This window comes from Eutrema salsugineum, unplaced genomic scaffold (assembly GCF_000478725.1).
Source record: "Eutrema salsugineum unplaced genomic scaffold, Eutsalg1_0 scaffold_15, whole genome shotgun sequence".
NCBI classification, from domain to species: Eukaryota; Viridiplantae; Streptophyta; class Magnoliopsida; order Brassicales; family Brassicaceae; genus Eutrema; species Eutrema salsugineum.
The window spans coordinates 1771075-1842669 of record NW_006256867.1 but is presented as its reverse complement, the minus strand read 5'-3'; the positions used below and the strand labels follow the sequence as shown (position 1 = coordinate 1842669).

The window sequence follows — 71595 nt, the reverse complement described above, 5'->3', positions numbered from 1 at the left end:
TTTTACGTTTTTGACGGAAAGCGAGATTTTACGTTTTTAACGTTAAAACGAGATTTTACGTTTTTAACGGACGAGATTTTATGTTTTTAACGAAAAAACAAAATTTTACGTTTTTTACGGGGAAACGAGATTTTACGTTTTTTGACGGGAAAACAAAATTTTAGGTTTTTGACAAAAAAACAAGATTTTATGTTTTTTTACAGTAAAACAAGATTTTACGTTTTTGATGGAAAAACGAGATTTTATGTTTTTTGACGGGAAAACGAAATTTTATGTTTTTGACGGGAATACGAAATTTTACGTTTTTTACGGTAAAACGAGATTGTATATTTTTTACGGGAAAACAAGATTTTACGTTTTTGATGAAAATACGAGATTTTACATCTTTTATCGAGATTATGCGATTTTTTTTTACTGAGTTATGTTCATCCAAATGCTTCAAACTGAATCAGTTGGATGAGTTTCAAATTTTTTCATAAATTTATAAGTCATCCAAATGATCCATCTAGCTGTATCATCTAGATGTAGATGTGTCAATTTATGTAATTAAACAAACATCATTTGACTGATTCATCTGGATGATCCATCCAAATAAGCAAACAAACAGCCCCAACACGAATAAGTAAAAAGTTCACCGGAAGTTTAATAATGAGGCATCAGAACCTAATTTAGTGCAGCTATCTACGCACATTCCACAAATAATCTAAGTTATGTTACTAACTGAGTATGATTATACGGGGAACAAAGCAAAAACGGAAAAGCAAAACTCAAGCGAACGAACATAAACACGACGACAGTGATATTTCTATTGTTATCTTTACATATTTGTGAAAACTGTGTAAATTATGAATATATACCAGGAATATTTGTGAAAACTATGTAAATCATGTAAATCAGAAACGAAAGCAGCGCCCAAAAAATTGTAAACATAAATACTCTGTTTAGAAATTAAGATTTTCATCACCTTCGTTGAAGAGATCAAAATGATAAATCAAAGAATGGGCTCTACGAAAATTCTCTTCTTCATCGTAATGATTCCGGTGTTTTGATTCTTCATGTGACCCAGACATATTTACTCCTTTTTTGTCATATCGAAGTCTGAGAAGGTCGATTCAAGACGGTGGAGACACCGATTAGATTACGATGGGCCTGTTCGTTAACGAAACCTGCGGTATCGAAATCTGAGAAGGGCAATCCAAGACGGTAGACCAGACGATATGCTAGTCTCTTGCTTTTTCTCATCGTAGACCGTTAGGAGTTTGGATTAGACCTGAAATCATAGCATATAACTATTAATATCGATGAGCAAGTCTGATGATGGAACTGGAAACCATATTTAGAACTGAAGTGAAGATAATGAAACTGAGTCAAGTCTACAATTAAGTTACTGGGTGTTAAAATCAGACATCGGGAAGGTATTGGAGATTAAAAGAGATTGAAACCGAAGAGGTTATGGCTGGGAGAAGATGCTTTGAAGCAGGACGTTTCGTATGCGCAGGAGGAGATGAAGCGAAAATTGGGAATTCTATTGATGCTGACATGGCATAATTTTAGAGTAATTTTTAGAAGCTGATATGGACAGGAGCTTAACCTCACATACTCCTCTCCCTTATAAGAAATTCTCATATACTTTTTCTATCTCTATAATTTGTTTTTGATTTTCTTTTTAATACAAAAGGTATAAAAAAACCAAAAAACCATTAATAAATAATCAAATTACATATCTAATTCAGAATACCCGGACTCAAACCAGATCCAATTTAAATAATCAAGTTAACCGAAATGATTAAACTAAACCAATTTAATTATTTTAAACCAGCCTTTAAACCAACCAATTTAATTAAACCAGAAAACAAACCTAAACCTAAACCCCACCCCCTAAAAATCAGATCTATTCCCGCTTCCTTCGTCTCCTCTCTTCGATTCCATTATCTCCATACTCCATCATTTTCGGACTCTTTGATTCCATCATCTTCTTCCATCATTTTCGTCTTCTTCCATCATCTTCTTCCTCTTCGATTAAATCCCCACATTCTTCGCTCACCGCCACTCACTCGCACTCACTCTCCACTCTTCACCCTTCAGATTTAGGGTCGTCGCCGTCGCCGTTTTAGGCTTGCCACCACCGCCGTTTCACACTTCCGTCATCGCCGAACAGGTATCTTCTAGGCCTAAGAGTAATTAAAACCTGAATTTATGATTTTCTTCCCTCAACCCTAAACCCCAACTGATTTCTGATTTTTTGTTTCAGAATTTTTGGAGGATGTCGACTAGGGGTTCACCTTCTCAACCAGAGAGATCTGAGGCTGAGTATGCTACTGCATCAGAAGAAGGATTGGGTTCAAACTCAAATGTTGATCCATTACTACCGGTATGTAGTTTAGTACAACTAGAATTATCGTGTACAATTGAGTTTTGCTTGTGGTCTACCGGTATGTAGTTTAGTACAACTGGAATTATCGCGTACAACTGATTTTTGCTTGTGGTTGAACGAAATGTAGTTTAGTACAACTGGAATTATCGCGTACAACTGATTTTTGCTTGTGGTTGAACGAAATGTAGTTTAGTACAACTGGAATTATCGCGTACAACTGATTTTTGCTTGTGGTTGAACGAAATGTAGTTTAGTACAACTGGAATTATCGCGTACAACTGATTTTTGCTTGTGGTTGAACGAAATGTAGTTTAGTACAACTGGAATTATCGCGTACAACTGATTTTTGCTTGTGGTTGAACAAAATGTAGTTTAGTACAACTGGAATTATCGCGTACAACTGATTTTTGCTTGTGGTTGAACGAAATGTAGTTTAGTACAACTGGAATTATCGCGTACAACTGATTTTTGCTTGTGGTTGAACGAAATGTAGTTTAGTACAACTGGAATTATCGCGTACAACTTATTTTTTGGTTTTGGTTGTACCAAGAATACTAGTTGTACCAATACACTTATATTCACTTATCCTATGCGTTTTGATTGTAGCAAGAGGACGTCTCAATACCGATGGAACCTCGAGGTTTATTCTTCAAGCAAAGCGAGTATCGGTTATACCCGAAGCTTCAATCAAGGTGTGAAACCTTTAATTTCATGGAAGTCTTCAAGAGGCTTGATATCTCAGAGAGAAACTGGTTTGAGAACCACCCACAATTCAAGCATATTGTCCACATGTTTATCCAGAAGAATAGAATGTTAATGGGAATGTGGATGTTGCTTCTCCGAACAGCAGTGACAGACAAGCAGCGGCAGTGTTGGTTTGTTGTGAATGGTGTGCCTGTTCGGTATTCAATCAGAGAACACGGCCTTCTTTCAGGATTATTCTGCCACCATTATCCAGCCGACTATGAGCAGTTAGGGAGTATGTATTTTGTGGAGGAGCAGTTTGGAAAGACTAATATTGAGGTCAAAGAGGTGCGTGAGAAGCTGGAATCAATGGATTTCATTGAAGGTTGTACTGATCGGTTGAAGATGGTTGTACTTTTCTTCTTAGCAACTGTCATCAAAGGAAAGTCCAAGAAATATGGTGGATCCATAGACCCATTCATTCTCCGAGTGGTGGATGATCTGGATCTGTGTGAAACGTTTCCCTGGGGTCGTTTCACTTTTGATGACGTCTTAGCTGAGGTTGCACATCTGGTGGATCATTTTGGAGGATCTGTTCGAGGGAATTGGACTTTTCCGGGGTTCATATTGCTTTTAGAGGTAATGTTATATGTTTTAAATTCAGTATAACTTGTACAACTAAAAATCGTAGTATTAGTACAACTAGTATTCTTGGTTCAACTTGATATAGTGTATAGGTAGTAGTATTGGTACAACTCGTGTTTCGGGTACAACTAGTTGAACTGGTATTATTGGTAGAACTGGCATAACTAGTACGATTATATGTGCAGATTTTGGCGTTTGAATCTATCCCGGTTCTAAAAGCAGCATTTCAAGAAAAAGTTGGGAATGCAGATGGTGATTGTCCAAAAATGTGCAAGTGGAAGTTTAAGAGAACAGGCAAAACAGGATTTTTTTTAGCTGATATTTATGAAGTGCTTGGAGATACAAAGGTTTAGGAGTCTCCTTTAATTTTATATTTATACATTATTAGAGATTTAGTTTAATTTAATTTTTGTTTTTCGTTAAACAAGATATTATCAGTATCTTGGTACCTGAAGATGGAGAAGCCAAACTCTTGCTTGACATCCTAGACGAGCATGTATGGGATGACTTCGAAGTAGGATAGGATGATGCTGTTTCTGACCCTGTTGTTGATAGTTGGCACACGATTTTAGTCCAACAAAAGAAGAAGATACACTTGAAGGATCTGTACCTATTAGATGTTAAATCCCGAGAAGACCAGCCATTGCCCAAACCGACAGATACTGAAGCGGTAGGAAGTGAGGATGTGTTGAAGAAGATGGAAGAAGGGTTTATAAAGATTAACGAGAAAATGGAAGAAGAGTTTAGGAAGATTAATGAGAAGGTTCATGAGATGGACACAAGACTGAAGTCTGTAGAAATGAAAATAGCTGATCAAAGGAGAGATTCAGATTTTATGGATTTTCAGTATGAAGATGTGGGGAGAGTGTATGAAACAGGTGGAGGATCAAATGCAAGAGGTAAAAAAAGATATTTATTTCTTTCCTCGCTCATAAGTGTATGTTCAAAAAAAAAATTTATTTTGCAATGTAGGTGATAAGGGTATGGAGAAGACACCTGCAGAGGAGACTAGGGACGCACCTGCACCTGTACCTGCGGAGGAGACCAGGGACGCACCTGCACCTGTACCTGCGGAGGAGACCACAGACGTACCTGCACCTGCAGTGGAGACCACAAACGCACCTACACCTGTACCTGCGGAGACTCCTGAACCACCAGCAAAGAAACCACGCTACAAAATATGTATGCGGAAGAGTGCTGAGGCTAAAAGGACGGCTGAGCTCATTAGGAATAGGAGAAATGGTAAACCATCGAGGCATATATCCACTCCTTACAAAAATGATGCACCAGGAGAAAGGAAGAAACGAGAGGCTGAAAAAAAGAAGTAGAAAGAAACAAGTTTTTTTTTGTTTTTGTTGAAACTAGTTATTGGTTTTTGGTGAAACTAGTAGATGGTTTAAGTTGAAACTAGTAGGAGGTTTTTTATGTTTGGTGAAACAGGTTTTAGTTAAAACTACTAGGAGGTTTACTGTTTTAATTAAATTATGTTTTCAGATTTTTTAGTACAACTGGTATTATTGCGTACAACTAGTGTTGTTGAAACTAGAACAAAAGGAATTTTTCAGGCCCAAAAACCACATGTGCGCCGTCAAATTACACGAGCGCCATCAAATTACACGAGCGCCTTCAAACTACACGAGCGCCGGCAAAATAATTATAAAAATAATTAATTACTTTTTTCGCACCGTCAAATAATATACAAAGTTGTACTCAAGTAGGTAAGTTGTACTCTATTTTTTTTTATTACACAGAATTGTACTTTCATAGATAAAACAATTTTATTAGTTATATCGTACTAGAAATTACATTTTTATAGTTTACTTTTGATAATAGTTAATAATAAGACATTTAAGACACATATAGATAATTAAATGTATAAAATTATGTTTTTTTGTTAATTTCTTATAACTATATAGCATTAGTTGTAATAGTTGTCATAGAAGTATAAGGTATATGTTATGAAAATATGATTTTTGTGTTCTCAATATTCAAAAATGCATCAAGTTGGATTTACATCATCAAAATAGATATGAAACTAAATCCTTAAACACATACTGCTTTCCGAAATGCGGTATTTTAAATAAAACAAAAAAAAAAGAAAAAAAAAGAAGATCCAGTACCTGATAGTTGTACTAGTTGTACCCGGTAGTTGTACTAGTTGTACCCGATAGTTGTACTAGTTGTACCCGATAGTTATACTAGTTGTACCTGCATAGTTATACTAGTTATAACCGATAGTTGTACTAGTTGTACAGCGATTACTATTCTCCTTCCTCTTGCTCTGGTATATTAGGATCATTAAACAACCATGCTCCTAGTCCTCTTCCTCTTCCTCCTCCTCTTCCTCCTCTTCTTCCTCTTCCTCTCCCTCGATGTTCTCCAACTGATGGATGCCTAATTGTGTTGATGCGTCCTTTTTTCTTAATTATTTCTGGAGGAAATATACATTTTGCTCGGATATGGTCAGGAACAACCCAGTCATCTTTATGGGGGACTGGATAGATTGTCCTGCAGTAAGCCAACGACCAATGTTCCATCCAATAATAGTGGGAGCAAAATTCACGTAAATGGAGCTCTCTATCCCCGCTCATAAAGATAGCAGCTGCTATTGCATGCACACACGGATACTTATCGATATCAAACCTCTTGCAACTGCAACTTTTATTTCTCATATCAACCAGATAAACCTTGCCATCACGCCCAATCACATTGTACTCAAGGTGGTAGCTGTTTAACTCATGCACCGTCAAGGTATTTGCTTCCACACATCTCACATGCATTTCGTTCTCCACATATGGCACAAGCTTATGTGCCGTAGAAACTTCATTAGACGCCTTCCTATACTTGTTAAACCATTCAGCTAATTTTGCAATAATCACATCAATCATAGGTAACAGCGAGTATTTCCTTGCTTCTACAAAAACGCCATTGATAGATTCTGCACAATTGGTGGTGTCTATGTTATACCTGTCTCCGGGAAAATAGCATCTTGCCCATTTCTCCTCACCAACAGTTCTGTCCAGATAGTCGGCTGCATCTGGATACATTTTCCTAAAAGCACTATATAGTGTCAAGAATTCATTCTCTGTATAAGCATGAGCACAAGCTCGGAACTTCTTCGCACAAGTTGCTATATTGCTTCCACTGACATTCCCTTTCACGTTTTGAGACAAATGATATATACAAACACCATTCTGAGACAATGGAAAGACCTCCCGTATTGACTTGAGGAGACTTACGTTTCTATCAGAAAGAAAAACCAGTTCAGGAACATCTGGTACAACTGATCTCAACTTGCTCATAAACCACATCCAACTTGCCTCTTTCTCACCATCAACTACACCAAAAGCAATTGGATAATGGTGATGGTCAGGATCCTGAGCTGTAGCAACAATTAAAACACCACCATATGCATTTTTAAGGTGGGTAGCATCCACAACAATCACTTTTCTCATGACTTGAAAACCCTCAAGGCAAGCTCCCAAGGCAAAGAAAAGATACTTAAACCTGTTTCCCTCATCCAATTCCACATAAGTGCGTGTACCAGGGTTCATGTACTCTAGCATATACAAATAAGAGTGCAACAACTGATAACTCTCCTCTGGACTTCCGCGCACATCATTAGCAGCTGCTCTTTTACCTCTCCATGCAGTAGAGTATGATACTTTAACACCAAATGCGTTTTGAACCAAACCAATCAGTTCTTGTGGTGCTGGAGTTTTAAGTTTGCCTGGATAATCAGAATGGCAAATAGACCTGACCAACTGTGGTGTGCCTTTCCTTCGATTTTTGCTTGTAACTGTAGTAGCTCGAGAACATGTATGAATCTTGATGTACGTTCTAACTGAGAAAAGATCTGAATTCTTCGTCTTTGCAGCTCGTAAATACCACTTACACCCATCTTTTGCTCCACGACATTTTAACACATATCGACGTGTATCTGACTGGATGATATCAACTCAAAACCATTTTTACGGGAGGCTACAAACACTAATTCTTGTAATGACTCCTTTTTGCCAAATTCTTGTCCTACAACTAAATCAATACCATCTTCCCATGTATGATTCACGTACACATCTCCTTCTACAGCAGGTGCCACCTCAATATCATCATACATACCAAAGTCTTCATGCACATTATTTCCAACATCTTCACCATCTTCACCATCTTCAGCATCTTCACTAACAACATCTTCTTTCTGCGGTTCTGATGGTTCACCTTTGTAAAAAGTATCCATACCATCATTAACATCATCACCATGTTGTGGCTCTGACGGTTGCACAAATCCCTCATTTTGCTCAACATCTGTGATGAGCTCCACATGCAAAACCCTTCTACACTGATTATTATTCACTTGCATTAGATAACCAAATACATCTTCATCATTCCGAACATATGATGGCTTCTTGGGATCCAATATCAGTGGAAAGTAGCTAAGTCTAAGCTGCGTCATAGCTCCATCTACCATAAGCTTTTTGCAAATTTTATCAACCAGCCCATTGTAAGTGATCTCTTCCATAGATGTCTTAATCACTAAAGTATGAATTTCAACCTCTTCTGAGTTCCACCTCATGTATTCACCGTCCTTTGAATAACATCCCCCCGAATCAAAAATATGATTGTGCATCGAGTGTTACTCATCGTTCTGTTAAAAGAAAAAATAAAAACTGTTAGAATATATTTATAGTTGTACACCAGTAGTACTAGTTGCACCAGTTGTCTAAAGAAAACCAGTTGTACTAAAAGCTTCTGGTTACAGATCGACGCTTCTGAAGATTCATACGTATTCTAGTACTCTAGTATACTTAAATAACCAATGTAAAGCCCGAACAAACGTATACATAATTTTACTAACCGAAAAAAAAACCACAAACATAATTTCTAAACCCTAAATGCATAAACTCGTTTTTTTGTTGAAAAGAGAAGAATTTACCTTCAAATCACGTTCTGGGTCGTCGAGATCAGCTGAAGAAATGCTGCAGGATATGTATTTGTCAAGGGTTGAAGATCGCTGGGACGAAGCTTCCAGAGTTTCGAAGGAAAAAAACCAAAGCTTCAAGGGAGCTGTACAATTTTGGTTTTCTGGTTTCACGTACAAAGAAGAAAGAAAGAAGAAGAAGAGAGTGGGTCCCATTAACATTAGTTGTTGTTAGGTGGTTGGGCTGGGTAGGTTCAAAGTAAAACCAAAATTAATTGGTATGGGATGGGTGAGAGGTGAGATATTGGTTTGGTTTAAAGGGAGTGGAGTCCTTCTTTAAATAAAGGAAAGGGTAAAGTAAAAAGGGAGGTGAAAAATAGAGAGAAGTATATATAATAAAAGGGGAGTATATAGAATTTTTTAAATTCATTAAGAGTATTTGAGGTTAAAGTCCATATGGACACCCTCAGGAGCCTCAAACTTCTACGTTTATTAGAGTGGATTCGGTTTTGCTCAACAATGAAACCACTTTTATTATGCTGTGCATTAGATCTGTGAGCTTAAGACAAGGGGATCCACTATCCTTTTATCTATTTATTTTTTAAGGGCATTACAGATAAATGGGTCACCAAAAGGATTTATTCAACCGTAGATGAGATTAAGACAAGGGGATCCACTATCCTTTTATCTATTTATTTTCTGTGCAGAAGTGTTATCTCATTTGATGACAAACGACAAGAAACAGAAAGATTCAATGCATCAAAGTTAGCAATCATGGTCCATCGATTAATCATCTACTCTTTGCAGATGATTCATTATTTTTCTCTCTTGCAAATCCACAATCCGGACGAGCTATCAAGAAGGTTTTGAATCTATATGAAACAGTCTCTGGTCAAGCAGTTAATCTGCGGAAGTCTGCAATTACTTTTGGAAGCAGAGTCCAAAAATGAACTAAGACTCAGATGAGAAAATTGTTAGGAATCCACAATGATGGGGGAGGAGGGAAGTATTTGGGAGTTCCTGAAAATTTTGGGAAAAAGAAGTCAGAAATGTTTCAATATCTCCTAGACAAAGTCAATGAGAGGACACAAGAATTAATGGAATAAGCAATTTCTGTCGCAAGGAGGAAAGGAAGTTCTCTTAAAATCGGTAGCTACATCAATGCCGGTTTATGCTATGAATGTTTTCAAAACTTCCAAAAGGTCTGTGTGAAGATATCTCCTAGACAAAGTCAATGAGAGGACACAAGAATAAATGGAATAAGCAATTTCTGTCGCAATGAGGAAAGGAAGTTCTCTTAAAATCGGTAGCTACATCAATGCCGGTTTATGCTATGAATGTTTTCAAACTTCCAAAAGGTCTGTGTGAAGATATCAACAGAATACTCGCAAGATTCTGGTGGGCCAAAGGAGAGGATATTAAAGGAATGCACTGGTTTAATTGGGGCAGACTAAGCTTACCAAAGCGAGAGGGTGGGCTGGGATTTAGAGACATCGAGCACTTTAATCTTGCATTATTTGGTAAACAAGTTTGGAGAATACTACAAAATCCAAACTGTCTAATGGCTCGAGTAATAAAGAGCAGATATTTTCAAGATATAATTATTCTCCTTGTAGGAGATTGCAGAAGAAGCTCTTACATTTGGAAATCTCTTCTTCAAGGGAGAGATTTACTGAAGAAAGGAATGCGTTTTGTTATTGGGGATGGCTCTGTAATCAGCATTTGGTGTGACCCTTGGTTACCATTAGATCCACCACGTCCACCTCGGTCAAAAAATGCAACTATGACACATTGTCTGGTAAAAAATATGTTATCAGAAAGTTCAGGATGGAAAGAAGAAGAAATAAGGGAGTTAGTGGTGGAAGAAGATGTGGACTTAATATTATCATTAAGGGCCAACTCACGCTCATAAAAAGATTTACTAGGATGGCATTACAACAAGTCTGGAATCTAAACAGTCAAATCTGCATATTGGCTAGCTTCTCATCAACACCAACAACAAATAACGCATCCACCAGGTAATGCTGCTTCCTCTGGAGAGTGGTTTCAAATGCAATACCCATAAGTGACAATTTGAAGAAACCTCATATTATACGACAGTCTCAATGTCCAAGATGCCTGCAAGCAGAGGAATCAGAAAATCATCTTTTCTTTGAATGCAACTATGTTCAACAGATTTGGAGAGCTTCTGGGTTTCCCAACAGAAACATTATCCGCATGGGAGTTACTTTTGAAGAACGAATTGAACCTATTCTTAAAAGAAATAATCTGATGCCTCACAAAGTACATCAATACGCGATTTGGCTTCTCTGGAGAATTTGGAAGAGCCGTAATACACTGCTATTTCAACAGAAACAAATCCCTTGGAGAACAACCATGCGACTTGCAGAGAATGATGCTAAAGAATGGTTAGATATCCATCATTTAATTGATAGATACAATCAATAATATCTTCCATTATTATGTTCTGAATATTTTCACTGATGTATTACATTCAGATTACATTAGTCTTATAGTTAAGTCCAGACGTTTAAAAAAAAAGAAACATTTGAAATGTTGAAAAAGATTAAGTGGAAACAAAAAAAGAGATAGAGATTACCAGGAGAGTTAACTATTGATGAAAAGTGAATTATGAGAGATCTTAAGTGATCAATGAAATACGAGTTGTGATCAAGAAAATAAAAGTATAGAGAGGATAAAAAATCTGGTAAGGGCTTTACTCTGCCGTCGGGTGAATCCTGTGTGGAAATCCCAAATTCGGTGATTGAAAAGAACCGTAGTTCATGGGTCAGCTTCATCATTGGCCAATTTTATTCCGAACCTCCTTCTCAAGGTATTGTTCACTCAATAGTCAATGGCATCTGGAGTAAACAATTTCGAGACATCTCTGTCACAAAAATGGAAGGGTTCTCTTTTCTGTTTCGGATCCCTAATGCTGCTACAAGAGCCCGAGTTCTAAATCAGCGTCTGTGGAGTATCGAAGGCCAAACAATGTTTGTCGCTGACTGGGAACCGGGAATTGTTCCGATGAAGCCCGAGCTAACGTCAGCTCCGATTTGGCTTGAACTTAGAAATGTTCCCCTTCAATTCTTCAACGACGAAGGTCTTGAGCGAATTGCTAGCTTGGTCGGAGATCCAAAATTCCTGCACCCTGCCACAGCAAATAAAACCAATTTGGAAGTCGCCAAGGTTTTCACCATTATCGATCCAAGGAAGCCTCTCCTGGAAGCTGTTAACGTTAAATTTCAATCGGGTTAAGTTCAGAGAGTTGCTGTCTCAAGTCCTTGGATGCCTCCGGTCTGCTCTCATTGCAAGGAGATTGGCCACAGTGTTAAGCGATGCAAGAGAACTCCGATTACTTGTCTGTTGTGTAACTCTTCAGGTCACGCATCTGAGAAATGCACGCGTCCTACAGCTAAGTTATCTAAATCTAAAGGAAAGGCTCTAGCCATTGTTCCCAATGCTAAATATGTTGTCGTGGAAAAACATGTGGGGAATAAAGATTTTCCTCCTTCAAATCAGAAACTAAAAGGCAAGTTGCAGGATGCAAAAGAGAGCTACTTCAATCAATCTGTGATAGGTGAATCTAGTGCTGCAGCTAACTCTTCTGTTATTCTTCCGTCTGGCAACCATAAAGAGAAAGCACTGCTCATTTGCTCTGAGGTTGAACCAGATTCATCTGACGTGGACTCTAGCGAATCGGAGGAGGAAGGGGAGCTGAAAGAGGCTGAGGAAGACTTCATTAAAGTGCTGTCCCGAAAGGAACGGCGTAATGCTCGGGACAAGGGTCCCTCCAAACACTAATTTATGTGTATAAACCTTTTTGGCTGGAATGTACGTGGCTTTAATAAGTATAGTCATCGTACTGGTTTGAAAAAAATGGGTTAAGCAGCATCAACCACTTTTTGGTAGTTTACTAGAGACTCATGTCAAGCATCACAAGCAGAGGAAGCTTATCAGTAACACCCTTCCTGGCTGGCAGTTTTATGATAATTATGCTTTTTCGGATCTTGGAAAAATCTGGGTTAAATGGCACCCTAGTGTACAGGTTAACATCTTATCTAAGTCTCTGCAAATGGTTGCATGTGGAGTCAAGCTTCCTGATATTGCGGATGAATTTGTTGTTTGTTTTGTATATGCTTCTAGTTTGGAGGAGCAGAGAAAAGAGCTTTGGGAGGAGTTAGTTCTGCTTTCTTCCAATCAGCTTGTTGCTGGAAAGGCGTGGGCAGTTATTGGTGATTTCAACCAGACTCTGAATCCAAGTGATCACTCTGTGAATCAGGGGTTGAATGTTGACAGGCCTACCCGAGAGTTTCGAGATTTCCTCCTTGATGCAAATCTGGACGATCTAACTTTTAGAGGCTCCTCTTTCACCTGGTGGAACAAGAGAAAGTCTACTCCTATTGCCAAAAAGATTGATAGAATTCTAGTGAATGATCAGTGGCACATTCAGTTCCCCTCTGCATATGGAATCTTTGGTGAACCAGATTTCTCTGATCATGCATCTTGTGGCATTGTCTTAAGTAAGGAGCAGTCTGGTCGGAGGAAGCCTTTCAAATTCTATAACTTCTTGCTTCAAAATGACAATTTTCTGCCTTTAGTGGGGAATACGTGGTTTTCTACGAATGTAGTAGTATCTGCTATGTATCGAGTTTCTCATAAGTTGAAGGCCCTAAAGAACCCGATCAGATCTTTGGCTAGAGCAAACTATTTTAATCTTGAGAAGAGGACTGAGGAAGCCCATAACAGTGTCTTGGAGTGTCAAAGGCGATTGCTTTCTGACCCACCGATTTGTAATGCAGAAGATGAGTTAGAGGCCACCAGAAAATGGCAGATTCTGGTGCGTGCAGAAGAAGCATTCCTATTTCAGAAAGCCAGAATCACATGGATTAAAGAAGGAGACTGCGGGTCTGCTTACATTCATAGAATGATGGCATCTAGATCATCCATTAACCATATTCACTACCTTGAAGATGCCGATGGTACTCGGTTTTATTCTCAGCAGGATATCCAGAGTCATTGTGTCAGTTATTTCTCTGAGCTTTTGGGTGGCACCGTTGGTCCTCAATTGTTCCTCCAAGAAGATATTTCAAATCTTTTGGATTTCAGCTGCTCCGTGAGCAAAAAGCATACCTGGGAGAAAGACTTTTCTGATCTTGAAATAAAGAAGGCGTTTTTCTCTCTGCCCAAAAACAAAACTTGCGGGTCTGATGGATTTTCCTCGGAATTCTTTATTGGTTGTTGGAATCTTATAGGTCCGGAGGTCATTGATGCTGTTGGTGAATTCTTCAAATCTGGAAAAATATTGAAGCAATGGAATGCTACTTCCTTAGTTCTAATCCCGAAAGTGCACAATGCTGCGAGTACCTCTGATTTCAGGCCCATCTCTTGTTTAAACACGCTCTACAAAGTTATATCAGGCTCCTTGCTCTGAGATTAAAAGCCTTGCTGGAGGAAGTCATCTCGTACAGCCAATCAGCATTTATGCCAGGTAGGCTCTTGTCAGAAAATGTTTTGCTTGCTACGGAGTTGGTTAATGGCTATAATCGGAAGAACATATCTCCTAAAGGAATGTTGAAAGTGGATCTTCGTAAAGCATTCGATTCACTAAGGTGAGACTTTATTTTGGCGGCACTGAAAGGACTAAATATCCCTGATAAGTTTGTGGGATGGATATCTGAATGTATTACAACGCCGTCATTCTGTCTCAATCAACGGTCAGACAAGTGGATTTTTTAAGGGCTCTAAGGGACTTCGGCAAGGAGACCCGTTGTCTTCCTACCTATTCGTGCTTGCAATGGAGATCTTCACTCGGCTACTGCAATCCCGGTTTGCCTCTGGGTACATCCAGTATCACCCGAAAGCTGAGTGTGTCAATATCTCACATCTTGATACGATCATGGACCCGGAGGACGACCCAGACAAGGGAATCGAGGTTCCGGAAGCACATTTGGCTGTACCGGATGGACCTATGACGCGATCCAGAGCTAAGAAGCTGGCAGGGACGGTTCAGGCTGTTCTTAATGGGATCAAGATCGGACCAGGCGACCTAGCATCACCCAAGATTGTGACCGTGTTCATGAACGCCGGCTGTAACTAATCCGGTCCGGGTGATGGCTTAATACTCTTTTTCTTTACACCTGGGTTTGTCCCAATGGGTTTACCGTAGTCCTGGGCCTTCGGGTCCTTGGTTCGGGTCGGGTCTGATTTTTCGGGTTTCAGGGTTTTCGGGTCTAGAGGAATTGGACCAGTTCGGTTATAGTGTGTAATTTGGTTCGGTTCGGGTCGGTTCTTTTCGGATTCGGGTCGGTTATTGAATTTCAAAAAAAAACCGAACAGGAACCAAAAAAATTTTCGGGTCCGATCGGGTTCGGATTAGACCCGAAAACCCGAAAAAGTGTACTTGAAATGTCAAAATATAAAGAGTAAAACAAAAAACTTTGTAGCTTACATTCCAAATGAAAGTGTTTAAGCACAACAAAACCAATATGCAGAGTTTAGAACTTATATAACTCTAACTCCAAAACAAGAGTAGACTTAGACAACAAAATGTTTTGCAGCACATTTCCAAGTTCCAAAAGCAATCCAAAAAACACTTTAGAGGCAAGTAAGAGAGTCTAAATGAACACAAAGAACACAACCAAAAAGAAAACCAGACTCAGTGTCTCATTGTGTGCTCTCAGACTCTCAGCCCCTTCACTCCTTCTCTAAGTTGTCTACTGCTACGCCTACTCCTTGTTCTGCAAAAATCACACGTTCTCAAATCTCATCAGTCAAAACTTGACAAACTCGGAAGGTCAAAACTGAGAAGACTATTACAAGATAGAAATAAGTGGGGATAGTGTCATACATACCTAATCGCAGATGAGGAATTCAGCCTTCAGTTACACGACCAAAGTCGAACTCTAACATAAATTAACGAAGCTAATGTTAAAACGTAAAACCAGAAGCACAAACAACTATAAAAAACAAACTAGAAGCTAAGGTTTACCTCGCTGTAGTTTATCCTGCATTTCAATCTCAGCAAGCAATTGCTCTTTTGTAATAACAACTCCCTTCTCATTCAAGTGACTATCAGTCTTCATCCATTGCTCAGTGCACATTAAAACTTCTATCATATAGTGTGTTAAGCAACTTCTAGAAGGATTTAAAATTCGGTTACTTGTGCTGAAAGCAGACTCAGAAGCAACCGAAGTAACTTGCATTGCCAGAACGTCCCTTGCAATCTCAGATAAGACTGGATACTTCTGAGTGTTGAGACGCCACCAACCTAACACATCATATTCTACACCGGCCATAGTTGTCTTCGGATTCTCTGTTCTCTCCTTCAGATATAACTCCAGCTCGTTACTTGCATCCTGAAACCCGATTTCACTTGCCATCTCTTTGTACAAAGAGTCCATTCTTTCATACCCGAGCTCTTCCTCTAAGTCTAGATCGCCTTCAACCTGCTCTTCAGACTCTTGTGTAGAATGGTTCTGAGTCTGAGATGAAGATGCTACAGACTGAGAAGATGTAGCATTCACAGGTGGGACCATAGCAGAATTATACTCTTCAAATAACCTCTTCATAACCTCTATGACTGCATCATGAAGTCCCTTAGCTTCCATGCTGTCCTTACCGTAAAGCATATCAAAGCACATATCCGCAAACTTCATTTTGTTTCTCGGATCCAAAATGCTCGCAACTATCAACAGCCTATTGATTTTCTTGGTTCCTTCCCAATACTTATCAAATTTATATCTCATAGCAGTGGCTTTTTTCCTTAGTGCTTCATCAGTATCAGTACTCAGCTTAATGAGATTTCTTTCAATAGTTACAATCTCATTGTAACACTTGTAAGAATTAACAGAAGTAGAAGCAGAAACCACCAGAGTAGACTTGTAAAAAATGATGAGAAACCTCACTAACCTTGCCACGGACTCCCAATCAGCTGGTGTAGGTGGCCCAATCCGTTTAGTCCCATTGACCTTTTCTTGAAAATGGTCAGTATACAACTTGTCTTCTTCAGCCATTTTGATGAAAGTAGTCTTGAACTTAGAATCTCTCAATTGCATCAGGTACGTTGAGTTCCATCTTGTCTTACAGTCCAGACTTAAACTTCCTCTTGTCATCTTCCGTGACTCAACTCTAGAATCAAATGCCTTCACTCTGTTTGTTGATGCTCTTACATAAGACACAGCATTCCGAATAGAAGTCACGACCTTATCCACTTCATACAAACCATCCTTCACAACTAGATTAATGATATGAGCAGAGCATCGAAGATGCATAAACTCTCCTCCTAAAACCAACTCACCTCCTGCCCGAGTAAATGCCTCTTTGAATCTCCTCAAAGCTGATGTATTAGCAGTGGCATTTTCCACCGTGATGGTGAACAATCTCTTTATATCCCACTCAGCCAAAACCTCCATCAGAACAGCAGATATAGTCTTTCCCTTATGGTCTGTGACATTCCTAAACCCAATAATTAGCTTCCTCAGCTTCCAAAATGCATCAATGTAGTGTGCAGTGATCACCATATAAGATGCAGCCGTCGTTGGAGCAACCCAGATGTCTGTTGTCAAGGATAGCCGTTGCTTAGTACCCTTTAGAATCATCATCATCGCAGCTTTTCTCTTGACAAACATTTCCACAATGTCACGAGTTGCTTGTCTTCTAGAATGTGGCTGATGAAGGTTAAGCCTTGCGCAGAAATGTCTGAAAGCCAAACTCTCTATGAATGTTAGAGGCAATTCTCCCAAAACCAACATCTCGTTACAGGCTTCATGGAAAACTGCTTCAGAAACTTTCGATAGCTTCAACTGCCCTTGCTCCCCTTCCTGATTTAAAGTATGCTGGCATTGAGAGTTGGTCTCATTCCATGTGTGAATGCCTTGCAACAGCGGAGATGTTTATTCAAGCTTGTAGTCCCAGATGATGTTTTGCAGCACATTTCCTTGCCACAGTAATTGCAGTTGCACTTATCTTCATCCTGTTCAGTTCTCGTGTAGTGTTTCCAGACTACCGACCTTGGGGTCGTGGTTTTCTTCTTCTTCTTTGATGGAAGAGAGCTTCTTTCAGATGCATTTCCTTTCCGCTTTCCAGTTGCAGGTGCAGGAGCAGTAGTCTCGAATTCATCTCCTCCATCTTCAGGTTCGTAATCACTTGGGTGAGGCGATGAAGAACCCATCTGCATTTATAATATCTACTCGGTCAAATCAAACCCTAATCCTCAAATGAAAACGAAAAGATAAAGATGATGATTGTCGATGTGATTGAGTTCTCGATGAACCATACCTGTGATTGATTTCTTGATGAAGCTGTTTCTGGGATTCGCTTTGAAGGTGTCGAAGTCGAAGGTGGTGACCGGCAGCTGAGAAATCGAATTAGGTCTTCCAGCGTTTTTTTTTTTGCTATTTAAAGGAAAAAATTGAAGAAATGTCGAAAAGTGAGAGAGAGAAAGAAGCATTTTAGATAATATCCGATCCAAAATTGGCAATAATTACATACTTATGTAATAACAATTACATAAACAACATTATATACATAATTAATTCTCTAAAACTTATATTAGCTTGTTAATTTCGGGTTTTCGGGTCCCCGAATGGGTCTCGGGTCCAACCCGACACGAACCGAGAACCGATGCAAATTAAATTTGGAACCATTCGGTTTAAGTGAAGGAACTGAAACCGAACCAAACTGCGTTTTTCAGGTCGGGTCGGTTCGGATCCTCTCGGGTCGGTTTCTAAGCCCAGGCCTAGTTTACCGGGTGGGGTTTTAACGAGATTAAGTCCATTACCCATCTCTCGACCCAGGTTTGTTTGCGGTCTGGTTCATGGGTCGGCAGCGCAAGAGTCATTTTTCGGCTTGGCAATTCAAGAGTCAGTCAAAGGCCAGCCGAAGAGTCAGTCCTTAGCTTATTTATTTCAGTCAAAGACTTTATTAATTTTTCTGTCATTTTCGAGTTTGTCTCTTGGACTACTCCTCCTGCTATATAAAGGCTTGTACCCCTTCTCATTTTCGCCATTCACTTATCAAATAAAACTGAGATTTCTCCTTTGTTCTTTTTGAACTTTTCGATTCCTTAGGTGGTTAGCCTCTTGAATCATTTCGGTTTATCAAGTTCAATCCATAGAACTTGACGCAGCCTTCGCCTGCAAAGTTTAAGTTTCCGTTAGTAGTAATCGGGGCTTAGAGATTTTCGGGAATCCATTTCCCACGCCCTAACATCCTTTTACCGGCGATCTCTTTCTCTTTGTTCCACCCCCTTGTTCCAAGTTATTCTCCGCGAGTTTGGGCCTAAGGATTTTCGGGATTTATTCTCACGCCTTAGCATCTGCTCCGAGATCCAGCTGGAGTCAAGGATCTATCTATCCGATACCGACCAAGTGTGTGCCGTTCTTTGGGAATTCGTATCAAGTCGTATCAGAGCCACGCATTTAAAGAAAGCGGTATTATCTATTTTTTTTTGTCTTTTCAAATTCCGTCTTATCCTTTCTTTCTTTTGTAAATTCCAGATCTATTTAAAAAAAAAAAAAGTTAAAAAAAAAAAAGATCTGTGGAAACCAAAAATCTTTTCTATCTATCTTCTATTTTCTTCATAATCGCTTGATATTCTGAATTGGTTTAGAGATCTACATCGAGTTTTTGATTTAGTTCTCTTAGAACCGAGGAGATTCTCTTGAGTGTTTGTGAGATCCTTAAGAGAGTTGAGTGAAACACCGAGTGAAACACTTTGCGATAATTTTTGCTAACTTGTTTGTTTGTTTTGCGAGGTATTATATGTCTTCTAGCGACTATCCATCCTCTATTCGGTCAAAAGAAGTGAGAAAAGTCACTATGAACCATAGGCTGGACTAGATTACTCAGCTGCTGGATCACATGAACTAGCGTATGGAACGGTTGGAAGTGGATCAGCCTAGACGGGACAGAGGAGCTGATCGCAGTGACCAGGAGAACCCAATCCGGAGGGAGAGAAATCATAACCGGAATGAGTTTGTCGGAGACAACCCATTTTACGCTGACGGACATACCTCGGGTGGTAGTCAGGTACGACCCAGACGCAGCCGAGAAGATAGACGTGGTCAAAACAATTTGCCGAACCACGGTCATGAACAAAACAACCCAGATCCAACCCGCGACCGTAACCGGGACGAGGCTCGACAAGACCGTAATGATAAAGGCCGGGGACAATACGAATCTGAACCAGTCCAAGCCCGAAACGACAATGACCTTGGAGGCATGAAGCTAAGGGTCCCATCTTTCTATGGTACAACCGATCCAGACGCGTTCCTTGAGTGGAGAAAGAAGATCAGCATTTTATTTGGTTGTCAGAACTTCTCAGAAAGAAAGAAGATCAACCTGGCCGCCACCGAGTTCCATGGGTACGCGGTAGACTGGTGGGACCAAGTTGTTACCAACCGGAGAAGGAACGGTGATCGACCGGTCGAAACTTGGGACGAGATGGCACGAATGATGAGACGCAGATTCGTACCAAGCCACTACCATCGGGAGTTGCACACTCGACTCAGACGTTTGACCCAGGGATCCAAGAATGTTGAGGAGTATTACCAAGAGATGGATCGGCTAATGCTAAAAGCCGATACGGTAGAACCGGAGGATGCGACAATGGCCCGGTTCTTGAGTGGCCTCAACCGTGATATACAAGACCGTATGGAGCTGCAGGACTATCGGGACATTGGCGAGATGTACCACAAGGCGGTACTAGTGGAACAACAGCTGAAACGCAAAGGCACCAACCGACCTGCATATGGTTCCAGTTCACGACCTACAGATAAGCCAAGCTACCCATCTCGATCCAACGCTAAGCCCAGATCGGATTCCAAACCCAGCTCTTCTACACCCGACTTCAAAAGAAAAGCCGAGGCTACAACGGCTAGACACCGCGACATCGAATGCTTTAAGTGTCGAGGTAAAGGTCATTATGCTAATAAATGTCCGAACCAACGAACCATGTTGCTTCTTGAGTCAGGTGAAATCGTGTCCGATGGAGAGGATACTGGACCGATTTATGACGATGAGAAAGATGAGGAACGAGCAGAAGAAGGTGAATTGCTCGTTGCCCGGAGAGTCCTACTAGCTCAAGAACCCGTAAAAGAGGAAGATCAGCGCGAGAACCTATTTCATACCCGGTGCTTAGTAAAGGGTAAGGTCTGCAGCCTAATCATCGATAGAGGCAGCTTTACGAACGTGGCAAGCACTACAATAGTGGAGAAACTTGGCCTGGAGACGCACAAGCACCCGCAGCCTTATAGTCTCAGGTGGCTAAACAACCAAAGGCAGCTGAAGGTCACCAAGCAGGTCTCTGTTCCATTATCTATCGGACGGTACGAAGATGAGATCATGTGTGATGTGTTACCAATGGAAGCTGGTCATATCCTTTTGGGCCGACCTTGGCAGTATGACCGCAAGGCCATTCATGATGGCTTCTCCAACAAACACATGTTCGAACTCCAAGGCCGCAAGATCACCCTAACGCCTTTGTCTCCGCAAGAGGTCTACCTAGACCAGATCAAACTCGAGCAAAGCCACAAAGGAAAAAGCGTTTTGAGTGACCATCTAAACACTTCCACTAAATCTGAGAGTCTGAGAAAAACCCCAGAAACGGCCTTAGAGAGTTTACCCGTGAGAAAAGAAACCCTTTTTGTGAGGCCAAGTGAACTTAAGCACGCTGTGCTTACGAGACAATCCTTTGTCTTGTTAATGTTTAGAAATGCTTTGGCTAGCCTTACTAACAGTGAGCCGGATCTTCCGAGCAGCGTTTTGCCTCTTTTGTAGGAATACAAGGATGTCTTTCCAGAAGAAAGCCCAAGTGGATTACCTCCCATCCGCGGAATAGAACATCAGATCGATTTTGTTCCTGGTGCGTCCTTGCCAAACCGACCCGCGTATCGAACCAACCCTGTTGAAACAATGGAACTACAGCGGCAGGTCGGAGAGCGAATGGAGAAAGGACATATACGAGAGAGTATGAGTCCTTGCGCGGTCCCGGTCTTACTTGTGCCAAAGAAGGACGGCACTTGGCGTATGTGTGTTGATTGTCGTGCAATCAACAATATCACGGTAAAATACAGACATCCCATTCCTCGTTTGGATGATATGCTTGATGAACTTCACGGATCTTGTCTTTCTTCTAAGATAGATTTGAAATGTGGCTATCACCAAATAAGGATGAAAGAGGGGGACGAATGGAAAACAGCCTTTAAGACAAAGCATGGGCTTTATGAATGGTTGGTAATGCCGTTTGGCTTAACCAACACCCCTAGCACTTTCATGAGACTTATGAACCATGTATTGCGGATGTTCATAGGCGTTTTTGTCGTTGTGTACTTTGATGATATCTTAGTCTATAGCAAGAACTTGGCCGAGCACTTAGAGCATTTGCGGTTAGTCTTAGAAGTGCTTAGGAAGGAGCAATTGTTTGGGAACTTGAAAAAGTGTACTTTTTGCGCGGATAGTGTTGTGTTCCTAGGCTTTGTTGTAGGTGCCAATGGGATCCAGGTAGACGAAGAGAAGATCAAGGTGATCAAAGACTGGCCCAGTCCCAAGACGGTTGGAGAGGTCCGAAGCTTTCATGGCCTGGCCGGTTTCTACCGACGGTTTGTAAAGGACTTCAGTACCATAGCAGCGCCTCTCACCGAAGTAATCAAAAAGGACGTTGGATTTAAATGGGGCACGACGCAAGAAGAGGCGTTCCAACTCCTTAAAAACAGGCTAACTCATGCACCTCTCCTTTCTTTGCCTGATTTTATGAAAACCTTTGAAATTGAGTGCGATGCCTCTGGTGTAGGTATTGGTGCGGTCCTAATGCAGGAGAAGCGACCTATTGCCTACTTCAGTGAGAAGCTTGGTGGTGCGACCTTGAACTATCCCACCTACGACAAGGAGCTTTATGCCTTGGTCCGTGCGCTCCAAACCTGGCAACACTACCTCTGGCCAAAGGAGTTTGTGATTCATACGGATCATCAATCTCTTAAACACCTCAAGGGCCAGCAGAAACTGAATAAGCGGCATGCCAGATGGGTGGAGTTTATTGAAACGTTTCCGTACGTGATCCAGTACAAACAGGGAAAGGAAAACGTTGTGGCCGACGCCTTGTCCCGCAGATACACCCTGATCTCGACCTTAGACGCCAAGGTCCTCGGTTTTGAAATGATCAAAGAAGCCTACACCTCCGATCCAGATTTCCAGGAAGTTTATCAATCCTGTTCTAAATTTGCCTCTGGAAAATATTTTCGGAGTGATGACTTCTTGTTTTATGAAAACCGCCTTTGTATACCTAATGTCTCCCTTCGTGATCTGCTTGTTAGGGAAGCTCATGGCGGCGGTTTGATGGGACACTTTGGAGTGGCCAAGACTCTTAGTGTGGTCCAGGATCATTTCTTCTGGCCGCATATGAAAAGAGATGTGGAAAGAATTTGCGGCCGATGCATCACCTGTAAGTATTCGAAATCTAAAAGCCAATCCCCAGGTATGTACACTCCCTTACCTATTCCTAGCTCTCCTTGGACGGACATTTCTATGGATTTTGTGTTAGGATTGCCAAGAACTAGGACGGGTCGGGATTCTGTCTTTGTTGTGGTCGATAGGTTCTCAAAAATGGCGCACTTTATACCTTGTCATAAGACTGATGATGCGTCTAATGTGGCTGACTTGTTCTTTAGAGAAGTGGTTAGGTTGCACGGAATGCCTAGGACTATAGTTTCTGACCGCGATGTTAAATTCCTTAGTTATTTTTGGAAAACACTTTGGTCAAAACTAGGTACTAAGTTATGCTTTTCCACCACTTGCCACCCACAGACCGACGGCCAAACCGAGGTCGTTAATAGAACCTTGTCCGCACTACTTCGTTCTGTTATTAAAAAGAACCTTAGGACGTGGGAAGATTGTCTACCACATGTAGAATTTGCTTATAACCATGCGGTTCATTCTACTACATTGTTCTCCCCGTTTCAAATGGTTTATGGTTTTAACCCTCTTACTCCTCTTGATCTTACGCATTTACCTTTGTCTGAGCGTGTAAGTATGGATGGGAAGAAAAAGGCCGAACTTGTCAAGCAGATTCATGAGAAGGCCAAACAGAACATTGAAAGGAAGACCGAGGTTTACAAGAAGCATACTAACAAGGGCCGGAGCCAAAAGGTGTTCAAACCAGGCGATCTAGTATGGGTCTACTTGAGGAAGGACAGATTTCCGGAGGAAAGAAAGTCCAAGTTATTACCTCGTGTGGATGGTCCTTTTACGGTCCTTGAGCGGATCAATGACAATGCCTACAAGATTGATTTACGAGGTAAGTACTTAGTCAGTACCAGCTTCAACATTTCTGACCTTATTCCCTTTGTCGCAGATGGACCAGACTTGAGGACAAGTCTTTTTCAAGAGGGGGAGGATGATACGATCATGGACCCGGAGGACGACCCAGACAAGGGAATCGAGGTTCCGGAAGCACATTTGGCCGTACCGGATGGACCTATGACGCGATCCAGAGCTAAGAAGCTGGCAGGGACGGTTCAGGCTGTTCTTAATGGGATCAAGATCGGACCAGGCGACCCAGCATCACCCAAGATTGTGATCGTGCTCATGAACGCCGGCTGTAACTAATCCGGTCTGGGTGATGGCTTAATACTCTTTTTCCTTACACCCGGGTTTGTCCCAATGGGTTTACCGGGTGGGGTTTTAACGAGGTTAAGTCCATTATCCATCTCTCGACCCAGGTTTGTTTGGGGTCTGGTTCATGGATCGGCAGCGCAAGAGTCATTTTTCGGGCAATTCAAGAGTCAGTCAAAGGCCAGCCGAAGAGTCAGTCCTTAGCTTATTTATTTCAGTCAAAGACTTTATTAATTTTTCTGTCATTTTCGAGTTTGTCTTTTGGACTACTCCGCCTGCTATATAAAGGCTTGTACCCCTTCTCATTTTCGCCATTCACTTATCAAATAAAACTGAGATTTCTCCTTTGTTCTTTTTGAACTTTTCGATTCCTTAGGTGGTTAGCCTCTTGAATCATTTCGGTTTATCAAGTTCAATCCATAGAATTTAACGCAGCCTTCGCCTGCAAAGTTTAAGTTTCCGTTAGTAGTAATCGGGGCTTAGGGATTTTCGGGAATCCATTTCCCACGCTCTAACATCTTTTTACCGGCGATCTCTTTCTCTTTGTTCCACCCCTTTGTTCCAAGTTATTCTCCGCGAGTTTGAGCCTAAGGATTTTTGGGATTTATTCTCACGCTTTAGCATCTGCTCCGAGATCCAGCTGGAGTCAAGGATCTATCCATCCGATACCGACCAAGTGTGTGCCGTTCTTTGGGAATTCGTATCACTTCGCCTAATTTGGCTTCTCTTCTCTAGAAGCAAGTCTCTCTGGGTCGCTTGGCACAGGTATCACCACCTTCGTAACGATAGTTTCTGGGCTCCAAGTGAAAATGCAAATGATTCAGGAAGTTGAAAATCCCTGCTAAAGCTTAGACATCTAGCGTGTAAATTTGTGAAATGTAATGTTGGCAATGGGAAAACAGCTAGATTCTGGTTTGATAATTGGACAAGTCTTGGTCCACTTATTTCACTAATAGGAAACAGTAGCCCGAGAAATTTGAGAATCCCTCTCAATGCTCTTGTTGCTGATGCCTGCGATGCTCAGGGGTAGAAGATTGCAGCTCCCAGATCTGATGAGACAATGATTTTGCATTCATATCTCACTACCATTGACGTCCCATATCACTCTTCCATTGAGGACTCCTTCTCGTGGGAAGTAGATGGTGCATCATCTCCGGTTTTCTCCTCAAAGCTCACTTGGAATGCAATCAGGCAGAGAGAGGATAAGAAAATTTGGTACAACTTTGTTTGGTACAAAGGAGCCATTCCGAAGCAAGCTTTCTTCATGTGGACTGCCCAGCGTAAAAGACTCCCAACCATGATGAGACTAGCTTCTTGGGGTTTATCCTCTCAGACTTCTTGTTGTCTTTGCTCCGGCATGAATGAAACTCGTGAGCACTTGTTCCTTGATTGCTCTTTCAGTATGGAAATTTGGTGTTGTCAAAGATTGGTTGCACGCATTTCTTTTTCCAATCTTGGACTGCTCTTCTTGCTTGGGTAAAACTGCGATCAGACTCAGCCCCCACCACTCTTCGTAAAATGGTCACCCATTCTGTTCTGTATTTCATTTGGATTGAGCGAAACAACAGAGTAATCACCGCCACCGCTAGAAGTCCGCAGCTTATTCTTAAGGACATAGACCGTCAGATCAGGAATACAATATCGGCTAGAAGACACATGAGCTACTTTCGTGACCTTATGCAACTTTGGCTTGACTAAGTGTTGACTTTGTACCCACACGTAACCTTTGTTATCATGTTTTTTTTATTATTTTTTGCCATGATAACAAACAGCTGATCTTTGCTATTTGTAAAGCTCCTATTTCAGTAATGAATATTTACAGTTTTGCAAAAAAAAAAAAAGAGGATAAATAAATAGAGAAAATAAAATGGTCATACAAGAGTGGATCTTACAAGCTTTTTAATTTTTTTTTGTTAAATGCTTTTGAAATTAACACAGAATATATTTTCATTGGATATAAATATGATTGTTTCTCATTAGAGTACTGGTTTAGTTCCAGTTATTGATTATGACAAGTGTAAACGGTGCATTCAACATTGTAAATACGTGTATATGTACATAAAAACAACATTTTAAGAATAACTTGGCCGTTTAATCATCAAATAATTTTCTCCACTTCGTTCATATATCTTTTGTTTATAGATTTGTATATATCAATGTTTAGTTACATATGAATGTTTCAAATTAAGAGACTCGAGTCTTAAATTTTCAATATATGAACAACTTTAAGCCATGCTGCATTTAGGTCTGGGCAAAGTATATGGAATAAAAACACCAAACCAAAACGAATTAGAAAGTACTAAATTGAACTAAATTTTCATAAATATATCCGAATGGTTTATCATATAAAATATTTTGGGTACTTGAACTAAACCGAAACCAAAATGAAACTCGAATGAATACCCAAATACAATTATATATCCAAAATATTGTGTATTTTTATACTTCAAATACTTCAACAAAAACAACAAAAGAAATTTGAAATAACTACAACATCTAAAATTACGATTACAAATACAAATAGAATTAATATACTAATTCTCTTTAAACAAAAATAACCAAAAGACATCAAATATCTTAAAATATTTAATTTTATTTGTCAAAATTAAACAATTTTTGCAAAAAGTTAACCAAATTTTATTTGAATTGAATTATTTTAAGTGTTTTTAATATTTAAGATAAAATTTGGTCCTAAACCCTAGTCTCGAAATATTTAAAAAACCCTCTATGTTTTTTAAAATCATCAAAATCATCAAAAATCTTATTAAAACGTAAATCATCAAATGTTTAGTCTAATACACTTCCTTCAGAAGAGACGAAGGGTAAAAAAAAATGACCTAAAAGAGAGACTAATAAGTGGAACAAAATGACACGTAAGTGTCTCAAAGGTCCAATTCAATTTGTTTCGTCCTACACAAAACTCCAACTAATTCACATGTTCGAACTTCGAATACATGAACACGACAACTTCTCTTCTGCCACTTTCTTTTTTTCCTTATCTTTTGCAGAAAAATATAATAATATAAAAAAAATAATTTGGATGGAAATCTAAACGGGCAATCGAGATTTCTCCTATGTTTTAAAGAAATTGTAAGCATTGTTATATAGTATACTTGTATCGTATTAAGATTATTTTATCTAACAAAAAATCTATCATCCTTTCGTATTTCATACAAAATTTTGAACAAATTTATATAATGTTCCGTATTTTCTTTTTAATAATGTTTATCAGAGTTGTGTTAATGACAAAAAATCTCATAGAGTTGTGTTAAAAAAAACGCAGAATAAACACTACTTTTTGTTAGAATGAATGGAGGATGTTGGGATATCAATGCAAGTTCCACATCGGAAGATTAGACCAAGAGTGTCTAGTATATAAGCAAGATGTCCAACATATTAGTATGATGCTTTTTGGGAAGGAGTCCAAAAACAAATCCTTGCGGGCTTTACCACTCGGATCCAAAACAGACAATATCATACTAATAGGAAGTTGGACATGGACTTGAAAAACCAACAATTGGTATTAGAGCGAAGTTTTGGAAAAAATGGATCTAGAAAAGTGTGAGCTGTGTATTAGGTGTGAGAGAGAGCCCTCAAGGTGACTTTGCGATTGGGGTATCGGTACTTTGTGTCGAAATTCCTAACAGTACGCGAAGGATTAGGTTGGGCGATACAAAATAAGTTTGTGTAATTCTTGGCTTGAGGAAGAAATTGTTAGGATATCAATCCAAATCTCAACTCAAAAAATTAGACCAAAAATGTCTAATATATAAGTAAGATGTATTTATTAAAATTTACTATTTACATGTAAAAATTAGATATTCGATGTCAACGTTTATAACTATCTATTTCATATTTGAATTACTATCCGACCTATAAATACAAGTTTTACTACTCATATTATATATTATTACTTATAAGTATTCTACATAATTACATAACATGTCTTATATTTTGGAGTTCATACGTTAATCATGATTTTCAATTTTGTGCTGCTTTGATATGAATTAAATCCATTTTTGTATATGTGTTTATATCTTAATTTTTCAGATTTTAGAACTTGATTAATATAAGCTGAAAAGGGTTAACAAAAACAAAATGAAGTTAAAAGAGAACTAGAGAAGCACTTTTTTTTTTGTCGTAGAACTAGAAGCTATGGTCAAACACGACATCTTTGGTCCCCAAATCTCTAATCCTTTGACCATTCACATGTCCCATCTCCTTTCCCTTACTTTTCGATTCGACCCCAAGCATTCTCATTTTCCTAATGACCAAAAATAAAAACCTTTAAATTGCAAATGGCCATTCAAATTGCGATATGTCAACATGAAAATCAGGTTAACCCAAAACCAAAGTAATTTCAAATAAAATTATATAAAGTATCAACTTTTAATATAGCTAAATTTATATCTTCCGCAAAAGGTTTGATTACATGATTCATAGTTTCAGTCGTTTAAACTTTAAAAAAAAAACAAAAGTACTTCGCTAGGATCTCTAATTTTTTATATAATTTTGAGTCTTAAGATTTTCTTCAAGACGATTCCAAAATGAGATCAGCTACGGCGGCGCCGGCAAGATCAGCGGCAGAGAGAGAATGATTATGATCTCCTTCATAAGTAACGATTAACATCGAGGAATCATCTGCTGCTCTCTCCACGTGTTTACGAGCTGGACAACCTCTTACGCTACTGCACTTGTAATATCCTCTGTTTTTTTCAAATTCAAGAAACAGAGTCACACATCAAGATTCAGAATCATTTAAAAAAAAATCAATTTTTATTACCTGGGATGTGGAGATCCTTTGATTGGTTTTTGTCCGTATTTTCTCCATGAGTAATCGTCTGGAGGAACATCGGACATTTTAGCACTGATCGCCGGAACCCTAATTACTCTCTTCTGTTTAATCTTCCTGTAACAGAAAAACAATTAAGATCAAATCTAATACCAAATCTACTTCAAAGGTTTAATTTTTTTATTCATTCTTGGGTCGTCGAATCTAAAAACCAAATCTAATTAAAAAATTCGATCGAATCTAAAAAATCTAATACCTTTTCTTGGAGCAATGACAACGACCGGAGGAAGAAGCAGAGACGCATTTTCCGGCGATAAGATTCTCTGAATTACATTTTCTCTTTGTTGATTTGGACAAAGAAGAAGTTGAGAGGCTTTGAGTCTCAAACGGCGCCGTTTCGGAGGGACGATGAAGATGCTTCTTGTGATCTGATTCCGTCGTTACGGAGGAGAGAGAAGAGAAATCGATCGTTTTGATCGATGAAGAAAACGAACCTTTACGGATCTGCGGCGGAGCTTGAAACGGCGTCGGTTTAATTTCTTGAATTGGAGAAATAACCGGAGCGCGTCTAAACCGGGCGTGTCCGGTACGAGTCCGATCTAAGAGAGATATGACTCTTTTGAACTTCGAAACCGCCACGTCAGCCGTCGTGTTACGAGCTGATTCCAGATCGGCGGCAACGGCGGCGGAAGAAGAAGATGGTTGATCGGAGTTATTACAGCTTTCACGAGACATCAAACCGATGAAATTCTCCATACTTTTGAGCCCTGAAGCTGCAGCTTCTTGAACGGCGAAGCTATCGGCTCCGACGCCGGAGATGTAGTTTCGAGTCATGAGCTCCACCGCCATAAAATCTCTCTCTAGAAGATGAAGAGAGAGCGAGAAAGAGAGAGATTGTGGACTTTTTGAGATTTGAGGGGACTAAGTAAGAAGAAGAAAAAACAAATAAAATTGGTTTAGGTGACTGACTAATGTGTCACGTTAGACTTTTCCCATGTTCATAAATAGAGTCAATTTCTTTACTGTTAAGAGTCAATTTCCTTTTTTGGTGAATTAAAAAGTCAAATTTTGTACAAAATTATTGGTTTTAGTAATAAGATGCGTTTGTTTGTTTTTTTTTTAAATCAATAAGATGCGTTTGTTACAACAGTAGTCATAGTTTTGATCTTTATTACTATAAAACAAAATTTATGATTACTTCTAAACTTGTGCGAGAAAAAATATTTATAGAGTGCCGATACAACATTCTCAATATATAAAAGTGAATAAATAAAAACGAAAATGCGTTTCAAAAACTTTTTTATAATGAATTATATATTTTATTAGTCGATTGTAAATAACTTGTTTTGATTTTTCGTTTAGCTAGTTAAAATTTATAAATATTTGATGCTTATAATTTTTTTCCAATTATTCTGATGTATGTTGTTCAGTTTAATTTTATGTATTAATATATTCTATTTTTAATTTTTTTGGGTAGTATTTTGTTTATTTCGTGTAGTGTTTTTAGTCAATTTTAAAATCTTAATAAAACTCAATATATCTTAAAATTACTATGAATTGATTAGTTTAACCTGATTTCAGTATATGAAAAGTTTACAAAACAGAAAATGTAGATTAATAATTGTTTATCAATCTTAAAAAAAACATTTTTAATCATGGAGGGGCAGTTGAAGCATCGGGTCAAACTTTGGTCGTCAGCCGTAAGATCTGATTGAGAAGTGGGACCCAAATTTTAACTTAATCGCAGAAGGTTTTGTCTTTGCCAGCTTTGGTGGAGTTGACTTTTTTGTCAGCATCCTTTTTGTTATTTTATTCATTAGTTTTCCTTCTTTACGTCCATTTCCTTGCTTCTTCACTTATGAATTATATGATGCTTTTAGGTTTAGGTTGGTGGTTGTAGAAAACACTTAAAACCACATACACTAATGCTCATTAGATATTTATTTAACTTACAAGTCTATACAATATCTACGATGACATTAGAGTAATTTCTTATTATTGATTTTTCGTTTTTCTGTACAATAAATATTAGTTGTGAAAAATTTGTACCCCGCCAGTCCAACGTTATGGTTTAGATTTGGACCAAAAATTAGTTTCTAAAATGTTTTAGTAGATGCAAGTTGCAACAGAGGTAAATCTCTTGTAATTTTTCTAGCGAAATCCATTTTTGGATTTTTGTACTTTCCTTGCTTGGCTTTAGTTTTCTAGGTTCTTCATTTTACTTCAGGCAAAAAAGATTGTCTGAAAAAAAGGAGTTGGTCGCTTCTATGACATAATATTTTTCAAATTAATATCAATCACATGAAGAAAAAATTAGTAAATATTATTGTCGTTTCGTTATTAATAAAGTAAGTTGGAAATATAATAAAGTTGTATCCAAGTTAAAATAAAGAAGTTGTGAGAGCCGGCAAGAAAAAGAAAACCAAAGTACACACAAAACTTGACTGAAGAGACACTCAAAGTCAATGACGGAAAGCTGACGAAACCCTTCAGACTGGTTTATGACTACGAGAAACGTGTTTCTTTTCTCTCGCCGAAAGTTCCTTCTCTCTATTTCTTAACATTTCATCTCATACTAAACTTAAACTTGTATCCGCGCATAGGCGCAGTTTTTGTTTCACATAATATTTTTAAAAGTATGTTTGTATTGATATATATATAGTTAATTATAAGAATATGATAATTTGTTTGATTGTTTAGTATTCGATTTTTAAAAAATAAATTCTTTAAAAAACAAACAACTTTTTTAAGGATTTGAAATATGGTAATTAGGAAAATTATTCTACTATTCTAGAAATCATAAACATATTATAAGTAAAAAAGACGTAGATAAAAATCATATTTTTTTGGTTGAATTGTTTGAAAACATATAATTACCTCCAATTTTTAATGTTCTACAATTGCCTTGATTCTGCAAGAACCACCCCATACTTTATGTTTCACAATAAAATGCAGCTATAATAATATCATATTTGACCCATAAAAACCGTCAAATCTTTGAATGAAGATAACACTACATCTTTACATTTTTTCATACAATAAGCTTCGAAAAAAGTGTTTATGATGAGGATAAGCCGGAAGAAAAGTATTAAGTTAATATAAAAAATTATTAAAAAGTTTTAGACGAATACCAAAAAGTTAAAAATATAAAAAGTTAGAAATGTTGTTTATTTATTTTTGTTAGGAATGTGAAAAGCCTTAATAATAGTTATGAACATAAATACATATGAAATAAATATTAAATAGAATAGTTAAGTTAGAAGTAGTGGTATTAATTAGTTTTTAATTTTTTATTTTAAATTTTATGATTTATTAATTATTTGAAAGGACATGTGTCCTCCATTCAGATGCTGATGTGACAGCATGATGGAAAAAGTTCACCTAAAATCATATACCTATTTAATTTTAAAACTTTTTGATCGATGGTGATTTAATGAAATATTTACATATAAAACTGTTGTTTCCATAAGAGTTTTCATTAGTTAACTAGTTAAAATATCTACATTTGCAGTTTTTTTCATAGGACTTTTATTCCATATTTCCTTTTAGTAAGGTCAAATGTTTAGTTAATCCAGTAATAATAGTCTAATAGATTAGTGGTTTCCATATATTGAGAAATTGTTATGTAGATTCAGGTTAGAGATGACTTACATTTCAAAGAAAAATTATCTAATGATATCATAAATAATTTCTTAGTTAGGTAATCAAAATCTGAATCACCTATTGTTATTAGAAAGAAGAAATTAGTTAGGTAATAAAAATTTGTATCACCTATTGGTTATTAAAAAAATAAAATGTTTAATGAAATGGGTTTGTAGAGCCAAAACATTAGAAAGAAAATAGATTGTTTTCATCACCAGAATATTTAGATTGTAAATAAAAATGAGAAAAAAACAAATGAGATTGTTAAGTTCTAAGCCTTGAATGAGATAATATTAGGGACACAATATTATAGACCTGAGTTTATTAAGTATGAACGCATTATTATGTTCACTCTTCAACTTTTGTGTCATTTGTTCTTATATCTCTTGTTCTGACTATAATATTTTATCATCTCCAACCCCACTCCAAATTTCATTTTAAAATATAGAGTTTGAAGTAAAATTATCTTCAATTCCACTCTTATATTTCTCTCTAAAATAAAATAAAAAATGGAGTTTCTCATATAGAAAAAAAAAATAGAGTTCCATTTTAGAATAAAAATGAAATAAAATTAGAGTAAAACACAACTATATTTTAGAATTATACTAAAATAGAGTATAATATGAAGTTATACATTACCAGTCGTTAACACAAGTTTCACATTTATTGTATTGATTTCAAGGTAGTACCATTGTTTTTACAAAATACCCACTATAGTGTGGTACAGCCCACATAAGCCAAAGCCCACTCAGATGGAAGTTGGAAAGATACATAATATTCGTTACAGTCTGTTATAAGCTCCGATCCGATTTATAAAAACCAAAAAGTCGTAAACTTATAGAGCAAAGCAAAATGTTCATCGAACCTTGATTACGATTTCATGATGATTACGGAAGAATCAAGTATATAAAACATTATTCTCATTGACAAAAACAATGTAATAATAAGATACATTGGTGTTCAGGTGAAAACCAGTAAAACAGTCAGGATGATAAAAAGAGCAAAATCTGTCTATTTCATCCTTCACAAAAGCTTCGGGCGATCAAAAGCAAATAAAAGACCGACCTCTAAAAGAACTGTTACTTTCTCAGAGGGTTTTAAAAATCGCTGACCTGAACGGTTACTTCGTCGGATTTTGATCATTCACTGCTCTCTGTTGGAGCAGGTTTCTTTCCATATTTCTGCTAGAAGAAGCAACCCGAGGATGAAGTTAGAAAGCTATTACTTAACTTGCTCATGACATGAATCTATATCGGTTTATATGCAAAGGATAGTTAAAAAAGAAGCACATACCTGTTTCCCGAAAGAGAAAGGGACATATCTGTATTTGATCATATGTTGTATCTGTTTCCTCATTGTGAGGATAAAAAGCATCACCCAGTAGAAAAGAAGTATTGGCCAGAAAACAGGGTACATCAAATACATCGAAGAACGTCATCGTAAAACCGATGGCAAATGCCCTGATGATCGATAACCTAGTGGAATAAACACACAGGAAATTCAACTTATAGAAAATGCATCAATCAAGCAGTGAACAGAACCCAAAGATGACATCTTTATTCAACCATCAAGAAAACAACATTGTCTAAGATCAATAGAATCCAAAATGACATCTTACTTCAAATGTGGTTTACTTTCTTACTGCAAATGTAGTTTCTTTACAGAATAATCGAGCATTTCAACAAGCAATTCATCATCCTCTACAGTGATTTTAAAGATTCAGTCACAATTCATCTACAATCAAACCAATAATGCTACGCATCATCTAAGTTCAATAGAATCAATGCTTCATGACACTCTTAGATTGATAAACCTAAAAATCAATCACTGGCTTCCCGAGGTGATTCTTGTCAATTTCTCTTTAGATCTTCTCTAATATTTGGTTCTAAATACAATGTTTCTTTCTTACTGCAAATGTAGTCCTCTACAGAATAATCGAGCATCTCAACATGCATTTCATCATCCTCTACAGTGATTCTAACGATTAAGTCACAATTCATCTGCAATCAAACCAATAACGCTACGCATTATCTAAGATCAATAGAATCAATACTTCAGGACACTCTTAGATTGATAAACTCAAGCATTTATAGGCGTCAGGAAGTGAATCTTGTCGATTTCTCTTTCGATGTTATCTAATATTTGGTTCTACATACAACGTTACTTTCTTACTGCAAATGTAGTCCTCTACAGAATAATCAACAAGCAATTCATCATCCTCTACACTGATTTTAAAGATTTAGTCACAATTCATCTGCGATCAAACCAATAAGGCTATGCCCAATTTTGCTACTAAAACCCTAAATTCTTCATCTAGATACGGCACGATCAGATCTAACAATTCAATCAATTGCAAAAAAAAACTGTGGGAAAATCGAAGAAAGAGGAAAAGGCACGAACCAGAACTTGAATTCAGGGAGACGGCGAACAAACGGTCGATACTCATCGGATCTACGAGTAGGAAGAGTCCCACCGGTGAGAGAAGACTCGGGATCTTCTTGAGGGGAGAGAAAAGCGATGATGAGGTTCAAAAGGTAGATTCCGATGGCGTAGGTGATGATGTAGAAGCCTTCAACCAAGAAGACGCGCACGAAGTAGATGAGTACGACACAGAGGCAAGCGATCCATCGATAGAGAACGTGAGGAACCGTCTTATCGAGAAGATGCTGTTGCCGCTGCTCCACGGCGTGGATCAACCGTGAAACGGCGTCCGCGGGAGACGAAGAGCCGTTAGATTGGACATCATCGGTGGCTGCTGCTGCTGCTGAAACACCACCAGTAGTTTCGGGTTCCATGGATGCACCAACTTCGAACTCTCTCTCTCTCACACTCACTGTCTCTGGATGTTGAAACTGCGACGGAGGAGACGGAGATGGGTAGATTCGGATTGGGAATTTTTGGAGTCAGAACATATCCGGTTAAACAAATCTACATTCTTCAAACCGGTTCAAATCATATGGATCAATTTACCGGTTTGGTATCGGGTTTGTTTTACTAAGCAGTTCAGAGTTCAGAATACAGAACTGAATGCAGTAGAATTTTGTTCATATCCAAACATTCGAAAAACATTTTTTTTTTTAAATGTTAAGAACGTATGATCAAATACAGATATGTCTCATTCTCTAAAACAGGTATGTGCTTTTTTATCCTTCGCATATAACCGATCGAGATTTAGGTATGAGCAAGTTAAGTATAGAAAAATTTGTTACCGATAACGCAAATTCATGACGAATATTCTAGGTGTTTGAGAGGTAATAATAAAATAACTGATGCAAACTAAGCGAATCGAACATATCAAATATGATTAGTGTGGAACTAACATTTGATATATTTTTGTTGAAATTTTTAGTATCGAATCATATCCAGTTTACAATCTCTCATTCGAACCGGTTAAACACAAGTTATGATAGAATGACAACATTAGTACAAATCATTAGGCTAAGTTTTGCAAATTCATAACGAATATGTCTACCAACACATACTATAAGTTAAAAAAAAAACTAAAATTAAACCACACTTTGGTAATATCCTAAAAATCATGTAAAACACACACAAAAAAATCAAGTGAACAAATAACAAGAACGAGTTGCTTCATGTGTATATACTTCAGCCTCGTAAAGAGGCTTACAAAGTTAGTGTAAGATCAAACATTAATAGTGTCCGTAAAGGTACGATGGAGACTTAGCCGAAGAGCTAATAGGGAATCTGTCAAAGACTACTAAAGCCTCCTTCATAGTCGGTCTCTTTTGTGGAGCTTGAGATGCACAACTATATCCCAATTTGAAAAGACCAAGTAAAAAGTCCTCTTTTCCCTCCAATTCGGATCGGATCGCCACATCAGCCATTATCAGTGCTCGGTTTCCGTCTTCTACCGTTAGCCCATTTCCGATCCCAACTTCGTCTATGGACACGATTTTCCCTGTGAGAAGCTCGAGGAGGATCACTCCGAACCCAAACACGTCCCATTTCGGATTTGGTTTGAGGTTACGGAGCGACTCGGGTGCGCAATAAGGAGATATAGGCCCAATCGAGCTTGGACTCGGGCTCGGTGTAGGCCCGATTGATCCGAATTCACGCAAGGACGTTGTTGCTGATCGCTTGCTACTGAAAATCCGAGAGGACCCACTAGCTCGGTTATAGCTTGTATCGCCAGCAAGAAGCCTTTCGAGCCCAAAATCACCAATCTTAGGCTCCATGTCTTGGCCCAAAAGTATGTTACTAGGTTTTAAGTTACCGTGCACGTGTTTCTTCTCGTGGAGGTAAGCAAGCCCACGAGCCAAACCTTTAGCTATCTTGAGCCGAGTCTCCCACGGTAAATGGCACGGCGACGACCCTCCTTTCCCTGTCCAATCGCAATCAAATTCAGCAAATATGTGCAAGAAAAATTTGACCCGACGTTGACTTTATCATAACAGATCTAAGTATCTAACTACCACCAACCTATGTATCTACGTATTATAGCAAAACCTTGATCATTTCTGTTAGAGTGCGCCTTATCATAAAACGAGAGAAAGTGATTGGAAAGATGATGTTGACTCACTGTAACGGGCGTTGACGAGGCTGCCATTAGGGACAAAATCGTAAATGACCAATTTTTCGTCGTTACCCCAATAGAATCCACGGAGACGGACCAAATTCGGGTGAACCAACTTGCCAATAGCTCGAACATGTGCCTCAAAATCCTTAAACCGGCGTTGTTGACTCAAACCGTTCTCACCTAGCCGACGAACCGCGAGAACCGTACCGTCCTCGAGAACCGTCTTGTACATTATACTCGAACCGGTGGCTCCTAAAATGTAAGCAGAAGCCTTGAGCAGAGTTTCTACTTCAAGCTCCTTCTCTCCTCCATCAATGGTTACCAAAGTTCCTTTCTTGTTGTTCTCTCCTGGCCCTTGACGTTCTTCTTCTTCTTCCTCTTCTTCCGTTTCATCGGTTTCTTGATTCTTACGGAGGCATGACCATTTGGCGAATCTATTGGATTGTTCTGGAGAGGAAGAAGAAGTAGTTGTTGATGATGATGGTGATAATGAAGTTGTGTCTTTGATTTCGTTTGCTTCTAAACTTTGTGTGTTCTTCTCCACGCTTTTGTTCTTCTTGTATCTGTAGAGGTAGAAGAAGATGAGCGCGAGGATTCCCATTCCGGCGATATCTCCGACTACGATTCCGATTATAACGCCGGGTCTTAACCCGGTTCTTGGATTTGAGTTCTTGTTTTCCGGTCCGTCCGGGTCGGTTTCTGAGTTTGAACCGATTGTTTTCGGTATAGCTGCGAGTGCAGGCGTAGACGTCGGCGTGGCGGCGCCGGAGACGGTGGCTGGGGAGGAAGGAATGGGACATGGGTTTCGGGTCGGAGCTCCGCATAAACCCGGGTTTCCGGAAAAAGAAATTGAGTTCTGGTTAAGGAAAACCGGAGAATCTGGGATTGAACCGGTTAGATTGTTGAAGGAGAAATCCACGGTGGTGTTACCAGGGAAACCAGCACCGAGATCAGGAGGAATCTCACCGGAGATCTGGTTATACGAGACATTAAGGTATCGGAGATTGTTGCCGGAGAAATCCGGTGGTAATGAACCATTGATCAGATTCGAAGAGAGGTCTAGAAACTGAACGGATCTCCACCCGCCGGGAAGTTCGCCGGAAAAGTAGTTGTTCTTCAGAGAAACATCCGTCAAGCTTCCAAGAGACGCCAAGTTGGCGGGTAATTTTCCCGATAAGATGTTATCAGAGAGATTTAACGTCTGGAGTTTGTGCATATCGCCGACCGTCGCAGGGATCTCGCCGGATATCAAGTTATTTGAGAGGTCTAAAAACCGAAGCTCACCGGCGGCGAAAAACTCAACTGGTAATGACCCATTGATCGAATTGTTGGAAAGATCGAAACTTTGGAGGTATTGGAGGAAACCCAGATCGGAAGGAATCGAACCAACGAGCTTAGAGTTTGGGAGAGACAAAGTCACAACTCTTGAATCGCTATTACACAACACGCCTCGCCACGAACAGGGATTGTCGTGGTCGTAATTCCATGACTGCAACAAAGACAGAGGATCAAGAAGAACAGAGTATTTGAAAGTCATCAAGAGAACTCCATCAGAGTTTAAACCTGAAGAGACAAGAACAAGGCAAGAGAAGAAGAAGAAGAAGATCCGTGAAACTAATCCTATTTTCATGGCTTCCGAGGAAGAAACAGCATAGCTAGAGAAAGAGAGAGAGAGAGAGAGAGAGAGAGAGAGAGAGAGTCCAGAGGTAGAAGAAGAGAGAATTAAAGAGGAAGTGAGACCATGTGAAAGGGAAACAGCTCACGCAACGAAACCAAACCTCTGTTCCTGCTCTCTCTGCATAATCTGCAGAGTTTTATAAATACTATAATCAATGCGTTTTTGCACTTCCAGTTTCCAGGGTCCATTAATCATTGAATATCACCAGTTTTTTTCTTGAAATTAGCACTTATATGAAAAAAAAATTAAGAAAAACTTCCGTGCTGTTAAAAGTGTACAAAACTTTTGTTAATCACTAGAGTATATGCACAAACGTATAGTAATCTAGAAAAAAATCGTATGAGCATCTAGAAGTTGAACTATCACCCCTAAACACTATCGAATGTTTGAGTCAACCAGTTAAATTATGTAACAAACTAACTTTTATTTATACACACTTAGCATTTGGAATTCATATATATATATTTATCAAAATTTTGATTATGCGACTACAAATTTTTTAAAAATAATAAACTTTTAATCATAAGTTTGATCATTAGTTTTTAGTTTTTTCATCAACAACATAAATGTACAGAACAGTTTAAAATATAAATCGGAAATAAATATCAAAAACATAAAGATGAATATGTCATGCTAACTTGTATGTCTATTTTACGTATGGATTAAACTAGATAAAGGTCATGCTCATAAGATAGAGTTTTTAAAGTTTTATCGAGTAAATTGTGTCGCAGAAACCAACTCGAATAATCCGGATAATCCGCAGTAGTTAGAATACCAAAGTAGTGTTGTATGTATTGGCTTTTGTGAAGAATCCGGTTAGCAAAATATGTATATGTTATCTTTTGGCAATAGGTCGTGGCCCAAAACTTATATATATATATATATATATAAGAGTATGTTTTAGAAGCTAAAACCTCAGTCTTAATGATATTGAATTTAGTACGGGTCAGAACAACTCGAGTTTGCAGTATGGGTTAAAAAGTTTTAGGCTGCGAAGTTGAGGGTCAGATTCGGTCACGGCTAGCTTAAGTAGTATGGGATGTTCAGGCCGGTCTGTGCCCATCTCCGTTACGTAACATTTTCGGTTTGTTTCTAAAGTAATGAATAGACTCGGATCTGAAATGTTATAAGAGAAAAGAAAAAAAATACCTACGAATTCATCTTGATGTATTGAAGAATACACCATTTTTTTTGGTGTGGATATCTTTCTCACTAACTCAAAACAGTTTATTGCAAAAATAGTCACTGTTTTCTGATCATATAATGTATTATCTATATGAACACTAGTTCGTTGAGTAAAAGAGAGAAACTTCGTTGTATACAATATATATTGATTTATCTCAATCATAATATCATCATTTTGGACTTTTATTAATGTTTATTACTCCTTCCGTTTTATAAAGAGTGTTATTTTGATATTTTTCACACATATTAAGAAAATTATTAAAAGTACAATTTTGTCCCTTATTAATACATTATATTATTTGTTTTTATCTAATAAATACATTAAATTAATAGGGTTAAAACTAGAATATTAATTAAATTTTTGCATTGAAAATATAAAACAACATTATTTGTGAAACAAAAATAAAACCTTAAAACGACACTCTTTGTAAAACGGAGGGAGTATAATTTAACGATTTATTCATGAGTCCTGTTATTTTATTATCCTAATCCAGGTAATATGTCAATATAGTTATATAAGTATATATATATGTTATATATAATTATTTCTTAAAAAACTAAGTAGAATCTTACAGGTCGTAGGATTTAATAGCTACAAGACATAACATGATCTGCAGCTACAGCTTGTTTAAATTAAATTTTTCCTTTTGACTTTACATCGATCCTTCGGTTTTGTTTACTGTTTTTTTTTTCTTTTGTTCATACAGCAAGTTGATCAAACAATCAATATCGAATCTAGCTTAATTTCTTTTAAGGAAATGTTTTACTTTTTATTATATGGTTCGAATGTCTCTGCTGTTTTTATCATTATTATCCGCTTTTTGGTAATGGGGTTCTTACAAGAATTATCCTCGCGCAAATGGCTTCCATGTGCTGCTTTTTATTTATTTGCTGGGTATGGTAATTATGAGATTGTTTTATCAACCGTCACGCGGTCACGGAGATTCTTCTGCAAACAATTTATAGATGACAAAATCAGTTTGTCAACAAATAAATAAATACTGTATCATTATTTGAGGGTCTTTATGTTATAAAAGGATATAATAGACGAAAAACATTCTTTGTTTTGTTTAAAATGAAAAATTATAATATACTGTGGATATTTATATAGGTACCTAATCAGGATTAGGTGAATCAACAAGATTTAAAACTATCACATGACCTTGAATATACAAGTATGACATATTCCAGAAAAATATTCATTTAATATAATGGCAAATCAGCTAAACACCATAATTTTGTTCTATTTAAGTTAAAAAATCTAATGGAAAACAGCAATTAAACGAAAGTCAGTTTTGCACATCGTAACTAATATATCTCTTGTGTTACGCAAAATCATTTCATTCAATAACCGATTATCGAAAAAATTACATGACTAGTTATATATGTCATGTTTCTCTATCTCTGATACATGAATGAATATCATGTGACTCATGTCATTTGAAAAAAACAAAATATAACATTTGCCAACATTTAAAATATTTTCGTTTTCACCACACCGAATTATATTATTTAGCAACAAAAAATTTTAATCAATGTTTACCTAATTGAATAAAGTTCATGGTTTAGCATGAAACTTTTATTAAAATCTCCATGACTCCTGATAAGAAAATGTGCCCCACAGTATTCGAAATATCCATATAAAAGAAAAGGGGTGCATATATGTTCATCATTTCACTCGATTGCTGTTCTTTTCCCTTTATTTTTTATTTTTAGCTTTCTTGTATTCTCATGAGTTTTACCATTTTATAAGATTCTGTTTAGTAAAAGGTCGGTGTGTTAGCTTTACCCACTTTTGAATAAATAATTAATTAAGTTGATAAAAATTCAAAAAAGTTGTTGACTCTAACTTTTTTTGGGCGAATTGACTCACACTTTAATCACGGATATACGGTAACTCTAATAGTAAAAGCCACAAACCCTGTCTTGTTAGTTTTATATAATGTGGACTTTTGCATGAGTCGAGTATGTGTTTTTTTCCAATAGATGAAAAGCATATAATTCAATCCAAATGTAAAAGTATAACTCAAATTCAACCTATTACAAAAATAGGTCAGAAGGGTAGAGAAATTATTATTATCTCCTATATGAGTAAACAATAAAACGGATGTCTCAATTACGATTATAACCCTTCGAAATCTGCAAATACTAATGAAGTCCGCTCAGCAGACTGATAAAGAAGTCTACTATAATATTAAATATTATTTTTAAATTTAAAAATTATATAAAAATAATGTAAACTGAAATTTTTGTTTCCAAAAATCAAATGTCAACAAGTATGATCTATAAAAATTATAATTTAATAAATATGAATTATTTTTAACCATCTAAGTTAAACATAAAAAGTGAAAAGTTTTAAACTAGGGCTGCAGATTTCTTTATCAGTCTGCTCACTGATAAAGAAGTCTGCTATATTATTAAATCTTATTTTAAATTTTTAAATTATATAAAAATAATGTAAACTGAAGTTTGTTTCTATAAATCAAATGTCAACAAGTATGATCTATAAAAATTATAATTTAATAAATATGAATCATTTTTAACCATCTAGGATAAACATAAAAAGTGAAAAGTTTTAAACTAGGGCTGCAGACTTCTTTATCAATCTGCTCAGCAGACTACGGATCGAAGTCTAGTCAAACCAGAATAATTAACCTAACCGGAATTTTTAACATAGTATATAAAGAAACTTACCAATCGTTACCATAAATAAAAAAACCTAGATCACTCTAAAACGGCGCTGCACTCTGGTCTCTCTCGCCGCGACTCTCTCTCGCAGTAAGCCTTTCCCGGCGCTCCCCATCTCTTCTTTTCTGTTTATGATGCATATGTTGTTTCATATATATCACTACATATATTGTTGCTGCAGATCTCAGCCGGCGTCTTCATCGTTCTTAGTTATCTCTCCAGATCTGTGAGTTATTCGCCATTACATTCTCTGTTTAGTCCGTATCTTATTGTTTACTGGTTTGTCCTTTAAAATTGTTCTTTTGTTCTTTTGTCCTTTTGCTTTACTGTTTTTTTAACAGATCTAAGTAAAAATACTTTTTTCACAGATTCCGTGAGCAAGTAAGTAAAAATATTTCGATTTTTTCTTTATTTCAAGATTTACCTTTTTTGTTATTTTGTTGTTTAGCGAGTAAGAAATATTTGTTTGGAAAGCTTGTTTTTGTTGTTTTGTTTATAGCTGCAAAGTTATTATGTGGTCGTATCTGTTTTAGTTTTTTGTTTGTTAACTTCCAAGTTTGTTTGCTTGATCTGTACAGAGTAATGCCGATAAGCTACACCAACAGCTCATCTTCCAAAGCAAGCTATGACAGCGGGTGTGCCAAAGCTGATGGAGACTTTGGGATACCTGAACGATGCTATTGCGGCCTTCGATGTAGATTGGAAGAGTCTACAGCTCCAGAGACGTTTGGCAGGAAGTTATATAGTTGCCCTGAAATATTAGGCGAATGTGTATAGTTTTAATGAGGTTTTTCTCAATATGTGTATAGTTTTAATGTTATTCATCGAGTATAACTGAAGTTTTCGTTTGTCATATGTGTAGGATAAACCGGGTCACATCTCCAAATGGTGGGATATAGCCATTGAAGAGCAGCTGACCATTGTTAGAATACGAATTGACAAGCAGAGCGAAAGCATCTTCTGCAATCATATGAGAATCGGCTGTATGCATTGGAGATCGCCTTGCTGCACCGAGAGACCATTAGCGAGATCGAGAGTTCATAGGGTTAGCGAGATCGAGGGAGTTCATAGGGTTCATTCAGAGTGAAATTGCTGAGTGAAAGAAGCACTTGCTAATCGAGGTTCTGATATCCTACTTTGTGTTTTTTAGTTATTTTTGCAGTAATCTCTTGTGTTTTCATGCGTTGGGATGTAGAATAGAGGACCAAGAGACTTGTGTAACCTTTAAGTAGACTAGTTGGGATAAAACATATGTATTTGACTTCTATGGTGATTAATGTTGGTGTTTACTGTTGCATATACATTGTTCGTATACTGGGGAATCTATGTGCACTTTGTGTATTGTGTACATATGCAGGCCTTGAGTTAAGGGTCTCTACATACAATCTCTAAAACTACTTTTCATATGATATTAATAAAAAATACATGCAGACTTCGTAGACAGACTTCTTAAACAGACTTAATATGCAGACTTCGTAGACAGACTTCTTAACCAGACTTAATATGCAGACTTCTTAAGCAGACTTAATATGCAGACTTAATACGTCGAATAAACTAAACCAGACAGTTTTAAAATTATATTGCAAACCAGCTATAATTGGCTAAAGCAATTGCGTTTTAAATAACGAAATCGATAAACCACATTGAACTGGTACGACGGTTATTTAACTGGTACGACGGTTATTGAACTGGTACGACGGTTATTGAAATGGTACGACGGTTATTGAACCGGTACGACGGTTAAATAGGTTTCTACGGTCATATATAAGACTTTCTACGAACACTGTACTAACACAAATCGGTAAAAAAAAAAACTATTGTCGTTTGGGTTTAGTTCTCGGAACTTGTCGCCGGTTTTTACTGTACATCCGTTTACCGTTTAAGGTAAGTCGAATTTAATGCCGACTTCTCTTTTGGATAGAAGTCGTCTGTGTAATTCACAAACCCTAATCTCCTTCGCTTTCTATTCTAGATCTGGTGTCGCCGCCGTCCGTAACTGTTTATTTCCGCCGTTGGTCGTGGAAAGGTATTTGGCTGTACTAATTTCTTATAATTTGTAAATAAATATCTTTACGGGTTCCAAGTTCCTAGTCGTTTGGGTTTCTACATCGGTTTTTATAAAAATCGGACAACACCGAGTAGATATTTCCAAAGTCGGACAAAAATCGAATACCCGTTTCCAAGTTTCTAGTTGCTGTGAATTAGAGATATCTGTACTTTTTTTTATTTATTAAACGGACTTGTATAGTGTTTAGGCGAACTATTTTGGAAGTATTATCTCGTAAAACGGAGTTCAAAACAGAGTTCAAAACGGGTTGTGTTTTTTTAGATAACTTTGTCGGCGGCTAGATTTTTAAAACTTTTTTAATTACACTATTAGGTCTACAGACTTCAATTGCAGACTTAGTTGGCTGACTTCGTGTGCAGACTTCTTCGGAAGTCTTCATAAGTAGACTTCTTGAATATTGGACTTCGTTTTGCAGACGTCAGAACAGCCAATGGAAAACCCAGAGTTCCCCCCGCGTCTCTTCTCGAAAGGCAATGAGCCGTCTCCGCTGAAAAGCATCGATTACAATAGCGGTGAGACGAAGCTGATGACTGCACTCGAGGAAGCACTCACACAAGATGAGTGGGAAGAGATATTGAACTCTAAACTGGGAGTGTTCTTGAAGTTCAGTCAGTTGGATTTCGGCTGGGCATCTAGACTGGTGCATTACATTCTCGGCATGCAGCTAGTTTGCAAGAAAAAATTTGAGATTTGGAGCCTCGTAGGTCTAATCCCGATCCGCTTTTCTTTGAATGTCGAACATATTACTGGCTTGAATTGCGAGTACATGGACAACCTCGAGGATCTGGTGGTTGAGATAACTGATGAGATGAAAGATTTCTGGGAGCGATTGGGAGTCAACCCTGATGGTTCAGGCAAGCTCCTTCCAGCTGGCTCGTTCGAGTACTACACTGGCGCAGCCCCAACCTACTGCGTTAGTAACAAGACGTGGGGGTATGATGTGGATGACATGTACTCGATGTTACACATCACTGATGATCACTGGGTGGCAATGTGGATTTCGATTCCGATGAAGCATATTGTCATTTGGGATAGCCATGCGAATACTCATGCATCGGATATTCAGATTGAGGCTGCTGTGACTCCGATTACCGTCTTGGTTCCCTACATACTCCGTGAGTGTGCACCTGCTGAAGACCGTATCAATCTGACTTATGATCCATTCACGTGGGAGCGAATCAAGGGGCATTTGATCCCACAAAACAAACAAAGCGGTGACTGTGGCGTTTACTGCTTGAAGTACCTTGAATGCCATGCTCTAGGGATGCCATTTCCGAAGACCTTGTGCGATGCAAACATTAAAAACATCCGAGACAAGCTGGCAGCTGAGATATTTGACGAGACAGGAGTAACCGGCACAGAGAAGTATGAGTATCCATGGCTGGACGTATACGAAGGTAAGTGATATGTCCAACTATGTATATTCTGTAATGAAAGAGAAAGGACTCTCGTTGGGTGTGGTATGGTTAGAAATTTTTGGTTAACCTGCCAAAATTGTTGTTCTCTTATTTAACTGTAATGTTCCTAACTAATTTTGGTTTGTTTAGTAATATTTAGAACAATGGTGTGGTTGTATGTTTAGGAGGCTAATAAACTAGTGTGGCTTTTGTGATAATTCACGTACTCTAAGGTTTACCCTAATCATAGCTTATTATATTGCATAGTTTATGACAATAATTAAGAATGATCGTACATAGACATGAAACAGAGTTTAGTTCAGTAGTGTTTCCCTTACCTGGTGAAGCAGACTTCTTGTGCAGACTACGGTAGAAGACTTCTAGTTGTAGTCTTCAGTGTAAGTCTGCTATTATAGTTTTAGGGTTTTATCTTGACTTCAACGTCTGCAAAAAAAAAACAGAGGAAATTAACTTCGACCAAATGTAACCCTTAAAGTATGAGGTAACATAACACTTACACAATCCGGTCTAGTATGTCCTGGTTGGTGACATTTCGAACAACTGTACTGCTTGTGGATCTTACGGGGTTTCTTTTGCTTATGCCTCGAAATTTCCAGCCAAGTTTGCCATCTTGACTTCCTCTGCCTGCCTTTTTTACGTCGGACCTCCGGAGGTAGACATTGTGTTGTTTCATCGGTTTTCATTGCAATGCTTGGAGGATATATATTATGCGAGTACGCTGCATACAAGTAATCTTTGGAGTATGTCGGGCATACAAGAGTGGCCAGATGCATATGCATTGCATCTGAAACGGCTATAACATGAGAGCAAGGTATTTTCTCAATATCATACACGCCACACCCACACTTTCGAAGTTCCAAATCAACGATACAGTTATGTGATCCTCCTTTCACATTGAATTGCCAACCATCTATGCCTTCAACCGTCAACTTATCAGCATAATGTGAACGAATTGCCAACAAATATTCAACTCCTCGAGTATGGTTGGTTAGAAGACTCAAAGCATCTTCCCGCCTTTTACAAAACCACTTTGTTAGCTTCTCCTGTAAGTACTCCAACAGGAATACTATGGGAAATCCCCGTGCCCGTTTGAGAGCAGAGTTGATAGACTCTGCGATGTTGCTCGTCTTTATATTGTATCTATCACCTGGAAAGTGAACTCTTGACCACAACTGAATGCCTGCCTCCTCCAGGTACGTTGCAAGGTCAGGTTTTATATGCCTTATCTCGTCCATATAACGGTTAAAATCATGTAGCGTATATGCATACGCAACACGTTTGACTAAGTACATAAGATGCTTCCCCTTAAACTTAGTGACAATATTGTGTTGCAGATGATAATAGCATATACCGCGTGTTACCCATGGTAATACAGTCTCACATGCCTTCTTAATGGAATGATGCCGATCTGAAACTATCACCAACAGATACTCGTCTGTAAAACACTCCCGCAATTTTCTAAAAAACCATTCCCATGCGTGATCATTCTCAGATTCCACTATTCCAAAAGCTAGTGAAAATATCTGGAAGTTACCATTTTGTGTTGTGGCCACTAGCAGAGTCCCTTCATACTTTCCAGTCAGATGACACCCATCGACAACAATGACCCGTCTGAGATATTGAAAACCAGCTATGGAGGCTCTGAAGGCTAAGAATAGGTACTTGAACCTATTCTGACGGTCGCGTTCAAGGGCAGTTATAGTACCCGGATTTGCTTCAGCGATCAGACGCAAATAAGAAGGCAGTCGGCTATATCCATCCTCAGGGCTTCCCCTCACACATTCTTGTGCATACATCAAAGCTCTATACGAAGTTGTGTAGTCTATTTTCAATTGAAACATCGCCTGCATTGAATCTTTGATGTGTTCTGCAGTAATCCCATCAATTATTCCCACACGCTCTATAAATAACTTTCCAATGTATCTTGGAGTCGTATGCTTTCGGTGAGCCAACCGATCTGAAACTGAACAGGTATGAGTTTTGACATATTTAGTGACCCAAAACGTCTTTGCTTCGTTCTTTACAGCTGCTCTAACTCTCCATTGACATCCTTTAACAGCACATTTAGCAACAAACAGACGTCTCGATGACTTATCAACTCTGAATGCAAACTTCAACATAACAACCGTCAACCTGATCTCAGAAATCAGGTCGTCTTTTGTAGCAAAACTTCCTTTTACTTTTATTTTGTCAACCCAATTTCTTTCATATCCTCTTTGAGGAGCCTTCACCGGTTCTTCAATCCACTCACCCTCTGAATCAGAATTTGAATCCTCATCCTTCACTTTCTCATATTGGCTGTAGTCCTGATCCTCAGAGTCCTGACCCTCAGAGTCAATACCGTCTTCCTCCTTTACTGAATCGTTTTTGATGTCCTCGTTTATCTCATCATCATCATACTCATCGACATTTTCATCTTCACCTTCCTCAGTATTTTGATTCCCACCTTCAACAGAACACCCATCAGCAGCATCAACACCACCAGTACGTCCATCATTGTCCTTGCGACTAGATACACAAAGACTTATAACATGCGTCTTACTCAACCCAATCAAGCTCTGTACTTGTCTATCATTAGTAATATGCATAGGAGGGGTATCCGGAGCCATGTTTGCTAACATTGAATCTGGCAATGCATAAGTGATAGACACGCTGTCCGTATTTCCATCCAGCATGTAATCATCTAGAGCCATAGCTACGAGTTCTCCATGTGTACAACCATCATTCAAGAAGAACAACCTCCCTCCTTTGCGATTATCCACCTCAAAATGCCACGACTGAGAAATCATAACCCATTCTCCAAATACAACAGGCAACTGAGCCGCCATCTGCAAAAAAGGTAAACCACACAAGATAAACCGTGTTTTCCAAGTAACATATAGCAGACGTCTAAACATTCAAGAAAATTAATCACTTTCTAATTATAACACATATCAACGTGAAACTCACGTATATGGAACCAAGAAAAGCAGATCAACATGTCCAAACAATATATTTATTTTAGCATATACCATTAATTCGAAAACGAATTTTTTGTTAAAATAATTAGGCAGACTTCAAGTGTTGTCTGCTGTGTTATTCTCCTTCGCCAGGCAGACTTCAGAGGCAGACTTCTTATGAAGTCTGCTAATATGTGCCAATTACCGTTCAAATCTACAAAAATTATAACTATTAATGTATAACACATAAGCATACAAAATTAATACAGATAAAGGAAATATACCTTCTAAACAAGAATAAAAATTAAAAAAAAAATTTCATCACACAAAAGTTTTAAAAAAGTGCTTTTTAAAAACGAAAAAAATGCAGACTTCCAGCAAAACTCCACCCGGTTGCTTTCACGAAGAAGTCTGCCAAAAAGGCAGGGTTACTTTTGCAATTGACCAAATGTTTGACTTTCGTAGTAGGCTTCTATATGAAGTCTGCATAAGAAAAAGGTTATTTCTGCAATTGACCAAACGTTTGACTTTTACAGCAGACTTCTTTTGAAGTTTGCTGTAAGAGGCAAGAAATCTTCTGTTAATGTGAAGTCTGCTGACGAAGTCTACACTACCAACGAAGTCTGCTGCAGGTTATTTCTGCAATTGACCAAAGTTTGACTTTCGTAGCAGATTTCTAAAGAAGTCTGTTGACAGCAGATTTTTGCATTTGACCAATTCTGAATTAAATTAATAGCAGACTTCTTGCCTCTTGCCTATAAATTAAATTCGTAGCTGACTTCTTTAGACGTCTGCTCGAACAGTCAAATGTGGTCAACATCTTGGTCAAATGCAAAAATAACCTTTCAGGTCAAACTTATCTTTTTCAGACGTCTCCACGAAGTCTGCAGAAAAGGTCAAAGTATAATATTTTCCGGTCAAATGCAAAACTATTCTCGCTTTTCGACAGCCTGAAATAGAAGTCTAAACGTTGTTTTTTGTATTTAAATGAAAATTCGCAGACTTACAAAGAAGTCTACTTTCAAAAAAATACCAAAAGGTCAATTGCAAATCTAACCTTTTACGTTGACTAGCAGACTGTAAAAGAAGTCTACTTTCGCGAAACATAGCCCAATGTTAAAGAAAATATTTAGATGTTTACCTCCTTCCAATTTGAACTCGATTAACTTTGACAGAAGTTCAGAATTTTTGAGATGCACTGAAAAGAAACCAGCTCAGAACTCGGTTATCCAAGAATCTCACAAAATATATGATTTGCGAATTCAAACATAACAATGTCGACCAAGAAAGAGATTTTTAGATGAAACCAGATAGAAATTTGAAGATAGAATGAAGTTTGAGCGGCCAAATAAGCATTTAGAGCTTCAAGTGCAGATGGGCAAGCATTAAGAGCTTCCATTTTGGTTGGTAATGGTAGTTGGCGAAATTGAAGATGATGGCATTTTCGTGAATACTTGAAATATCTTAGGATGGTTAGGTCTTTTTCGAATTACCTAAAAAATTCGATAATTATAAATATAATGGCATTTATGTTATTATATGTGGCTTTAGGGAAAAAGTGGAGAGAAATTGGCTAATATTGAAGAGGGAAAAAAAAGAGGTTAGATTTGCATTTGACTTCAATTTTTAGGTCCCTATAATATAATATACGGACATTTGAAAATTATATGAAAAATGTCTTATTAGGTTAATCTATTAGATTATTTAGATTTAATGTATGGTTAGTCGCCTAAGACAGAGAAAACATTCTAAATAAAGAATGATATGGTCATCTCCTCATGATCGATGGTCTCTGATCTTTATGGAGTCCTCTCGGAAATTTCCATCTTATCCTCTGCATTTCCCTTGATTTCTTTTAAGCATATTTCTAGAGTATTGAATGGTGTGGCTGATGCTTTGGCAAAGCATAGTCTTAACATGAATGCTCTGAACCTTTTCTAAGTTTTTAAATCGAAAGTTTAGCACACACAAAATAAAAGAATGATATACTCACTCATGATAAACTGAAAAATGAATTATAATTTTTTAAAATAATTAAAATACCAGTTAGATTGGTTTCTCGATAACTCATGTTATGTACTAATTATGTTAATTTTGGTTTCAATGAAGTACAACCAAAAAAAGCCAAAGGTGAGTGGAGGTCAAATCAAATAATTCCTATTAATAGAGTAAAGTGTTGCTTTAGATCCATCACTGCTTATTTGCCTTTACCTTTTTTCCCATTTGACTTTTATCTCCATCAAAGGTTTATTTATTTTTCTTAATTCCTATAATTTACTTGTTTAAATTTGATTTATAATTCACTCAACAGATATTTTAATTTTAGTTCATATGTCGCCTTCATGTGATTTTTTCAAAAATTGCACAGATATATTAACGAAAATAACAAAAACTACAATCGTTAGATTTTGGTCAACTGAAGTTAAAATTAGATATTACAAAAAAATTAAATTAGTTTATATGGCGCAACGTTTAATCAAAATGATTAATGCTTTGTAGAACCGTCATTTGGATTATTAATGGGAGTTGCAACCTAATGATTTGTAATAATGTTGTCATTGTATCATATATTTTTTTTTGTCATTGTATCATATTAATGTGTGTATATAAATTATAAATGATAAATGTCAAAAGAACAAAAAAATTGGAAGGGATAAAAAGTAAAAACTCCTATAATTTCCTGAATATTCGATAATTGACTTTAGACCTAGGAACTTGACATTGTACTGATAATTTTAAGTAAGAAGCAAAGTGTCTGAACTCAAACGTTACTTGTTGCCAAAAAGCCGGATCTTGTTCCTTTTATTCTCTTCGTGTTGTAATAAAGTTCACCAGTTTCTTAAACTGCAATTAACCAATCTATTTGCAAAATTTATACATATTGATCGTTTTTATCCAATTCGGATTACTTAAATTGGTTGATCTCACGTGTCTGGATTGGTAGCGGCACGTGATCAAGATATGACAATTTGTAGCATCGAAGTAATCAAAATTAAATACCAATTAGGACATTGGGTTAAGTGATCTAATCCCGTGATTAAAAAGTTACATAAAAGTCGATTCCACTTGTTGGTCTGTATGTCCGACACTCCATTGTCATTATTATTCATAATAAAAGCGTAAAATTATAGACTATAAGTCTAGATATTATATAAATATTGCCCACTAAACGAAACTAGAATTAATCTTTTTTCTTACGTCGGAAGCTCGATAGTCAAATATACATTAAAAACTTAAACACGTGAGAGCCCCGCAGACAAATGTGAAATGTGTAGATAAATATTTTCTTCTACAACCTTGTAAACAATTTCTTTTAATTTTTTTACTAGTTTCACCAAAAATCAGATAATTATTTTAAGTCATAATTTTTTTATGTATTTACAAGTAATGCATTCACACAGTTTAAATCATCATCTTCACAACCCAATATCATTAAAACAACATTCCTCTAATTTGTTGAGGTAATCGTGTTTAGATATCTTATAATATAAAGTTGCATGGAAGATTTCCGAATTTTTATGATTGCATTTACATTATACATATGTATATATGTGTGTGTATATTTGAAAATATATTATATTAGTTTACTATTTTCAAAATTTGGAAAAATAAAGACAAGATGAATTCTGATGACCAAGAATTATTGTAAACGAAAAGAAAATGGTAAGTGTAGAAAGAGTCAAGAGATTCCATCATATAGACTAATTTAGACAACATTTAATTCGACATTAAATCTAAGTTTGATGTCACCCTGTCACTACAAAGCCATTTAAACTACTTCGAAAAGACAAAACTTAGTTTTCTTGTTCTTTATCAAAAAAAAAAACTTAGTTTTCTTGTTAATTGATTGATACTCATCACAAGCGTATTTACTATAGTACCTGGAAAGATTAGTAAGTAACAAAGAATTTGCTTAAAGCCTTAATAAAAACAAGACAATGTAAACATTGGTTCGATTGGGTAGGTATAGGAGAATATTACACTAATAAACATTTAACTAACAAGATTGACAAAAAGAAAATTAACTAACAAAACTGGTTTAGCTAACATAAATACTAATTGTGTCTGTGTATAGTTTTAGTAAGGTCCGTTTGCAAACATATAGTAATCGCGGAAGCAAGCTTTCTTATAACAAAATCCAGCTCCGGTTTACATGTTGCTCTCTTTCTAGCTGCTGTTACACGAGGATGATAAACTTTTACATCTCTTTATGATCAATCTCGATCACAAAACACAAGCTTTCCAGATTTACGACAAAGCCCTTGTTCCCCAACAGAGTTGACAACTTTACCATAACTATACATCAATGGCATCTTCCCCATAACTCTATGAAACTCTCTAATGCACTTCCCTCTTCTCTTCCTGTGTTCCACTCTTCTACTACTCAACCCAACTTCTCTTACACCATTCTCCAATTCTTCTTCTTCATTACGCGCATCTCCCCAATCCCTAACTCTCTCTGCTCCCACCATGATTGGCCCTGCCTTTAACTTATCCGCAGCTACGAAATTCATCAATATATCCTCGCAGTTACGCATCTGGTCAACGATCTTCCTCATCTCCTCCATCTCCACACCTCCACTGCAGCTATACTCAAACAGATAGTCTTGTTTCATCATCATGAACTTGGTCAACAAGATCGAGTACTTGTCTGGATGAACAGTGTATATCCAGTCTTTCTCTTGCAAGTCAAACCCATGTGACCTCACAAACAGTCCAACCAAACGCTCAGGGTTGGATTTCCACACGGAAAACGCGAATTCCAGCGACTTCCTGTCAATCTCCACATCGTCATCGCATACCAAAACGGCACGCGTTTCGACAGAAGGCCGAGGAAGGAACCTGGAGTTGAGGCTGCTCGATGGTTGCTGAACTAGAGAGATGGAAGCAGCACCAAAGGAAGACTGAGTCAGGTTGTGGTGTAGCTGGTCAAGTACTTGACCCGGTGTGCTAGGGTTTCCCCAGAGGACTAAGATTGATGATACGATTGATGATCCTGAATACGAGGCTACGATGGATTGCAGAAGAGGAATACGTGATTCAGAGTAACCGTTGATAAGAACAGTGATCTGATCGGATCTGAGTCTCTCGAATTCTCTCAGTTTTCTTGAGCCGCACGGATCCTGATCCAAGGATAGCGAGCGTGAAAACACGAGACGCGTAACAGAGAACACAACGAGCAGGAAGATCGCCGATTTCCTAGCAACCAAATGTGACATCTTTATTTCAACCTTCAACACAACAAACATTGTCTAAAGATCAATACTTCATGGCAATCAAGATTGACAAACCCTAAAAGCATTTAGGGGTTGACAAACCCTAAAAGCATTTAGGGATTGACAAACCCTAAAAGCATGTAGGGATTGACAAACCCTAAAAGATTGGCTCTAAATAGAAGTTTACACTTGCTACAAATGTAGTTTACTTTACATAGTAATCGAGCATCTCAACAAGCATATTTATCATCCTCTACAGTGATTTTGAAGATTCAGTCACAATTCATTTGCAATCAAAGCGATAAAGGCTATGCCCAATTTTGTAAAACCCTAAACAAGTTCCTCTTCCAGATACGGCACGATCAGATCTAACAATTCAATCGAAGAAAGAGGGAAAAGAGACGAACCAGAACTTGAATTCAGGAAGAGAAAAGCGACGATGATGAGGATCAAGATCAACAGTGAAACGGCGTCCGCTGGAGACGAAGAGCCATTAGATTAGAGATCATCGGTGGCTGCTGCTGCTGCTGCTGAAACACCACTCGTGGTTTCGGGTTCCATGGATGCACCCAACTTCGTACTTTATATCTCTCACTCTCTCTCGCTCACTGTCACTGGTTTCGTCTCTCTGTCTCGGCAAACTGCGACGGAGGAGACGGAGATTGGTAGATTCGGATTTGGGATTTTCGGGGTCAGATCATATCGGGTTAACGACAATTCTGTTTATTCTTCGAACCGGTTAAAATTATATGGATAAATTTACCGGTTTGGAGCGGGTTTGTTTTAGTACTATTAGTAGAATTCAGAAATGCAGTAGAATTCAGAAATGCAGTAGAATTTGTTCATATTCAAAGTTTCAAACGTTGGTAAAACAAATATGTTACCGATAACCCAAATTCATGACGAATATTATGAGAGTTCGAGTGGTAACAACAGAATCAACAGTGCAAATAAAACGAATCGAGCAGATTAAGGTTTTTTATTTATTATGGTTTAACTTGCTCAATTCATTCTGTTTTTGGTATAAAATTTCAACTGTTATCAGATTTTGTACATTTTTCTTGTTGCTTAGACATTATTATATTTCAAACAAAAAAATTCTTTGATCTTCGTAATCTAAAGGAAAAAACCTCCCACAAATTTTACACCACGAGCACCACAGAATGAGCGAGAGGCTGGGAAGCCATGAATTGGAAAAAAGTTGGCTAAAATGCCATATGTCTCTAATAACTAATATAATTTTCATTTTTGTTTAATAAGGAAAATCCTGGAAATTCTTTGTTTCTCCTCCTATATATCTTTATAATCACAATAAAACCAGGGTTATACCCACCTGTTTTTACTCCTACCCAATGATCCGTGCTCAATCCAATTTATTTTCATTTATCAATTTATCTTCTTTTTTTTTCAAATTCTATTTATCTCCTTTTTCTAAAATAGTCTGAAACTCCTCTTTTTTCCCAATAATTAAAAATTTAACAACCTAATCACAGAAATCGTAACTTCCCCCAATATTAACGATTCAATTTCTCTGGCGAACAATCTCCAATTCTCCAGCAACAGCAACGAATCTCCAATTCTCAAGACACGCTCCGGAGACGATGTTGACTGTGATCAGAGACTTTGAAGAGCCATAAGGAGGAGCATCCCATAAGGAGCGTCAGTTTCCTCAGCACCATGGGGTGAACAAGAGAGTAATGGTTTAAGTGAAAATCGATCCGTACAAGTTCGCTTCTTCCGATCAGGAGGATGAACGGATCGTCCAAGTTCAACAAGCTCTGATGTGTCCCGACGGTGGAAGATTCAAAGGTCTTCGAACGGCACGGTTCCTTAATTATACCACCACCTCCGGCGTCTACGATGCGATCATGGATTTGGTGGAGATATGGTACATCAAGACTAACTCGTTTGTGTTCCCTTGAGGCTTAAGTTCTTCTCTACCACAACATACACATTCTTAGATACTTGATTGTCATCTCTACCAAGACTTGTATTCCTCCCATAAACCTGAGTTTCAGAAGAAGAGTCATCACCATTACGGCCTGTAAGATCATTAAATATGCGCGCTCTAGCCTGTCATAATCTTCTTTCCTCTCTTTGACATATATTTGATCTTACTTGGTGAACGAAGAAGGTGGTCTAAAAGCTGAATTGGCGGTAGGAACCCTTATTGCAGCCAGTCTCGTTCAGGTTTCAATGATATCCCAGTCCATGTGAGAGTACAGACTTGCACTACTATCACGTATGACTCAAATCCTGGTTTCATTTATAATCCCTTGTTTATATAGAAGCCTTGTCTATTATGTGGAAACTATAGAATGAGAAACTAATCTGTGTTTTCTCCCAGCTTGCGTTATTCACAAAAAGAGAGATTGACTTACCTGGGTGTATTAGAATCAGAATTGTTTGTTTTAGAGACTTTCACAAGTTCCGTTTCAAGTCCTATCTTTTTTTTGTGATTCTGACTCAGAAGTTTTGGATTTAACCTGCAGGATTATGGCATCGATAAGCAGTGAGTAATAATAAAAGATTTGTAACTGATAATAATCTATTTCCTTAGTTTGGCTGTTGAATGCTTATGTCAGTAGTTTTTGGTACACTGACTCTTAAAATTTTTCTAGCAAGCAATTTTCTGTTGGTGCATAGAGCAAGATCCTCTTTATTCTTTATTCTAATGCTATTTGAATTTAATTATCTCTTTTAACTTCAGGTGCAACTAAGCAGTTAGATAACCATAATTTTTCAGGCTTTGTCAATTCTTGTAGTTCTCAAGCTGTAAAACTGGATTTTATAGCATTGATCACTGGATTTTGTTAATCTTTTGTAGTTTGCTCGGTACTAGAGATATTAGAGGTAGAGAATCGGATTTGTTGTCTCGTTGAATATTTGTTATGTCTTTGAAGAGTTACATATTTCATCGTAGGTACGATTGAGATGGTATGATTATCTTTGGTATTTGGTATGGTAGATTGAAATTACGCTTGTGAAGTCGGAGAAGTTTGATGAACTAATGGCTGCAGCTAGTGAAGAAAAAGAAGCTGCAAAAGCTCAGGTGTAGAGCTGAACATAGAAGTTTCATGATCTGACTTCTTTCATCTTGATGTTTATATATTCTGACAAGTACTTGATCTGTTTTATTTCATTAATTTTTGGTTAAATTTGAGATGTTATCTTGGATGTTTTGTTTTATCTATAATGAGTTTTTTACAAAACAAAAAGAAAAAAAAAAAGAAATCAACCATCTTTTTTTTCATTTTTGTTACATTCTATTTTATTCACCTTTTTTATTTAAATGCAATGATGGACAACTATGGACAATTAAGTACAAATAAATACAATTATAGACAACTAAGTTCAACTATGTTCAACTAATACTAAGTACAGTTTGGTACAAGTGGTATAACTATATAATTAAATTACAATTAAAATTAATTAAAAATTAATTTAAAAAAAAAACACATGCGCCGACAAAACAGAATATGTGCGCAGTCAAAGTAACATGTGCGCTGTCAATTTTGTACATAGTTGTCCAAACTTGTCCAGTTGTCCAAAATTCTTCATAGTTGTCCTTTGGCGATTTTAGCATTTTTCCAGTTGTCCCTTAATATAAATTATTATTTTGTAGTTGTCCACATGATTTTCGACTATTGCAGTTCATTTACAAAGTTTTCATAATAAAAATTATGCAAAATCATATATTTGAATTTTTTCCATCAAAAGATTGTTTACATTGTGAAAATCTTCCTTGTATCATAAGGAATGTTTGATGTGAACCCAATAATATATATTAGAAAAATGATAATTTTATTTTATCCATGTTATTAATATTGTTCCTTATAGTTTAAGACGTGTTTGCATTTCTTAAGTATATACTTTCTTTATATGTTTAATTTAATTTAATTATTAATTTTAAAAAAAATTAAAAAGTTGCATAGTTGTCCTTACTTGTCCAGTTGTCCATTGCTTATCCACATCCACAAAGCTAGAGAACACATGCCTCGACAGAAATAGACATCTGCACAGTCAAAGTACCACGTACGCCGTCAATTTTATACATTGTTGTACTCAATTGTCCAGTTGTCCAAAATTTTTTATAGTTGTCCTTTTAGCGGTTTTAGCATTTTTCCAGTTGTCCTTTTATATAAATTATTAATTTGTAGTTGTCCACATAATTTTCGACTATTGCAGTTCATTTACAAGTTTCATAATAAAAATTATGCAAAATCCGGAAAGCATTTTCAGCCAAAAATGAAATTTTCTAGTCTATATTGACTTTCCTAAGTGTCGAGATGTCTGTCAAAGTAACACATGCACCTATGTGCACAGACAATTTTTGTACATAGTTGTACCTAATTGTCTAGTTGTCTAAAACTTTTAATAGTTGTTCTTTTGATATTTTAGCATTAACATTGATTTTCAACTATTAATTTTCATGTACGAGGTTTTCATATTACAAGTTAAGTAAAATCATAAATTTTGCCTCTTTTGTTTCATAACATGATTAACTATATAACATAGATGAAATAAGTTATCTGTTCCAAATATGAGATAGTAAATGATATAACATCCATAAAATTTCTTGAAATCCAGTAAAATGTTTGTGTGACTGATGCTCATTATCTCCTGAACATAGAATAAAAAATAACTTAATTAGCAATTATTATAGTTGTCTTAGTTATTCATATTTGTATCAGTTGTCTTCTATCTCTTAGTTGTACTATTTGTACTAGTTGTCCTCTATCTCTTAGTTGTACCATTTGTACCAATTGTCATCTATCTTTTAGTTGTACCATTTGTACCAGTTGTCATTTATCTCTTAGTTGTACTATTTGTACCAGTTGTCCTCATCTGCAGATTTGGTGATGAACTCGGGTTTTAATTCTAAACTACCTAATAATCACTATGATTCAACAACTAAACTCGATAAATTACCAATGCAAAGACCTAATCTTCATATAAAACTTGGTTCCCAACCGAATCTGGTTACTAAAACAAGCAAATTTTGCAAATTCAATCTCTAAATTTTGAAAACCCTAAATTCTCAAATAATTTACCTAGTTTTAAAGCTTCAACAATGGCAGAATATAGAGGAGTTAAGAACAATAAATTGATTGCAGTAGAAGAGGAAGAAGAGGAAAAGGAGGAAAAGGAGGAGGATGAGAAAATTCGACGGCAAGAATGAGATTTAGCAGGTTTGAGGTTGAAGATGAAGAGAAAAAGAAAATAATTTTTTTTATTAATTTTTGTTTTAATTTTAATGTATTAATTATGAATTTATTTAAACATTAATTTTTGGATAAAATCAAAAATGCTACAACCTTATTTCATTAAGGGTAAAATTAGAATTCCATATGCATTATGGCATGTAGACTTATTTATAGCACAAAAGATTTTTCTCTTCCAAATTATGGCATTTTGGCCATTAATTCCCACAGAATAGAGCGACAGGCTTAGAAGCCATAGTCTTGTAAAAAAAGGGCACAAATGTCATAACTCTAATAAAGAATTTCATTTTGATTCTCTTTTATTAAGGAAAAACATGAAAAGTCCTTCCTTCTCTTTATTTATCTCTTTTTTACTAGGCATGGGCATTCGGATAAACGGTTCGGTTTCGGATAGGAACCGTTCGGTTCCGGATATTTCGGATATAGAGATTTTTTATCCACATAGGTACCGAAATTATTTCGGTTCGGATTCGGTTCGGGTCCTTTCGGTTTCGGATCGGTTCGGTTCCTAAATTGTAGATCCGATAAATACCGAAAAAATCGGGTACATTGTGGTTCGGGTTTTTTTTGTATCCGAAACTGAAATTTTTTATCCGAAATAAATGAAAATTACCCGAAATAACAAAAAAAAATCCGAAAACCATGATTTTACCCGAGTATTCAACTCCAATCCAAAAAAAAAAAAAAACTATTCTGATTCAAGTCCTGCCATAAGTCCACAACACATAATGCTAAAACAGTTTCCAACTAATAACAACATTCCATAGTCATAAAACAAGTCACAAAGACAAACCATGAAGAAAACAATCATCCAAGAACACAAAGTACCAAATTCCAAACTCTAAAACTCCCTAAGTCTAAACTCCAAGTCCAAACTCCTTAGAAACTTATTAGCTATCATATCACCACGGCACTACCAGGTAAGACTCTTTCTCATGTTTTTCATCCTTGAAAGTTGTATTCAGGTTCATACTCTAAAGAAAGACAATGAAGATAGAGTTATAACTTATAAATCATATTCATAAACTGAAATGCAAAAAAAAAAAAAGAGTTACTTACTTCTCATAAGCTCATCTTCTAACTCCACATCTGAAAGCATATGTTGAACGGTTACCAGTCCTTTTTCATTGATATGAATCTCGCACTTTAACCATTGCTCAGTACACATCAGAACTTCAACCATGTAGTGTGTCAAACAACTTCTATAAGGGGTTAAAACCCTTCCACTAGTGCTAAAAGCAGATTCTGAAGCTACTGATGAAACTTGCATTGCTAGTAAGTCCTTAGTGACTAATGACAAGATCGGATACTTACCACTATTTCGCTTCCACCATGATAGGATATCATATTCAGCACCCTTCATCAGCTTTGGTTTGTCAACACTCTCTTTCAAATACAGCTCCAGCTCTAATCTTCTACAAGTTCCTGATATATATCATCCATTCATTTATAACCAATACCGGTTTTGAGATTCCTTGTATCCACAGCTTCACCTTTAGACATATCTTGTGACTGCGAAGATGATCCATGAGCCTGAGAAGATGTTTTTTGTGATCCACTATCACTGGCTTTATCCGCAAAAATAGTGTACTCTTCAAACAAACGCTTCAAGATACTCTCCACCTCATCGTAAAGGTGAGTTGCTTCGACGCTGTCTTTCCCATATAGTGATTCGAAGTAGAGCTGAAGAAACTTCATCTTCTTCCTCGGGTCAAAAACAGTTGCGACCATAGAAAGCTTGTTGATCTCAACAGTCTTATCCCCATCATCTACCGCAAACGGATCCCAATACTTGTCCAGTTTCTTAGTCATTGAAACGGCTTTACTAATCAACTCAGTATCAGAAGCTGCACTCGTCTTTATCTCATTGATGTTTGTTGTTATAGTGTCTATCTCATTATAAAGCTTATGTGCAGCCACTGAAGTTGATGCAGAAAGAATCAAGGTGGAATTGTAGAAAATCACAAGGAAATGGACAAACCTGTCTATTGCCTCCCAGTCACTCGTACTAGGTGGTCCGAGTCTCTTTTGTCCTCCCACAGTTTCTTTAAAGAAGTCGGTATAAGGCTTGTCTTCATCCTTAATCCTCTCAAAAGCTGATCTGAATTTCAGAGCTTGATCTAGCATGAGGTAAGTAGAGTTCCACCTTGTCTTCATATCTAGAGGTAAGCTTCCTCTAGTCATCTTCCCGGTTTCAACTCTAAACTCAAACGCCTTTGTTCTGTTTGTAGAAGACCTCACATAATGAATACAATTTCGAATAGCAACAACATTGTCATCCACCTCTTGCAAGCCTTCCTTCACGATCAAGTTCAAGATGTGCGCAGCACACCTTAAGTGAAGATAGTCGCCGTTGAGAATCATTGCATCATCTCCAACTTTACTAAAAGCTTCTTTGAATCTCCTCATAGCTGAACTGTTTGCTGTAGCATTATCTACGGTAATGCAGAAGACCTTTTTGATGTCCCACTCTTCCAAACAGTTGATTAAAACCTTTGAAATGGTTGAACCTGCATTACAATTTATGAAATTTGAAAATCAAAAGCAAGAAGCATCGAGAGTTTTGCATCATCAACAATAAAAAATGCAAATTAAAAGAGTGAGAGATATTCGAGTTGCACCTTTGTGATCATCAATATTCTTGAAGCTTAAAATCATCTTCCTTAACCGCCAAGAAGCATCGACAAAATGAGCTGTTATGACCATATAGCTGGCTGAAGTAGTAGGAGCAGTCCATATGTCTGTTGTCAATGACAACCTCTGCTTGTTCTGTCCAAGTATCCTCTTCATAGCAGCTTTCCTTGAAACATACATTTCCACAATGTCTCTTGTGGCTGTTCTCCGAGAGTGAGGACTGTATAGCTTAGTCTTTGTGGTGAAATGCTTCCAAGCTAAGCTTTCTATAAACGCTAAAGGCAACTCAGCTAACACCAACATCTCATTCGTAGCCTCTCTGAAGACATGTTCTGAAACCTTACCTAAACCCATATTTCCATCATCACTGGTAGGAGTTATCACAGTTTGGTTTGCAGCAACCCAAGCTTGATACGCCTTACATCCAAAATTGATGTGCTTTATAAGGTTGGATGTGCCTGATTTGCTTGAACATGCGAATTCCTTACCACAGTAATTACAACTGCATTGGTCGTAATCTTTCTTGTGTCTGGTGTAGTGCTCCCAAACCTTGGACCTTGTCTTCTTCCTTTTACCAGCAGAACCACTTGCACCTTCATTGTCTTTCCTCTTTCCTTTATTTCCGGTATCAGTGGTTTCAACATCATCATCTGTTTCAAGTGCATCATCGTCTTCATCCATTGGATCTCTGTGCTCGCAAGAAGCCATTTGCAAACAACGACCAAACACTGTTTCAAGTGCATCTAATCTATCAAAGAAAACCAAAAACTGAAATTACATATCAGAGAAATCGACAAACAAAACAATTCGAAGTGTTGTTGCAATAAGTCACAAATCGCATCAGCTATTCTAATCTATCAAGGAAAACGAAAACAAAAACACATGTAGAACCAAATATTGACAAAAAGAATTGAGAAATCGGCAGATTGTGGAACCAAATATCGACGACAACACATCACATACCTCCGATAAAATTCAGTTTTGTATTTGGCGATGAAGGATGAACATAAAGAGGTAGATATTTGAGAATTGAAATCGTGGGGGTCGGGGGAGTTGGAATTTCTATCCCCAACCCTAAATCGGCGACATTATAACCCAAAGTTGAAAACTATATAGTATATATGATTATATGTGAATGTAATATTAAGCATGTATATAATGAAGAAATCGATGTTCGGATAATCCGAAATAACCGATGGATTTTCGGTTTTTACCAGGAACCGAACCGATATCCACGGTTCTGCAAAAATTTATCCATCGGTTAAATGGCTATATCCGAATCCTGATCCGAACCGTTATTTCGGATCGGTTCCGGTTCGGGTTTTTGGATCCGGTACTTATGCCCAGGCCTATTATTTACAATAAAATCAGGGTTATATCCACCCAATTTCAGACCCACCCACTAACCTGTTTTATTTTTTATTTATTAATCATCTAAATTTTCTTTCTTTTCTCCAACAATTTCTTTTAATTATTTTAATTCTTTTTCTTTAATTATTTTTTTTCTTTCTTACTCGTCTTCATCATCGTCAAAACAACGATAGATTCCAAAAATCACCAAAATCATATCTTCATCATCCAAATTTCGCCTCCTCATCTTCTGCAATCAGTTTCTTATCTTTATCTCCTCCCCCCACCACCATTGTTGAAGGTTCAAAACCTAATTAGATTTTTATTTGGAGATTTAGGGATTTCACAATTTAGAGATTGGATTTGCCAAAATTACTTATTTGGTATACAAATCGGGTTGGTAACCCAATTTATGTGACGATTAGGTCTTTGCATTGTTGAATCGTAGTGATTCTTAGGTAGATTGGAATTAAAATCCGAGTTTATCACCAAATCTGCAGAGGAAGACAACTGGTACGAATGGTACAACTAAGAAATAAGAGGACAACTAGCACAACTGGTACAACTATGAGATAGAGGACAACTGGTACAATTAGGTATAACTAAGACAATTTAAATAATTGCTGATTAAAAATTCTTTTATTATAATTGCAAATCGGGTTGGTAACCCAGTTTTATATGACGATTAGGTATTTGCATGGATAATTTTTTAAATATAGTCGTTGAATCGTAGTAATTCTTAGATAAATTATAATTAAACCTAAGTTCATCACCAAATTTGCAAAGGACAACTGGTACAAATGGTACAACTAAGAGATAAGAAGACAACTAGTACAACTGGTACAACTAGAATAACTACGAGATAGAGGGACACCTAGTACAAATGGATATACCTAAGACAACTTGAATAGTTTTTAATTGAGAATTTTTTTCTTATATTTTCAAGGGAGAATGAGCATCAGCCACACAAGCAATTCAATAGATTTTATATCTACCTCATATTTCGAGCAGATAACTTATTCGGTATTAGTAGATAAGATATTGTATGTAAGAAGATTGCGATATATGAAATTAAACAGCTTTGGAATAGATAATTTATATGGAGAATGAATTGCACATATAAATAAAATTAGGTGGAGTATTTTTGATAATATACAAGAATTATTTGTCTTACTGTCAAATTAAACAAAAAAAAAAATCAAAAATGTGGTTTCTATTCTCAAAAAAACATCGTCGAAAGACAAAAACGGATAATAAATTAGATAAGTATTTCAGAGCAAAAGTAGCATGGAAACTTAATTTATGTATGTTTTCGGGTTTATTTTATCCGAACATATTTTATTTTAGCTAAGGAAATTACATTTTAGCTGATGAATTTTTATTTTGGATACCCACATTATTCATTTTAGCAGAGAAAAATTTTCCCAAATAGGGATAAACAAGGTACAGTTAGACACATATATACAATTATCTGTAACTCCTTAATTTAAAAACAAGGTACTGCTGAATGAAGGATTCAACTTATTTCGGCCTTAGAGTGTACATGAATATTTTGGAGTTATTTGTATTTTGAATTTTTTGGATTTTTTTGAATTCTTACATTACTATTTATTTTGGAGTTATTGTATTTTGGATTTCTTGAATTTCTTGCATTACTATTTATTTTGGAGTTAGGTGCAATTACGTAATGAATTTTTTCAGGATAACTAGGTGCAACTAGGTACAATTACGTTATAAATTTCTCCAGGGCAACTAGGTGCAACTAGGTACAATTACGTTATGAATTTCTCCAGGGCAACTAGATGCAACTCGGGACAACTATATTTTAATTGTAGTGTTAAAAAATAAATTTTTAAAATTAATTACTTAAAAAAAAATACAACTCATACCCTAAAAACTGTTTCTTTTCACATTTATACTAGAAAGAATAAAATCAAATTTTGTTTTGTTCAAAGAACCAAATATTTTTGGTTTCACTTGAAATAAGCCCTTATGTTATAAGAAAGTCTTTGACAATATTATCCATCTTATGCAAGCGTCTATGCAAAAATATAAGAAATAAAAAAATAATAACGCAAAGCACTTGGGGCTGCTATATAATGTTCGGAATTCTTGTGGACAACTAAAACATAAAAATTTATGCCGAAGGACAACTGAAAAAACTACAAAATCGATCAAAGGACAACTATTACAAATTTTGGACAACTGGACAACTAGGTACAACTATGTTGTCAGTTGTAGACGCACGTGTGAGATGGCGGCTGAGAATAATTTTTTTTGGATCCATTTAGACACGTATATAATTTATAATTATAATTAAAATCAATTAAAAATTGATAAAATAGACATGTGCGCCGACAAAAAGGGACATGTGCGCAGTCAAAGTACCATGTGCGCCGTCAATTTTGTACATAGTTGTACCCAGTTGTCCAGTTGTCCAAAATTCTTCATAGTTGTCCTTTGACGCTTTTAGCATTTTTTTCAGTTGTCCCTTAATAGAAATTATCACTTTGTAGTTGTCCACATGATTTTAGACTATTGTAGTCCTTTTACAACATTTTCATATTATAATTTATGCAAAATCATATTTTTGGCTCTTTTCCATCATAAGATTGTTAACATTATCAATTCTTTGTATCATAAGAGGTGTTTGATGTGAAACCAATAATATGTATTAGAAAAATGATAATTTCATGTTATCCATCTTTTTAATTTTATTTCTTATAGTTTACAACTTTTTTTACATTTTTAGGTGAATGTTTGCTTTTTATATTCATACTTTTATCACTATTATTTTCTAATGAAAGAATTGCATATAGTTGTACATATGTGTCCAGTTGTACCTTGTTTATTTCCAACCGGAAAGCATCCTCGGCTAAAAATAAAATCCTTTAGACTATATTGACTTTCCTAAGTGTCCAGTTATCCGTCAAAGTAACATGTGCACCTATGTGCGATGTCAATTTTTGTACATAGTTGTACCTAATTGTACTAGTTGTCCTTCTCTACAAATTTGGTGATGAATTCAGGTATAATTGTAATTTACCTAAGAATCAATATGATTCAACAACTTTATTTAAGAAATTATCAATGCAAATACCTAATCGTCAGATAAAATTGGGTTACCAATCCGATTTTCAATTATAATAGAAGAATTTTCAATCAGCAATTATTTAAGTTGTCTTAGTTATACCTAATTGTACCAGTTGTCCTCTATCTCATAGTTGTACCAGTTGTACTAATTGTCCTCTTATCTCTTAGTTGTACCATTTGTACCAGTTGTCCTTCTCTGCAGATTTGGTGATGAATTCGGGTTTCAATTCTAATTTATCTAAGAATCACTACGATTCAACAACTATATTCAACAAATTATCTATGCAAAGATCTAATCGTCACATATATTGGGTTACCAACCCGATTTGCATATTGAACAAACAATTTTGACAAATCTAATCCCTAAATTGTGAAATTCTCAAATCTCTAAATAAAAACTTAATTGGGTTTTGAAACTTCAACAATAATGGTAGAGAAAAGAGATAAAGACAAAAAACTGATTACAGAGGATGAATAAGGAGAAGAGGAGGAAGAGGCAAAGGCAAAAAATGAGATTTAGAAAGTTTGGAGTTGAAGAGGAAGACATGAATTGGAAAGAAAAGAAAAACAAAAATCATATTTGTAATTAATTTTTGTTTTAATTTTAATATACGAAATTATTTAAATATTAATTTTTGGATAAAATCAGATATGCCATAAACCAATTTATTAAATGTAAAATGAAATTTTCATGTGATTTATGGCACTTAACCTATAATATGGCACAGCAGACTTTTTTTTACAAATTATAGCATCTGAGCCATTAATTCCCACAGAGATTGCCTTGTATATATTGGAGAATCAAATTTTCGTAAATCGAATCGTGTTATCTTATGGGCCGGAATGTAATTTTATATACTATTGCCCTTGAAGGCCCATTTATTTATTATAGAAGTTATGTACAGAACCAGCCATTGTTTCACTTCTGTATAGTAGCATTCTATCAAACTTATAGTTATAATTTATTCTTTTCATTTCATTACGAATTCGGATTAATTATTGTCACTCATTTCATACTTAGACATTGCAGTAAAAAAATAATAAATATATATATATACTTATACATCATTAACTAATATAATAGAGTATATTATCTGTCTCTCTCCATTCCATTATAAATTATATAGTTTACTCTTTTTTAATGTATATTTTCAGACAAGATCTATAGATATATATATATATATATATATTATTTTTTGTTTCCTTTTATTTCGATCTTTGACCTGAAGAAATTTGAAACCGTAAGACCTATAATCCATATTTGTAAAAAGAATGTATATAAAATGTTTAAAGACCCCAAAATCTTTTTTTTTCTTATAAGAATTTTTAAATCTGATTTTAGCAGATGATCCCTTAATCTTTTGCTAAGCAAATGAAAAGGAATGCAAGACTATTCTGGACACTCTACAATTTTATGGAGAAGTGTTATATTACAAAGTTCAATTAAAAGTCAGCTATTACATTCAGTAAAGGTTCATCTTCTGAAAACATATAAACATTATTCAACTTATAGGAATCACTAGAATTTCAAGTTTTGAAGATATATGGATAACCTGAAGTTGTTACTTGATAGTGCAAAGAGTATTACAAAAACTTGAGAGTTGATAATCTAAGCTTTTACAGGAAAATAAAATATGATCGAGGCCATAGCCACTACTTTGCCCACTTAATGTATTTCCTGCTTTCTCCTGTCTATTAAGCTTATCAATAAGATAACAAGTGCCATAAGGCAATATTGGTGGCCCACTAACATAAGCAGACACAAATTTATATAATAGTATGTATGACTTTTACAACAAAATCTTTTTTAAAATAGATTTGAAAAACAAAGAAAAGTTGAAAGTACTTGAAAGGACGAATAATGGACGGACGGCCTCACGAGAGGCCAAGAGGAGTAGTTAGTTAGGCACATGGCTCCACCACCTTGACGAAACTGTCCCAATTAATAGAAACTCTCTTTTTTTTTTTACCAAACTTAATGTAGACTTTCTAGATTTTAATATTTAATCTAATTTAAGGACTTCTTCTCTACTTTTTCAACCTAAGATTTTTTAGGCTGCAATTGGTTGACTATATAGAACTAATAGAAGGATATAATCCGACTTAATATGTAATTCTATTTGATTCAGCCAAAAATGTACCATTTGTAAAAAAAATCTGCAAGCCCATATATTGGATAAAAAAGTACATTTACGCTCAAAATTATCATCCTCATAAGAAGAGAGGAATTACTGGAACAATTATTCCCCTTTAACAACCATTATTCCACTTATTCCAGTTCCATTCATCATTATCAATCTATTACTCTTATTCGACTTATTCCACTCACTAACCAGTATTAACCACCATTTGCAACCTCAATGTTTCCTTAATTATATTTTTGTTCATGAAGTCTAGTTTTTATATTTTTAACTACAAAAAAGCACACCATAAACAAGGCAGAGGCATGTTCTTAATGTGCCGTTTATGATTTTTCTTTTTCTAACATCAGATCATTCATTATACAAACTAAATTACTGATACATCAACATTACTACTAGTACAAATATTGCATGAATATACTTTGAATATATTTAGGCATAGGGTTTTGGATCAAATCATCTTATGCTTGAATTATGAGATCTCTATAAATACTCTTATTTTATGTATTTATGTTGAATACTGAAAATTCTTCTTTCATTAGTTAAATTAGTTTTCTTTTGTCCCTAAACATAACCAATACATCATGTTGTACTATATATATATATAGTAGTAAAACTTCTATAAATTAATAATGTTGAGATCATGATATTTTATTAATTTATCGTGTTATTAATTTATCTATAAATTAATAATTATTAATTTATAAAAAAAAATTGTTTTCCGCATATAATTTTTTAAAATTTATTTGAAATAATATTATATATATATATATATATATCTGTTTTTCTCACATCTGTTGGAACAAACTGATACCAAAGTCAAACAAAAATTATCTGCTTTTGTAATATGGTGAGAAAATGTATGCGATGAACGTGAAAACCGACAAATATACTAGGAGAAAAAGTTTCAGTAAGTTAGTCGAAAAAGTAAGGTTTATGGGCGTCGCCATAAAAAGAGAACATTGTTGAGATGGCGAGCCTAGCAGATGCAGAAAGCACAATCAACGATCATTTTGTATCTTGCATATAAGATCATCATTGAAGTTTTATACGAAAAGAATGCTACTAGTATATGGACGAAGTTAGAGACTTTTTACATGATGAAGTCTTCATATTTTAGTGGATAAATATACTATACTCCATATTTTAGTGGGTAAAATTATTTATGGTTTGTGAATTATATAAAGAGATCAACAGCAAGTTCATATTCCAAAAACTATATATAAAACGATGACCTCAAACTTTTAGTTGTAGTACGTACTGGCTAGGGAAAAAAAAACAAAACCTCTGAGATATTGCTAAATTTTCCAAATTATCTTGTTGAATTTGATGAGTTCATTAAGACTAATCATAACCTACAGTAGGCTAAATTTGTCATATATAGTAGACTAATGACTTTGGCAGGACTATGCACTACTGAATTAGTTAGTTATTTTTTCTTTTTGAATTGTTTTGGTTAATTATTAAAGTTTGTAACAAAAATAATAAATGTCCAACATCTGTACGGCAAAGCAAAAGGTTCACTAACACTAACAACTGCTTCGGCTCGAAGTTTTGCTCTTCTTTTAAGTCAATAAAGTAGAAGACCGTATAATAAAATAAGCTTAGCTAGGCGGCGTACGATAGCAGGAATTACATAGCCGACATCTCGTTGCGTATCTTAGCAAAAACTTTTAAGGTCTGGAACCGAACGTTGTGGGACGAAAGGAACAACAGTGTGAATCAATCTTCAGTCTTCACCAAATATCTAAATAATAACAAATTGACAATACTTCTCTAAGTAACCAACCACTCTTAGAGATCACTATTTAATCAAATCATACAAAACAGATGTCAAGAGTATCTACTGATGCATGTAATGTCATCATCGCTATTGGTTTCCCGAAGACATATCGGCCGGCACAGGGAAAATTTTTTAAAAAAGTTTATTTTGCTGGCGAATTATGATGAGTCGTGAACTTTGTCTAATCTCTTAGCTGCCTGGAAAAATCGACTGTGGACACGTGTATTTTAATGAGAAAATGCTTTGGGCATGTGTTCCACGTGCATTTTTTCCCCAAAACTAGCAATGATTCCAAAGCAAGTAATATCTGGCTTTGGCAATGTGGCCGATACGTTTTTTTTTCTTTTTTTTTTTTTGGCTGGTGGTTCTGTTTTCTACTCCTTCGACTACTATATGCGCCACGTATGTATGGTTGATCGTTGTAAACAAGTTCAGGGATGTCTATAAATAAAGTCAGAACTTCAATTTATCTACTTTTCATTTTTTTAAGCGTCCTTTATTTTTTTAAGAAAAGTATCTTTTTATTTTTTTAGATAATAAATAGTTTATGAGAATATGGAAAGACAAAATTTTAATTTCTCTTTGTCATTCTATATGTTTGGTCTAAGAAAAAAAATTAGTTTTATAAAATTTAAATAACAGTGTTAATAGAAGCAAAATACGTATACTCAAACTACTCGAGTTTGAAAATTCAAACGTAATCCAGTCTTTTTTTTTCTTGATTAGTGTGAGCGAATTCACGTACGTAATATAATCAACGTAACTTAATTTAACTCAGAGCATCCTCAACATACATCCTTCTCAACATACATCCTTAAGTCCTTTTCTCAAGTTTTTAAAATAAAAAAAAAACAATAAAACTTAAGAACCGTATTTTAATTAAAGTCCGTAAAAAGCGGTTCTTACGAGACACGTGTCACTGCTTTAATTGGGCCAAAGAATTTAAAAAAAAATTTGTTGTTCTTTCTTCTTCTTC

General features: G+C 36.5%; 7 protein-coding genes and 2 long non-coding RNA genes across 10 annotated transcripts in view; 3 read left to right on the top strand and 6 right to left on the bottom strand.

The window, feature by feature from the left end:
* Positions 1–11519: 11519 nt before the first annotated feature.
* Positions 11520–12425, top strand: LOC112088218. The gene is made up of 2 exons (XM_024158503.1): positions 11520–11810; positions 11886–12425. Exons 1-2 carry the CDS (start codon positions 11520–11522, stop codon positions 12423–12425), a joined length of 831 nt encoding a protein of 276 aa, XP_024014271.1.
* A 15869-nt stretch (positions 12426–28294) lies between these two features.
* On the bottom strand, positions 28295–28490 carry LOC112088216. The gene is made up of 2 exons (XM_024158501.1): positions 28378–28490; positions 28295–28304 (listed from the first exon to the last, which is right to left on the bottom strand). Exons 1-2 carry the CDS (start codon positions 28488–28490, stop codon positions 28295–28297), a joined length of 123 nt encoding a protein of 40 aa, XP_024014269.1.
* A 122-nt stretch (positions 28491–28612) lies between these two features.
* LOC18021987 (probable WRKY transcription factor 15) lies at positions 28613–29940 on the bottom strand. Its single transcript, XM_006404753.2, has 3 exons — positions 29279–29940; positions 29014–29139; positions 28613–28936 (listed from the first exon to the last, which is right to left on the bottom strand). The coding sequence occupies exons 1-3, from the start codon at positions 29869–29871 to the stop codon at positions 28762–28764; spliced, it is 894 nt and encodes a 297-aa protein (XP_006404816.1). The 5' UTR covers positions 29872–29940; the 3' UTR covers positions 28613–28761.
* A 3579-nt stretch (positions 29941–33519) lies between these two features.
* Positions 33520–35547, bottom strand: LOC18021986 (protein RER1C). The gene is given in 4 exon segments (XM_006404751.2): positions 33520–33845; positions 33958–34074; positions 34076–34139; positions 35065–35547. Coding segments are annotated over 4 exon segments (618 nt in total). The 5' UTR covers positions 35460–35547; the 3' UTR covers positions 33520–33803.
* Positions 35548–36181: 634 nt separating this feature from the next.
* On the bottom strand, positions 36182–39078 carry LOC18021985 (probable LRR receptor-like serine/threonine-protein kinase At4g37250). The gene is made up of 2 exons (XM_006404750.2): positions 37205–39078; positions 36182–37006 (listed from the first exon to the last, which is right to left on the bottom strand). Exons 1-2 carry the CDS (start codon positions 38829–38831, stop codon positions 36315–36317), a joined length of 2319 nt encoding a protein of 772 aa, XP_006404813.1. The 5' UTR covers positions 38832–39078; the 3' UTR covers positions 36182–36314.
* Positions 39079–46684: 7606 nt separating this feature from the next.
* Positions 46685–49066, bottom strand: LOC112088215. The gene has a single exon (XM_024158500.1). The coding sequence runs from the start codon at positions 49064–49066 to the stop codon at positions 46685–46687; it is 2382 nt and encodes a 793-aa protein (XP_024014268.1).
* A 4216-nt stretch (positions 49067–53282) lies between these two features.
* Positions 53283–55075, bottom strand: LOC18021982 (glycosyltransferase family protein 64 C3). The gene is made up of 2 exons (XM_006404748.2): positions 54801–55075; positions 53283–54408 (listed from the first exon to the last, which is right to left on the bottom strand). The coding sequence occupies exon 2, from the start codon at positions 54394–54396 to the stop codon at positions 53392–53394; it is 1005 nt and encodes a 334-aa protein (XP_006404811.2). The 5' UTR covers positions 54397–54408; positions 54801–55075; the 3' UTR covers positions 53283–53391.
* An 800-nt stretch (positions 55076–55875) lies between these two features.
* On the top strand, positions 55876–57622 carry LOC112088160. Of its 2 annotated transcripts, none has more exons than XR_002900374.1 (2): positions 55876–56437; positions 56528–57622. It is a non-coding gene; the product is annotated as an uncharacterized LOC112088160 (long non-coding RNA). The 2 variants fall into 2 exon arrangements; XR_002900375.1 differs by having other exon boundaries at positions 56525–57622.
* Positions 57623–71577: 13955 nt separating this feature from the next.
* The window catches only part of LOC112088238, a 2646-nt gene continuing 2628 nt past the window's right edge, over positions 71578–71595 (top strand). The window contains exon 1 of the long non-coding RNA XR_002900405.1: positions 71578–71595. This exon is cut by the window's right edge and continues 610 nt beyond it. This is a non-coding gene — a long non-coding RNA (uncharacterized LOC112088238).

What these genes read in the sequence shown, in the direction of transcription:
- LOC18021982 (XM_006404748.2), bottom strand. Translation starts at nt 54,396, where the DNA reads ATGTCACATTTGGTTGCTAGGAAATCGGCGATCTTCCTGCTCGTTGTG.
- LOC112088215 (XM_024158500.1), bottom strand. Translation starts at nt 49,066, where the DNA reads ATGGCGGCTCAGTTGCCTGTTGTATTTGGAGAATGGGTTATGATTTCT.
- LOC18021985 (XM_006404750.2), bottom strand. Translation starts at nt 38,831, where the DNA reads ATGAAAATAGGATTAGTTTCACGGATCTTCTTCTTCTTCTTCTCTTGC. An exon ending in CCTCGTCAACGCCCGTTACA is followed by an intron (nt 37,007 to 37,204) that starts GTGAGTCAACAT and finishes GCGATTGGACAG; the next exon opens with GGAAAGGAGGGTCGTCGCCG.
- LOC112088216 (XM_024158501.1), bottom strand. Translation starts at nt 28,490, where the DNA reads ATGAGAATGCTTGGGGTCGAATCGAAAAGTAAGGGAAAGGAGATGGGA.
- LOC18021987 (XM_006404753.2), bottom strand. Translation starts at nt 29,871, where the DNA reads ATGGCGGTGGAGCTCATGACTCGAAACTACATCTCCGGCGTCGGAGCC. An exon ending in TGTCATTGCTCCAAGAAAAG is followed by an intron (nt 29,140 to 29,278) that starts GTATTAGATTTT and finishes TTTCTGTTACAG; the next exon opens with GAAGATTAAACAGAAGAGAG. An exon ending in AAAGGATCTCCACATCCCAG is followed by an intron (nt 28,937 to 29,013) that starts GTAATAAAAATT and finishes TGAAAAAAACAG; the next exon opens with AGGATATTACAAGTGCAGTA.
- LOC112088218 (XM_024158503.1), top strand. Translation starts at nt 11,520, where the DNA reads ATGGAAGGGTTCTCTTTTCTGTTTCGGATCCCTAATGCTGCTACAAGA. An exon ending in CCAATTTGGAAGTCGCCAAG is followed by an intron (nt 11,811 to 11,885) that starts GTTTTCACCATT and finishes GGTTAAGTTCAG; the next exon opens with AGAGTTGCTGTCTCAAGTCC.